We start from the raw sequence: 72089 nt of genomic DNA, 5'->3' as shown, positions 1-72089 counted from the left end.
GGGGAAAATTTGGAAAAAATGAATACAAGGTATATAATGTTATAAAAAAAATTACTCATTGATATGTACTGTCAAAAAAATTTCTATTGCATATTACTCTTACTGACAGTAGTAAATATATACTGCTTATTATTTTAAGGAATAGTCCATTTATTCCTATGCTCTCAAGCGTTTTTAGTAGCAATGGATGTTGGATTATATCAAATGCTTTTTCTACATCTATTGACATGATCATATGGTTTTTACTAATTTGATTATTAATATGGTCAATTATACTAATAGTTTTCCTAATATTAAACCAGCCCTGCAGTCCTAGTATGAATCCTACTTGATCATAGTGTATTATCCTGGGGATGATTTTCTGAAGTCTTTTTGCTAATATCTTATTTAAGATTTTAGCATCAATATTCATTAAGGAAATTGGTCTATAATTTTCTTTCTCAGTTTTCAATCTACCTGGTTTAGGTATCAGTACCATGTCTGTGTCATAAAAGGAGTTTTGTAGGACTCCTTCATCCCCTATTTTTTCAAATAGTTTATATAACACTGGGGCTAATTGTTCTTTAAATGTTTGGTAGAATTCACATGTAAATCCATCTGGGTCTGGGGATTTTTTCCTGGGGAGTTGATTAATAGCTTGTTCTATTTCTTTTTCTGAAATAGGACTATGTAAGCAATTTATCTCCTCCTCTGTTAATCTAGGAAGCCTATATTTTTGGAGAAAGTCATCCATTTCACTTAAGTTATCAAATTTATTGGCATAAAGTTGGGCAAAATAATTCCTTATTATTTCTCTAATTTCCTCTTCATTGGTGGAAAGATCCCCCTTTTCATTTGTAACACTAACAATTTGATTTTCCTCTTTCCTTTTTCTGATCATATTTACCAAAGGCTTATCTATTTTATTGGCTTTTTCATAAAACCAACTCTTGGTTTTATTTATTAATTCAATAGTTTTTTTTCCTTTCAATATTATTGATTTCTCCTTTTAATTTTTGTATTTCAAGTTTGATTTTTGGTTGGGGGTTTTTAATTTGGTCTTTTTCTAGCTTTTTAAGTTGCAGGCACAATTTGTTAATCTTCTCTTTCTCTATTTTGTTCAAATAGGCCTCTAAAAACTTCCCCTTATTACCACTTTAGCTGCATCCCACAGATTTTGGTATGATGTCTCATCATTGTCATTATCTTGGATGAAATTTTTAATTGTTTCTATAATTTGCTGTTTCACCCAGTTATTATTTAAGATGAGATTATTCAGTTTCCGATTACTTTTTGGTCTATTTACCCCTAACTTCTTACTTTTGTAATGTAGCTTTTATTGCATTGTGATCTGAGAAGAAGGCATTTATTATTTCTGCCTTCCTACATTTAATCTTGAGACCTTTATGTCCTAATATATGGTCAATTTTTGTATAGGATCCATGAACTACTGAGAAGAAAGTATATTCCTTTCTACTGCCATTCAGTTTTTTCCAAAGGTCTATCATACCTAGTTTTTCTAATGTTCTATTTACTTTTTAAATTTCTTTCTTATTTGTTTTGTGGTTTGATTTGTCTAAATCTGAGAGTGCGAGGTTGAGATCTCCCACTATTATAGTTTTACTGTCTATTTCTTCTTGCAATTCTCTTAACTTTTCCTAGAGAAAGTTAGTAAGGATAATATGCAATAGAAATAAACTGGAACCTTTCCCAGTAAGATCAGGAGTGAAACAAGTTTGCCCACTATCACCATTACTATTCAATATAGTACTAGAAATGCTAGCTTTGGCAATAAGAGTCGAGAAAGAGATTCAAGGAATTAGAGTAGGAAATGAGGAAATCAAACTATCACTCTTTGAAGATGACATGATGATATACTTAGAGAACCCCAAAGACTCTGCTAAAAAAGCTATTAAAAATAATTCAGAATTGCAAGGGAACTAATGGGAAAAAAGTCATATGAAGGTAGTCTAGGTGTACCTGATCTAAAGCTATATTATATAGCAGCAGTCACCAAAACCATTTGGTATTGGCTAAGAAATAGGCTGGTCGATCAATGGAACAGATTAGATACAAAGGACAAAAAAGGGTACATCTATAGCAACCTAGTCTTTGACAAACCCAAAGATACCAACATTAGGAATAAAAATTCATTATTTAGAAAAAACTGTTGGTCAAACTGGAAAATAGTATGGCAGATTTTCGATATGGATCCACACTTAACACCATATACCAAGATAAGATCAAAATGGGTCCATGATTTAGGCATAAAGAATGAGATCAAAAATAGATTAGAGGAACAGAGTATATTCTACCTCTCAGAGCTGTGGAGGAGGAAGGAATTTATGACCAGAGGAGAACTAGAGATCATTATTGATCACAAAATAGAAGATTGTGATTACATCAAACTAAAAAGTTTCTGTACAAACAATACTAATGCAAATAAGATTAGAAGGAAAGTAACAAATTGGGAAAATATTTTTAAAGTTAAAGGTTCTGATAAAGGTCTCATTTCCAAAATATATAGAGAACTGACCCTAATTTATAAGAAATCAAACCATTCTCCAATTGAGAAATGGTCAAAGGATATGAACAGACAATTCTTAGATGATGAAATTGAAATTATGTCCACTCATGTAAGTGTTCCAAATCACTACTGATCAGAGAAATGCAAATTAAGACAACTCTGAGGTACCACTACACACCTGTCAGAATGGCTAAGATGACAGGAACACATAATGATGAATGTTGGAAGGGATGTGGGAAAACTGGGACACTAATGCATTGTTGGTGGAGTTGTGAAAGAATCCAGCCATTCTGGAGAGCAATTTGGAACTATGCCCAAAAAGTTATCAAACTGTGCATACCCTTTGATCCAGCATTGCTGCTATTGGGCTTATATCCCAAAGAAATACTAAAGAGGGGAAAGGTACCCGTATGTGCCAAAATGTTTGTGGCAGCTCTTTTCGTAGTGGCTAGAAACTGAAAGATGAATGGATGTCCATCAATTGGAGAATGGTTGGGTAAATTATGGTATATGAAGGTTATGGAATATTATTTCTCTGTAAGAAATGACCAACAGCATGAATACAGAGAGGTTTGGAGAGAATTACATCAATTGATGCTGAGTGAAATGAATAGAACCAGAAGATTGCTGTACACTTAAATGTTGTATGAAGATGTATTCTGATGGAAGTGGATATATTCAACATAAAGAAGATCCAACTCACTTCCAGTTGATCAATGATGGACAGAAATAACTACACACAGAGAAGGAACACTGGGAAGTGAATGTAAATTGTTAGCACTACTGTCTATCTACTCAGGTTACTTATACCTTTGGAATCTAATACTTAATGTGCAACAAGAAAATGGTATTTACACACATATATTGTATCTAGATTCTATTGCAACACATGTAAAATGTCATCAAGGGGAGGGAGTAGAAGGAGGGAGGGGAAAATTTGAAAAAATGAATACAAGGGATAATATTATAAAAAAAATTACTCATGCATATATACTGTCAAAAAGATTATAAATAAATAAAATTTAAAAATTTATATTTATAAAATTAATAAAAAGAAAAAGTTTGCCTTCTCTGTGTATCTATTTCTGCTTTGCATTGCTTTTGTTCTGGGTTAAAAGTTAACAAGCTCATAAGTGATAAGAATTCGGCCTCTGTGTTACAGGCTTAGCAAAATATCAGGCTGAATTGTGGGAATTGGAAATAGTAATTCTTTCAGAGTAACTCAGAATATATCTGTAATTTGGGAACTAGTTTTGGGCTTCTCAAGAAAACAAAATCTTTTTTTCTTTTTGTTTCCCTCTGCCTTTGGAAACAGCTTTGCAGGAAAGAGGAAAGATGGGGGGGAAATGAAAACATAGATTGAAAGTTTGGAAAGTTTTGAGAAAATAGAAGGACAGTGGCTATCACTCTAGTGAGAAAGAGCTGTTAACTTACCCAATGCTTCCCGGATGAGAAGGGCTCACCCTGGAACTTGAGGGCGGATAACTCCTACCTTTGTTCAGGGAGCAGTAGCCGGGTAGAGACATATCTGCAACTGACACCAATCCTGTAACCTTTCTCCTGCTGGATTCAGCCTGAACACAGTGGAGTTGGAGAGGGGCTCAACACAGATTTCTCCCCCAGAACAGAACAGAGAGCCTGGTGGCCTTGGACCTCCGAGAATGGTGGGGTCCTCAGAATGGCCATGTGGTGGGGGGGAGGGGTGAAGAAGAGAAACTTCCTCCCATCGGGAATAGAGAGAGATAAGGTGAAGAACTTACAAGAATATGTGAATTTTTGTCTGTATTTTATTTTCATTATTTCTATGTTTCACTTATGAGCTGTATACTATGAGCAGGCCCCTATTTACTTGAGCCTTGCCCAGCTGTAGCCATATTTATTTAACCTGAGCTGATGACATTTTTCAGTATTTGACATATATTGATATTTAGTCTATTAGCTGGACCACTATCTGCTTGATTAAGCCTGAAAGCCTGATTTTCTGTTTCCTAGAAATGAGGAGATTTTGAGGAAACAGAAACCTTCCATTCCAGTCTCTCCAAATAGTAAGAACCATTAGCTGTCTTCCCCTTCCCTTCTCAATGCTCTTTTACTTGTGATGTAATTTCTTGTATAAAAGCTATGTATCTTTACTACTTCTTTAGCCCTCCTATTTCGAGCTTTCTATTTCTCATCTCTCAATGGGACAGCTCATCCCCAGGAGGTTTTCAATAAACAACTTTTCTGCATTCTACTGAGTGATCTCTGAGTAGTCATGTTGGGTAAGGGTCTTCTACATCCCTCACAGATGGGAGCTCGTCCAGGATGGGGCCTTTGGGGGAGATGGCTATGTACACCCTGAACAGGGACAGGTGCCCACAGAGTAGTTTTCTCCATGGTCCCTGGTTCTGGGTGAGCAGCCTCCCACCGCCCTTAGACAACTGACCAGGGGCCAGGATACTCAGTGGAATGCAGAATTGAAGACTGAAAGAAGTAGAGTCCTGATGGCCAGCATTGCAGCCTGAAAAGAAACACGTGTTCTCAAGGTAAAGCTTTTGGGAAGTCTGGAGGTCTATTGGCTGGGTCAAGGGAGACCCTGAGGGATTAGCTCTCCTAAATTTGTTTTTGGTGTGGACTGCTGTTGACCCCAACAATAAAGGACTTTTCCTGAGGAGGCTCTCGGGTGGGTGCTGGAGAATGAGGGTAAAAAAGGACCTTTACCTAGGTGGAGGATAACATAGTGCCTCAGCTAACACCTGGACCAGGTCCAGGTGGTATAGAAGCAGTCCAACAATTTGTATAAGGACATTAGCTAGGAAATTCCAGACTGGAACGAACTTCCCAAATATAAGAGGGAAAAAAATTGGGAGGATGTATATCCCAGGACTATTTGGGTTTATCATACTTAAATCTGTATGTAAAAGGTGAAAATAGAGTTTGCCTTTGTCTGTGTATCTATGTCTGCTTTGCATTGCTTTTGTTCTGTGTTAAAAGTGAGCAAGCTCATAAGAGATAAGAATTCGGCCTCTGTGTTACAGGCTTAGCAAACTATCAGACTGAATTGTGGGAACTGGATATAGTAATTCTTTCAGAGTAACTCAGAATATATCGGTAATTTGGGAACTAGTTTTGGGCTTCTCAAGAAAAGAAAATCTTTTTTTTTTTTCTTTTTCACTCCCTCTGCCTCTGGAAGCAACTTTGCAGGGAGGGGGAAAGATGGGGAAAAATGAAAACATAAATTGAAAGTTTGGAAAGTTTTGAGAAAATAGAAGGACAGTGGTTATCACTCCTGTAAACAAGGAGTTATTATCAGAGTTCAGCAGAGGGAAAAAAATGTTCAAGGTAATGCAAAAATTGATGCTTAACTCTTTCCTGGCTTACTAAAGAATAGAAGTTTGAATGGAATATCTAGGTAGATTTTAGGAAATTTTACAAACTAAAGTACTGGTGGATTTTAAAATAATTTTAAATTGGTGTGTGTGTTAAGATTGGAAACTTAAGATTGGAAATAAGAAATTGTAGATATTTGAAGGGAGAATAAAAATAGAGTAAGAGGGGTAAATAGCTGAACATGGGGTATCTCTGACCTGTTGGACCTGTGGAAAAACTAGGCATGTTTCTAAAACTTGTGCCAGGAGAAAAAATAAAAAATCATTATTAGAAAGTTTGCTTTCATGGAATTAGAGAACAGAAAGTTTAACAAGGCTAAACTGGGTAATTGTTTGTCTGCAACATTTGATTAAGAGTTTTGGGAAATTATATTTTAAAGAGGTACCATAATTTTGAAATTGGGAGAAATAATTTTGCTATTGCCTTGCAAACGTTAGATTTATAAAGAAGATAAAATTGTTTGAATATTGTGGCCTATAAAACTGAAGAGAAAAACTTTTTTTATTATTTGGTTGGACTTCAAAGTGAAATATAGTTTATTAAATAAAATACCAGTAGCTTACCTTGGGGGTGGGGGTGAGGTCGTGTTTGTATATCCCTACTTAAATGGTATGTTGCTTTCCAGAATTATTGGGTAATTTGTAAACTATATTATAAGTTTTATGAAATTGAGTTCAAAATTAATTGTGAATCTTGAAATTTAAAGTACGTTTTTAAGTTTAAAACAAGGTGATTTAAAGTCAAGAGACAAGAGAAATTGATTTACAAAAGATATTCATTGGTTGAAATGGAACATCTAGTCAGAAGAGTTACAGAAAAATGGGACAGGAGAATGAAGGTGACTTAAAAAGGATTGATTAGTAGATGCAAATGATTTCAAGAAGAAATCAGGGGGAAAAAGAAGGAACTGTTTGGATAAGAGTAGTCACAGAGAGAAGGCTGTGAGATGGGGTGTGTTTTTGCACGGGGAAAGCAGCACTGGGAAGCTGCAGCTGCATTTGGCTGAAGAAAACAAACGTGATTTAAAGGGGCAGGCTGATCTTACAAGATTTTAATTGATTGGATATTTGTTTCTTTAGATTCATAATGGTTATGAATATTAAAGAATATGATCAGAAATGTGACTTGTAGTTTGAAAGGATTATTTCAAAAAGTTTAATTGATGTTTTCAAGAACTTTTCAGATTCTTTTATCTGAAAATAAGAAGTTTTAATTAACTATATTGATGCCAATTATCTAAAACAGGACTCCAAGAATAATAGTTTTTGCCTTTGTCCTTTTGAAAATGTATTTGATGTGAAGAATATGTAGTTTGGGATTTTTCTGTGTATTGGGTATTTCAAAAGCATAATAATTGGTATAATATTCAACTTATTAATGATTCAACATCTACTTAGGTCTGTTGAGAATTGTGTGAATGTTCTGGGATAAGTTTCTTACTATTAGTGATACAAGGTCATGGTAAATAAATGTTTGGGATTTATCTGCAACTTTGGAGATAAAATTCTTTGGGCTTGTAATTAATATTATTTGGGAGTTTTAAAGCTCCACTCTCCGATGTGCTGAAGTTTGAGTTTTAACTGCTTATGTGATGGTATAATTTTGTTATCGCATTTATTTTTTTTCCTGTGACTGATTTCTATGTTTAGAAGAATAGTTAATAAATGATAAGAGGACAATTAACAGTAGTCTGTGAAACCTAATTGTTGTTTTATTTATTGGGAATATAGCTGACAGCCGTTTGCCTGCCTTGTGAAGCCAACTCGGCTCCTGGCTCTTCACATTTGGCAGCAGTCTGGTAAATCAAGTCTTTCTATCTCAGACTGTTCTAACGTTGTTAGATTTGGTTTTTTGTTGTTCTAGATTTTAGTCAAATTACAGATTATTGAACCTCTTCTGAGATAAGGATTAGCCCATCTGAAATTTGGATTGACACCAGAGCCACACCCCAGCATGGTTTAAGGGTCTTTGACATTTTCTCAGCCTGAGGTTGCTAAGATTGAGACCATTGCCCATGCTCCTTCTGTAATTTGGATTGATATGGGGGAAGTGGGAAAGTGGTTGATGAATTATTGTTTAAAATTACAACTGTATTACTGTGTTTTTAAGATTTGGGATGGGAAATTGTTAAAATTGGTAACTGTTGCTGTTAAGGAAGTTATATTGTGTTTATAATATCTATGTTCACTTCAGAACATGTAATTGTTTGAGGGATTTTTTTTTTTAATTTTAGGAAACTCCTCCTGTATAAGTCTGTTATGTATAGGAACTTTAATTCACTCTTGGGATTTATATGTGGGATGGTTATTTGACTATTTTACTTTGTTTTTGGATGATTGCATTCCATGAGGGGAAAAAAAGGAGATAGGGAACTAGGGAAACTGGTGGATTTTTCTCAAAATATCTAAAAGAGTGGGAATCCTTAGTTTTCTGTTCACTTTGCCTTTGATACTGCTGCTCCACCCACTATATCACCAGTTCACCCTAAACTGGAAGTCCTTAAGCAATCTTTTTTTGTTTTTACTGTTTTATCTTTGCAACCCCTAATTCTGTGGCATTGCCCTGGCAGACTCAACTTTTGGGACTATTTTGTTTTTAGGAAATCTCCAAGATAGAGACACCTGTCTTGGGACTGGCAGTCTCAAGCTCTGTAAGTTCAGTTTTTTTTTAAATTAGTTTTATAATTATAAAAATTTTTTGACACTATACATGCATGGGTAATTTTTTTACAACATTATCCCTTGTACTCCCTTCTGTTCCGAATTTTCCCCTGCTTCCCTCCACCCCCTCCTTTAGATGGCAGGCATTCCCATACATGTTAAATGTGTTATAGTATATCCTAGCTACAATATGTGTGAAGAACTGAATTTTTGTTGTTCTTGTTGTTGTTGCACAGGAAGAATTGAATTCAGGGGGTAAAAATAACCTGGGAAGAAAAAACAAAAATTGCAAACAGTTTACACTCATTTCCCAGTGTTTCTTCTCTGAGTGTAGCTGATTCTGTCCATCATTGATGATTTGGATCTGAGTTAGATCTTCTCTTTGTTGAAGATATCCACCTCCATCAGAATACATCCTCATAGAGTATTGTTGTTGAAGTGTATAATGACCTCATTAACCCAAGTTTCTTAATTGGTATTATCAGCATTGTCAATAACTTTGCAGTTTTGAGATCAAGCCTCTAAAATTCAGGCTTTGCCTGCCTTCACAGTCTAACTGTGCATGCTCTGATAGCTCTGGTCAGAAATCTGGATTCTACTGGCAGCCATGTCTGTCACTCTGGGTGGGAACTGGTTGTAGTCACTCCAAGCCTCACCCTTCTCCCCTGGATCGTGGTGCCCCCCGAATTGGCAGCATGACTGTTTCGAGCCCCTATATAAGCAGAAGCTGAGTTAAGGGCACAAATGACTGTAGGCACCTAACACAGTGTACTGTCCATCTCAAACTGGATTCTCTCTCTGAGATGAGGGCCTTTGTATTGCTGATAACTCTGGGGGTGTCAGGAAGACATTTGCCCTCATCATAAGTTCTTGCATTTTCTAGTTTTATTTTTGATTTATTTGCTTCACATTGGGTTGCCTAAAATTATGGTGCTGAGAGTCCTCCCATGTATCTAGGGGAGGTAATTCAATAACTCAAATCTTCAGAAGGAGAGTGTGTAATATTGTGCCTCAGTTTCCCTAGATTGTCATCTTTGTTAATTTATCTTTGCATTTTTATGTCTGCCAAATGCCAATCGGTTCTGTGATACCTGGTTCCAAGACAGTTGGTGGAAGCAATTTTTATGGTATGAACCTATTGCAATCAGTGGTTTTATCTTACTGTCACTATATCTATCTTGTATAATTACATTAGTAACCAGAATAGTTCAATGGTCCCTATCAAAATATTGCATACAGAAGATGCTTTTAAAATGATGATCCTTCAGAGAAAAGGCTGGAATACATTTCAGAGGGATGATCTTGTTGGTGAACTTGATAAGCTATGTATAGATATGTTAACTGATTTGGAGCAGTGTGTAAGTTCTTCATAGAAATATGATAAAATGATTTAGATATTACAAGAGGGGAGTTGTGGGGAATAGAGCGAGAAAAAGAACTTACAAGCGGATTTGAATTCTTTTTCATTATTTCTATGGTTCCCCTATGACCTGTATAAAATGAGCATGCCCATATTTACTTGAGCCTTGGCCAGCTGTAGCCATATTTACTTAACCTGAGCTGATGACATTTATCAGTATTTGACATATTTAGATATTTACTCTATTAGCTGAACCACTATCTGCTTGATTAAGTCTGAAGGCCTGATTTTCTGTTTCCTACAAATCAGGAGATTTTGGAGAAACAGAAACCTTCCATCTTTTGTCTCTGGAAGCATTTTTCTTGTCCAGAGTTCTGCATTCCTTGGTCCTGCTGTCCCTAAAAATAAATGTGACAAAAAGAGGACTTTTTGCTTGAAATGCAAGTAATATCCACGGGAGTATTTTGCTTGCAGCCCAGACTTGGTCTGGGTGCACACTATGTTTTAGAGATAGAGGGAGAGGAAAGGAGGAACACAGATATTATCACCTGAAGTATATTGTGCGAAATTCTCTGTAAAAGAATTTACATACCCAAAAACATAGGTTGATAAAAGAGGTTTATTTAGGGGTTTGCAAGTAAGGTTAAAGGTAGAAAGACTCCAGGGCCAGGGCTGGCCATGGCCGGGCATGAACCCTTGACATAGTCTGAGTATGCTATATTTGGGGCTCCTGAAAAGAGTGGTCTCCAGTTTTGTCCTTTTTTATAATTGGGAGGAGGGCTTTTGGTAATCTTGAAAGGGGCCTATGGGTGGAGTCTTAAGGTGGGCTCCTGGCTGGTTTCAGCCAGGATTAGAATTTGAACAGAATTCAATGGGTTTTTAGATAAGGAAGTGTGTGTGCTGGGGTTAGGGGGTTGGGGAAACCTGAGGAGAATGAGGTCTTAGACAGTCCAAGTTAGCTCAGATACCATGGGTTCTGGGAGAGCCCGGATATCTCCCATTGGGATTAATGGGGGCTAGGAATTAGAAAGGAATCTTAACCCACATCACCTTCATCCTCTTCAGCTTCCTGTATAAAATAAGAGGGATTACATTGTGCTAGCTCTTTTTGTAGTGTAGGTAACTTCTTTATTTCTTTTTAATTAAAGCTTTTTATTAAAAAAAAAAATTGCATCCATAATTTTTCAACATTGACCCTTACAAAACCTTTTGCTGCAAATTTTCCCTTCCTTCCCCTCAACCCCTTTCCTAAATGACAGGTAGTCCAATACATTAAATATTCTTAAGTACGTTAAAATATATGTTAAATCCAATATCTGTATACATATTTATACACTCATCTTGCTGTACAAGAAAATAGGAACAAGAAGGAAAAAAAAATCTGAGAAAGAAAATGAAATGCAAGCACACAATAACAGAAAGCACATAAATGAATGTTCCCTATTTGCCTCTTAAAGTGTTAGGATTATTACTAGGTGGGATGATGATAGGCTGAGGCTGAGATTGCACAGGAACCAGGGGATGATAGGAAGAATTGGTACAGAGTGGGCTGCTCCCAATCAATGAGTAGACTTGAGTAGGTAAGACATCCAATGTAGAGACAGTTTTGGCCTGAGCTGGGGCCGGCTGCTTGTTCTTCTTGGAGGAGAGGGCACTTGACTGTTGCTGCCTGGCAACGTGATCTACTCCAATATTGAGTGGATGAGCAGTGCCAGATCCACGTGGTTCTTCAGCAGAAAGGGATACTGCATAAGGCTACTGTACTGGCTGCCATGTGAGTGTCCATTCCTCCAGTCCCCCAGCTGCTGGCCATACCCCATGGCCTCGGGCATGACCACAGTAGGCTGAACAGAACTGTGTAGAGCAACCCTAGATAACTGCTGCCAAGTTGGAGATAAGAGGATCTTCTGGGTTCCTCCAGGTCAGGCCTGCAGTACAGCAGCAGTGTGTTCAACCAGCTCTGGCCGGCCAGCTGCAAAGCTCAGAGTAAAAGGCACAGCATGCTATGAAATATATCTGACAAAGGCATTATCTTGACAGAATAAAAAATAGGGGTTCAAGGCCCCTCATTTCTAGAATAATAGGAATTGAACCTGTATTAAAAAATTACCATTTGTGCTCCCATTACACCATATCATAGTAAGGTCAGCTAAATAAGCTATCCGGTCCATACCCCAAAAATGTTGGGTCACACTCTTCCCATACTGATGTCTCCTATGGATTCATCATTTTATCACTAAGCATCCTCATCAGCACATGCCTTACCTTATTCAGCAGCCACTGGTTTACAATTTGAATAGGCTTAGAAATTAGTATACTAGCAATCATCACCATAATAACCTTTCCAAACATCCATGTACTACTGAAGCTGGTGGCTGCTTGAGGATGGAGAGTTGCTGCCATTAGTGATGTACAGCTTCCCTGGGTGAGGACTCCTGATTGGATCTGTAATGGATGAGCAGCAGGCGCCTGGGTTACCATTGGCACGGCATTCTCCATCCTCCCAGGGAATCCAGAATGCTGAGCAGATGCCTGGAGTCCAGTTTGAAAAGCAGGGGAACGCATGACGAAAGTCTGCCGGAATGGATTAGTCTGAGTGCAAATGGCAGTAGTTCCAGGCTGCAAGGAGACACTCTGCTGGGCAACTCCTGCCACAGGTGCTTCCCATGATGGATACAGGGCAGACGGGTAATTCAGCAGGGGGACATCTGAATCAGGCAGAGAGTGTGTAGCTGCTGCTGCAGTAGAACTGGATGCTAAAACACTGGCAAGACTGTGCCCGGGATTGAGCTGGTTGCTGAAGGTCATGGTTAGATTTGTGCTTTTGGTGGGGGCAACATGAGTAGCAAACGGGCTCTTGATCTGTTCCACTGGATCATCCATGTGCCCTGTCCTTTGGCAGATCTCCATATTCTGAAAGCATGACAAAACATGATTGCTGTGTGGGAAATCCAAAAGATGAGTCATTGTCACAAATGGGTGGTTGAGGGTTTTCCATGGAGTAGCTCTCTTATCTTCATCAATTGTCAGCATCTTCTTCAACAAATCAATGAACTCTCTTCTATCTGCTTTTTCTGCCAACATATCTGTTCCCTCTAAGTCTGTGGACCTATTCACCTGGGCCATGTCATCTAAACAGCTGAATATGTACTTGCGGGTTTCACTTGATTTGATTCCTGTTTCCCATTCATGTTCCTCTGGCGTCTTTAGTCTCCACAGTGGGTAACCCAAACGAGGATCTCTGTTGAAAAACATGCTTGTTTTTGTTCCTGCACTCAGAAGGTATTCTGCTGGGAGGCCTTGTGTTTGTGAAATGTAACAAATCTGCTCATATTCTGAAGCCCCGGGATAGAGAGGCCAGCCCAGAAACAACTCTGCTATCACACAGCCCAAGGACCACATATCAATAGCCTCCCCAAAGGGCAGTCCAAGAATGATTTCAGGAGACCTGTAGTAGCGTGTCTGTATGTAGGAGGAGCACACAGCTTTGGATACATGCCTGGCAGAGCCAAAGTCAATGACCTTGACGCGGTATGGCTGCTGCACAGGATCCACCAGCATGATGTTTTCTGGCTTTAGGTCGGTGTGGATCAGGCCAAGGTTCTTGAGCTTCCTCAGAGCTGTGGACACCTGCTGTAGGATGGGCCGGATGTACTTGAGCTGCAGTGGACGAAACTTGTTCTGCTTTAGGAAATCATACAGGTTCTGTTCCAGCATCTCAAACACCAGGCAGGTGTGATTCTGGTGCTGGAAGCACTCATAAAAACGGACAAAATTGCATTCATCAGCATTCTCCCTGTTTAGGCAGGAAAGGATGTTCACTTCAATCTGGCTCTGTCGGGCATAGGCAGGATGGTTTTTCAAGATCTTAATGGCAACAATTTCCTTGGTACTCCGCTTCCAGCACTTGGCCACCTGCCCAAATGTCCCCTGGCCCAAGAACTCTAGGACTTGGTAACTGTTGGTCATGGAGTAAAGGATTTCATGGTGGACCAGCTGGTAATCCCCTTCTCTGCTGGAACTGCTGGTCTTGGTGGTCATGGTGGTGGTCGTGGCAGCGGCACCCACCACAGTCCCGATCTGCTGCATGAGAGGAGGATGTTCTTCTGTGATTTGCATGTTACCATTGTTGTCCACCTCCTCACTTTTTCTCTTCAATCCACATTTTTGATAAGGCTCCAGCCAAGAAACATTGCCTCTGTGAGTGAGGGTCTGACTGCTCTGGAAGAATGAGGTGGCAGCACCACCCGTGAAACTTGTCACCTGGTGAGAGGAGTTGGCTTGCCCCTGTGTGGCTGAGAGGTTCTTGCTGTAGGTAGAATACTTTTTGTTTCTGCTCTGTCCTGGAACATCCCAGCCAGAAGGGTCTATTTTCCGTTCCTTTGCACTGCAGAAGGCACTCGATGAGACTGACACGGGGGAGAAAACCTGCCACTGTGAGGGCATGCCCCACCAGTGAATTATGTCCAGCATCTTTTTCATGTTCCCATACCTTTTGTCCATTTTAACTGGGAAAATTTTGGAGGTTTCTAGCACACACTCGTACTTGTGCTCTCTCTCTCTCTCTGTCTCTTCTGTCTCTTCTCTCTCTCTCTTCTCTCTCTCTGTCATTTTAGCCAGTCTTCTTGGTGTCATATGACATCTGAAATCTCTTTTGTTTTATATTTCTCCAATCAAAAATGATTTAGAGAAAATCTTCATCTATTCTCGTGTTCTATTTTCACCTAATTTTAATGGTTCCTGGGGAGAAGATCTCTTGTGGACCTTCTACAGCCAGCCTTAATTTTAGTTTCAGATCAATAATCCCAAAACACAGCCAGGAATTCAAGTCCAGATCTTCTCCTTGACCCAATGCAGACTGACTTTCCCATTCAATGTTGGCTCCTTATATCTTCCCAGAGAATCCAGGAGATTGTGACAACTCCTTACAGAACCAATGAGCAAACTACTGTAAAGGTGTGAATTCCTTCAAAGATGTGTACTCCTTTAAAGGTGTGAATTCCTTTAAAAGGGTAAACTCTGAATTCACAGAGCTAGAGAATTGTTAAGTACCAGACAACCGAGTTAGCACCTAGTAATACTCCTAACAACAGAGTTGTGGAAACACAGGTACTTTGTAATCTAAAGAGTTATAGAAGTATGATTTAATACTACTTTATATGTTTTCATATGTACTTCATTATATTTTCTCTTTTAAAAATCTTTATTTTTCTTTTCCATACTGGAGCTTTTAATTCTTGGGGTTTTTTTAGACAGATACTTTTTTTTTTTTTTTTTTTTTTACCCAAACTCTATCCACAGTGGTTTTATCTAGCTCTTCATGTCCTTCCCTCAGGAATTACAGTTGGTATTCTTTTTTCTGATTCATTAACTAGCTAAGGATTGAACCTTTTCCATTTAGTCATGGCACAAAGTTGGGTCTCTTAACTTTAAAATGTCTTAAAACTTTCATTTGTTGTTCTCTTTAGTTCAGCTAGGCCTTGTAGTTCTCTGCTCCTATCCCATTTGCAAGTGACTCTTCGGTTTATATTCAATTCTATTTAGTTTTTACTGAATACCCACAAAGTGTAAGGTACTCTGCTTAGTCCCCTTAATGGATCCAAGTCATTCCTCTGACACTTATTAATGGTATGACCTTATCCAAGTGACTTTTCTCTTTCCTCATCTATGAAAAAAAAGAGTTGGACTAGATAGAGAGAGGATTCTCACCCTTTCTATGTCATAAACTTCTGTGAAAATCTGTTGAAGTCTATAAACCCGGTGTATGAGTCATGTTTTCAAATGCATAAAATAAAATAAATAGGGTTACAAAGGTGATCAAGTGTATTGAAATCAAATTGTCTTTTAAAAGCATAATTATGGACACCAGGTTAAGAACTCCTGGACTAAATGATCTTTAAGGTTCATTCTTGCTATTATTCTATTTTTTCTCGCCAAACTTTGTCTGATTCTAATTTCACTATTAACTAATAAGAGTAATACAATTCTATCATGCTTCCCCAGTGGTAGCTTCAACTCTTCACTCTTTAACTTTCTCCCTATCCATATCCAATCTATTCCTAAGATCCTATCAATTTCCACATTGGCAACATTTCCAAGTAAATCCTCTTCCATCCTTCAAGACTGCTACCCCCCTGATGCAAGGCACTCATCAACTCTATGGTTAGACTTTACAATAGCCTCGGTTGAACTTGTCTCAAGTTTCTCCTCCTACCAGTGCATCTCCCACTCAGCTATCAAAGTGATCTTTCTAAAACACAAGAATGACCAGGTCATTATCCTATTCATTCAATTGTCATGAGTCCTTATTACCTTCAGGACAAAACATATAATTTTGTTTTCACTTTAAAATCCTTAATATTTTGGCCCTTTATTTCCTTCCTATTGAAAGAAACTATTTTACTATTATATTTATAACCAATTTTGATTTTGGGATTGTGGCTTTTCTCCTTTATTCTCTATTTTAGATCCCAATTGGTGAAGGAGAAAATCATCTAGAGTTGTTTGCATGGAAAATTATTCCCTATTCAGATTGCTGGAGAGAGCAGAATATCATGGTCAAACTGATGAAGGTTAGACAAGGGGCACCTAGATAAAATTAGGGTTAATTGAAGTCTACTGGCAGCTTCGGGATACAGGGTGTCAAATCGAGCCCTCCTGCAACCCCTTTGGGTTCGGTGCAAGGATACAGAGTTAAATGATGTCTAGTAGCAGTGTAAGAGTCCTCTGGAAAGAAATTTAAAGACCCGAAAACCTAGATTAATAATAGAAGTTTATTTGGCGGTTTGCAAGTAAGGTTATAGGTAGAAAGACACCAAGGCAATGGTTGGCATCGGGAAGACACGAATTCTTGGCATAGCCGGAGTATGCTATGTTTGGGGCTCCTGCAAAGAATGGGCTCCAGTTTCCCTCTTTTTATAATGGGGGATTTTGGTAATTTTGAAAAAGGGCCCATGGGTGAAGTCCCAAATTGTCACCTGGCTGGTTTTGGTCAAGGTTAGAATTTGAATAGAATTGAATGGGCTTTTAGATAAGAAAGTTTTTATGTTGGGGGTGGGGGTTGGGAAACCTGAGCAGATCATTAGAGTGGGTGCTGGGACAGCCCAAGTTAGCTCAGATCCAGTGGGGGCTGGGAAAGCCTGGATATCTCCCATTGGCATTCATGGTTGCTGGGAATTAGAAAGGAATCTTAACCCACATCATTTTTCCCCCTCAAACAGTTAAAAATTAAATTCATTTTAAAAAAGATTTGGGGCAGTGTCCCTCATTTGAGGCGGGGTTGAAGATTTTCCCTAAGGATCTTCAGAGTAGCAGTGTCCCTTTTTCTTTTTCCCCCTCAAACAATCTCCTCCTGATGCATGTGGGAAAAGGGGCCATGATTTCCTTTTAACTTCTTGAAGCTGACAAGGGTCATAGAGATTTGGGGTTTCAGCCAGGAGGTGAGGCATGAGGTGTGGGGGATGGCAGGAAGGCATCTGGGGAGCATCCCGGTAAGTCGTCCCCAGTCAGTTGCCCAGGCAATGTTCTCCAGGCTGAAGGGCAGCTGAGAAACCAAAGTTTGGAGCCTAGAGAAAAGAGATCTGGGGAACAGATTAAAAGTGAGGTCTCATCCAGGCTGTTGATGGTGACATTCAGGAATGGTGAAATGTAACAGGTCCCCTCTGCAGGCTGCTTGTAAAATGCTGATTACCCATCTAACTATCAAAGAGAAGTAAGAGAAAATGATGAGAGAAAAGATTATTACTCTATAGCAAAAGGTGTGAACTAGCCTGGAGTTTAGTTCTTTTCACTCTTAATTTCCAGGAAAGCTAAGTCAGAAGAGGCAAAAGGCTTTAATATCTATTCAACATAAGAATGCACTGTAAGGTCTTGGAAATCTTTTAACTGTGGCTGCTTTTCTTTAAAATAGGGGTTTGGTTTCTCAATCTTCTTAGAAATGTAAGCAAAGATCCTGAGTCTTCCCTTCTATTTTCCCCAGACTTATGGGGGGGAGGGGGGGAATCAGGCAGAGGGGGTACACAGTGTCAGTGCTGTATACCCAGCTTACCAGCTCCTGAGGTGTTCCCTGTGGTGGTCTTTCTTACAGGAGTCTGAGAGAGATTTGTATTTAAAAGAGCACATCTGCTCTGAGTGTTTCTTTCAGGAGGCAGAAATTGCCCTGAGAAGAAAAGAGCTAGTCTGAGGTTAGAGTTAAGGAAAAAAAAACCTAACATCTGTTTCAAGGGCTAAAAGGGTGAGTGGGTCCCCGGTCCATTAGGCTGGGGTTTTTCAGCTTTGAAAGAGACTAGGCTGCTAGGTGTGTCTTGATAGCCTCTTTCTGTCTGAGGGCAGAAGTGTTAAAATGCTAAGGAAGCTCCTTTCATGGTGGGTGGATAGAAATGGAATCCCTTTCAGCTAATCTAATTTGTGTTCAGGATGTGAGGTACAGGTATTTTTCAATCCAAGTGTGTCTCTCTACATTAAGAGACAGTGTAGAGGTAGGGGAATCATCCCCAAGCACCCCAATTCTATAGCTTTTCATTCTCCTTAACGTCCGAGAGAGAGAGAGAGAGAGAGAGAGAGAGAGAGAGAGAGAGAGAGATGAAAAAACTTTAATTTTTTGTCAATTCACAGAAGGATTTACAATTGACATCTCAATATAAATATCCAGCTGAGTTTTTTGAGCTCTACACAGGTCAGCCAAGTCCTGGGAAGCTGCCTATCTCATTTCAATGGTAGAAAGGGTGGGGGTTCATGTTACCTCATGAACAGTCAATCAGAAAGACTGAAATAAACACAGGCTGTAGTATGGAGGACTGGATTGAGTCTCCAGGGAGAGATGACATAATCAGGGGAAGATGGTGTCTTGATAAGACATCCTGATAGCTTAGGATGGAAGAGGCATTCTGATATTCTAAACCCAAGTTCTTTTACACTTATCTGGTCTGATAAGGAGGCCAGGGAGATTTGGCAGAACTGGGAAGCAGGGAAAGTGAGGCGGCTCTGAGTCAGAACAATTAGGGACACTGTGTTAGGACAATAATAAATAAACCTGACTAAAGGCATAAAAATACAAGGATTTATGGCAAGGACCAGTTTCTCCTTGATAACTCCAGAATTATTAGCATCAAACAGCATTCCTCATTTAGAGGGACACAAAAGTCTCCCTGTTCGAATACTCTGCAGTTGGGGGGCATCTCAACTAGAGATGGACAGTTTAGAGGTCTGTGGTCATTTGTGCTTTAAAGTCAGCCTCTGTTGAGTAGCAGTGTTCAAGGCCATCGTGCTGCCCTAAGAGGGACATCCCATGTCTGTCAGAGGCTCTAAAATAGGGAAAAACTGGGGCCTGGAATAGCTCCACTTGTCCCCTTCTCTCTGGAACAGGAGCTGCTAGTAGGACACATATTTCTGAGGAAATTATAAACTTACACCAAGGCAGGCAACTCCAATCTATTAGAATCCTGATATCAAAATGTTGAAATAGTAATTAAGGAACTGGTGTAGCAGGAGGGGAGAAACAGATCAGAGAGACTCCCAGTCCTTGGACAGGTATCTGATTTCTAGTTGTTTCTAAAGAATAATCCCAAAGACTGAATAAGGGATTTCAAAGTTAAAACATAAGCCAGCAAATCATAGTACACTAAATTTTAATCAAAGAGTAAAATAATTTCCAATTCAGTCTGAATTTAATGATATAGGAAGTAGGGCCGAGATGACTAAGAAAAATACATCAGTTTTTCCCAATTTCCTTACCAGCTTTAATCAGTTTCCTTCCTCTTCCTTTTTTACACAAATTATCAGATCATACATAACAGACTAGTAAATTTCCTAAAATTGCTTAAACATACAGCAATAGTTAAAGTTTCCTCCATTCAGCAATCGTTAAAATTTCTCTCATACAGCAATAAAGTTTGAAAAAATCCAGTTTTAACAAGTCTTAAAAATAGGTCAATTAACTTAAACGCGGGTCTATCTTGGAATCTTTTACAAAGCCTCTGTGGAATGTGGGTGTAGAGGAATTCCATGTGGTCCCTTCTCCTCCCCACTCCATTTTCCAAGAGGCAAGGGGATAGGAGAGGCAGCTAGGCTTCACCCCAGGCTAACTAGGTGCTTAGCAGATAGCAGTGGTCAGTTGAAAGACAAAAAATTCTGCCTCAACCAACCTTTAGTGGGTTGAATGTGGGGGTGGTGGAGCATTTGGAAAAGTCAGACTCTAATTGGAGATATGTGACTCCTGAAAAGAAAGTTTGGGGTTGGGTGAGTAGAGAGAGAGAGATTGGAATTCTACCCGGAGTTCATGTGTTGAGATTAAGCTATTTTTCTCAATTCCAGTGTTTGGGTCTGCATTAAGAGACAGCTTAAAGGAGAATCTATTCATATTCAATATGGGCTCCTTGGACTGAAATGCCAGAGAAGCTGAGGCAAGATAGAGATCAGTTTAGGGAAAGTGAAGAAGTAAAAGAGAACTGTGGCACAACAGAAGAGAGAAACAGTCTAGAGAGGAGCCAAATTGAAAATAGTAAAGGAGCTTCCCAATATTTTCTCTCTCCCTTTAGCTCATTTCCCACCTGCAGTCAGGGAACAAAGAAGGAGAAAAAGACAAAAGAAACTATCTTCACTCTCTTAACAATGAATTTAATTTGCCTTGATTCGGATTATTATTACCTAGCCATCATTCCAAAGGTCTTTCTTGAAGCTGCTACCTGGCCAGGGTCAAATTCTAGGAAAGAAATCTTTAATTGTTGGCAGGGGTTATAGAATGACAATCCAGAAAAATAGGAGAGTGTGCTAGGAGAAAAAGGCTTACATGTAAGGTTAGGTAGGAAAGTGAGACAGAGAGAGGCAGAGCAGATATCTAGGTTTTATCTGTCCAGGAGCATGTTAAGTGCCCTGAAGCTAAGGAAAAAAGTGAGCAGTTTAAATTTGGTAGATGAGCTTGCTCTCTGAGAGACCTGAAACTCTCGGCTCCTTTAAGAGCCAGGTAAAAGATCTGGGAGGGGCATGTCCCCCTTCTCTAGCTTGCAGGCAAAGTACCATTTTAAGAGTTTTGAATCCCCAATTTCCCCACTGTACAGTACCCCAAAAAGGCAACAGGATGGGAGCATTTAAAGGGCAGGTTGCCAAGCCACATGGGAGAGGTTTGAGAGAAGAGAGAGAATGGGGGAAAAAAGAGATGTTATCTTACCCAATGCTTCCCGGATGACAAGGATTCACCATGGAAATTAAGGGCAGGTAGCTCCTACCTTTGTTCAGGGAGCAGCAGCCGGGTAGAACTCACCCCAATCCAGTGACCTTTCTCCTCATGGCTACAGCCTGAACACTACAGTGGAGTGGGAAAGGGACTCAAACAAAGATTTCTCCCCCAGAATAGAACAGAGATCCTGGTGCCTTGGGACCTCCGAGAATGGTGAGGTCCTCAGAATGGCCATGTGGTGGGGGGGAGGGGTGAAGAAGAGAAACTTTCTCCTGTGGGGAATAGAGGGAGATAAGGTGAAGAACTTACAAGAATATGTGAATTTTTGTCTGTATTTTATTTTCATTATTTCTATGTTTCACCTATGAACTGTATATTATGAGCAGGCCCATATTTACTTGAGCCTTGCCCAGCTGTAGCCATATTTATTTAACCTGAGCTGATGACATTTATCAGTATTTGACATATATCGATATTTAGTCTATTAGCTGGACCACTATCTGCTTGATTAAGCCTGAAGGCCTGATTTTCTGTTTCCTAGACGTGAGGAGATTTTGGGGAAACAGAAACTTTCCATTCCAGTCTCTCCAAATAGTAAGAACCAATTAGCTGCTTTCCCCTCCCCTTCTCAATGCTCTTTTACTTGTCATGTAATTTCTTGTATCTTTACTACTTCTTTAGCCCTCCTACTTTGAGTATTCTCTTTCTTATTTCTCTTATGTTTTAGAGATAGGTTGAGAAGAAAGGAGGAACACAGATATTATTCCCAGAAGAATACTGTGGGAACAGCTGAGAACCCATATTGGTTCTGAGAGCCCTGAAAAGGTTAACTTTCCATTTGATAGCCAAATTATGTCTAATTTTCAGGATTTTAGTTTTTGGAGTTCCAATTTTCAGGGTTCCTGAACCACATGATGAGAATTAGGTAAGGGTTGTTTAAATGAAATTTGGGTTAATTGAATTTTAGTGGCAGGTTTGGGGTACTGGGAGTCAACCTCTGCAACCCCTTTGGGTTAGGCACAAAGATACAGATTTAAATGAGGTCTAGTAGCAGCTCAAGAGTTCTCTGTAAAGGAATTTACAGACCAGAAAACCTAGATTGATAAAAGAGTTTTATTTTGGGGTTTGGTAGTAAGGTTAAAGGTAGAGAGATGCCAGGGCCAGGGCTGGCATTAGGCAGGCAGGCAGGAACCCTTGTTTCAGCCAGGATTAGAATTTGAATAGAATTCAATGGGCTTGCTTATGCTGGGGTAAGGGAGATGGGAAAACCTGAGCAGATCATTAGAATGCAGATCAAAAGGTATGCACAGTTTGATAACTTTTTGGGCATAGTTCCAAATTGCTCTCCAGAATGGTTAGATTCTTTCACAACTGTACCAAAAATGTATCAGTGTCCCAGTTTTCCCACAGCCTCTCTAACATTCATCATTATTTTTTCCTGTCATCTTCACCAATCTGACAGATATGTAGGGGTATCTCAGAGTTGTTTTAATTTGGAATTCTCTGATCAATAGTGATTTGGAACACTCTTTAAAATGTGTGGAAATTTTTTCAATTTCATCATCTGAAAATTGCCTGTTCATATACTTTGACCATTTACTAATTGGAGAATGGTTTGATTTCCTATAAATTACAGTCAGTTCTCTGTACATTTTGGAAATGAGGCCTTGATCAGAACCTTTCACTGTAAAAATATTTTCCCAATGGGCCAGCTATATGGAGCAGTGGATAAAGCACCAGCCTTGAATTCAGGAGGTACCGAGTTCAAATCTGGTCTCAGACATTTAACACTTCCTAGCTGTGTGACCCTGGGCAAGTTACTTAACCCTAGTCTCAGGAAAAAAAAAAATGTATTTTCCCAATTTGTTACTTCCCTTTTAATCTTGTTTGCATTAGTTTTGTTTGTACAAAAGCTTTTAAATTTGATGTAATCAAAATTTTCTATTTAGTAATCAGTAATGATCTCTAGTTCTCCTCTGGTCACAAATTCCTTCCTCCTCCAAATGTCTGATAGGTAAATTATCCTATGTTCCTCTAATTTATTTATGATCTCATTCTTTATGCTTAAATCATGGACCCATTGTGATCTTATCTTGGTATATGGTGTTTAGTGTGGGTCCATATCTAATTTTTGCCATATTAATTTCCAGTTTTCCCTACAGTTTTTGCCAAATAATGAATTCTTATCCCAAAAGTTGGGATCTTTTGGTTTGTCAAACAATAGATTGCTATAGTTGTACACTATTTTGTCCTGTGAACCTAACTTATTCCACTGATCTGCTAGTCTGTTTCTTAGCCAATGCCAAATGTTTTTGATGACTGCTGCTTTATAATACTGTTTTAGATCAGGTATATTCATTTGATTTTTTTTTCTTTAATTCCCTTGAAATTCTCGATCTTTTGTTCTTCCATATGAATTTTGTTGTTATTTTTTCTAGGTTATTAAAATAGCTTCTTGGGAGTCTGATTGGTATAGCACTAAATAAATAGATTAGTTTAGGGAGTATTGTCATCTTATATTTGCTCAGCCCATCCAAGAGCACTTAATGTCTTTCCATTTATTTATATCTTACTTTATTTTTGTGGCCATTGTTTTGTAATTTTGCTCATATAATTCCTGACTTTTCTTTGGTAGATGGATTCCCAAATATATTAAACCAGCCCTGCATTCCTGGAATAAATCCTACTTGATCATAGTGTATTATCTTGGAGATGATTTTCTGAAGTCTTTTTGCTAATATCTTATTTAAGATTTTAGCATCAATATTCATTAAGGAGATTGGTCTATAATTTTCTTTCTCAGTTTTCGATCTACCTGGTTTAGGTATCAGTACCATGTCTGTGTCATAAAAGGAGTTTGGTAGGACTCCTTCATCCCCTATTTTTTCAAATAATTTATATAACATTGGTGCTAATTGTTCTTTAAATGTTTGGTAGAATTCACATGTGAATCCATCTGGCCCTGGGGATTTTTTCCTGGGGAGTTGATTAATAACTTGTTCTATTTCTTTTTCTGAAATGGGACTATTTAAGCAATTTATCTCCTCCTCTGTTAATCTAGGGAGCCTATATTTTTGGAGGAAGTCATCCATTTCACTTAAGTTATCAAATTTATTGGCATAAAGTTGGGCAAAGTAACTCCTTATTATTTCTCTAATTTCCTCTTCATTGGTGGAAAGATCCCCCTTTTCATTTGTAAGACTATCAATTTGATTTTCCTCTTTCTTTTTTTTTGATCAAATTTACCAAAGGTTTATCTATTTTATTGGCTTTTTCATAAAACCAACTCTTGGTTTTATTTATTAATTCAATAGTTTTTTTACTTTCAATTTTATTGATTTCTCCTTTTAATTTTTGTATTTCAAGTTTAATTTTTGGTTGGGGGGATTCCCAAATATTTAATACACTCGACAGTTGTTTTGAATGACATTTCTCTTGGTATCTCTAGCTGTTGGATTTTGTTGGTGATGTATAAAAATGCTGAGGATTTATCTGGATTTATTTTGTATCCAGCAACTTTGCTCAACTTGTGAATTATTTCTAATAACTTTTTATTAGAATCTCTGGGGTCCTCGAAGTATAGCATCATATCATCTGCAAAGAGTGATAGTTTGATTTCCTCATTACCTACTCTAATTCCTTTAATCTCTTTCTCGACTCTTATTGCTGAGACTAGCATTTCTAATACAATATTGAATAGTGGTGGTGATAGTGGGCAATCTTGTTTCACTCCTGATCTTACTGGGAAAGGTTCCAGTATATCGTCATTACATATGATGTTTACTGATAGTTTTAAATATATGCTGCTGATTATTTTAAGGAATAATCCATTCATTCTTATACTCTCAAGTGTTTTTAGTAGGAATGCATGTTGGATTTTATCAAATGCTTTTTCTGCACTTATTGAGATGATCATATGGTTATTGTTAATTTGATTATTAATATGGTCAATTATACTAATAGTTTTCCTAATATTATAGCAGCCTTGCATTCCTGGTATAAATGGTACTTGATCATGGTGTATTATCCTGGGCATGATTTTCTGTAGTCTTTTTGCTAACATCTTATTTAAGATTTTAGCCTCAATATTCATTAATGAAATGGGTCTATATTTTTCATCCTAAGTTTTCAACCTACCTGATTTGGGTAGCAGTATCATGTCTGTGTCATAAAAGGAGTTTGGTAGGATTCCTTCATTCCCAAATTTTTCAAATTGTTTATATAACATTGGGGCTAATTGCTCTTTAAATGTTTGGTAGAATTCACATGTAAATCCATCTGGTTTTGTAAGAGAGTTGATTAATAGCTTGTTCTATTTCTTTTTCTGAAATGGGACTCTTTAAGCAATTTACTTCCATCCTCTGTTACTCTTGGAAGCCTACATTTTTGGAGGTAGTCCTCCATTTCACTTAAGTTATCAAATTTATTGGCATAAAGTTGGGCAAAGTAACTCATTATTTCTCTAATTTCCTCTCCATTGGTGGAAAGTTCCCCCTTTTCATTTTTAGGCTAACAATTTGATTTTCCTCTTTCCTTTTTCTGATCAGATTTAGCAAAGGTTTATCTATTTTATAGTTTTTTTTTTCATAAAACCAACTCTTAGTTTTATTTATTAATTCAATAGTTTTTTTTTTTAACTTTCAATATTATTAATTTCTCCTTTTAATTTTAGAATTTCAAGTTTAGTATTTTCTTGGGGGTTTTAATTTGGTCTTTTTCTAGCTTTTTAAGTTGCAAGCCCAATCATTGATCTTCTCTTTCTCTATTTTATTTAAATAAGCCTCTAAAGATATAAAATTTTCCCTTATTCCTGTTTTAGCTGTATCCCACAAATTTTGCTATGATGTCTCATCATTGTCATTATGTTGGGTGAAATTATTTATTGTTTCTATAATTTGCTGTTTCACCCAATCATTCTTTAAGATGAGATTAGTTTCCAATTACTTTCTGGTCTATTTATCCCTAAATTCTTATTGAATGTAGTTTTTATTGCATTGTGATCTCAGAAGAAAGCATGTACTATTTCTGCTTTCCTGCATTTAAATTTGAGATATATGGTCTATTTTTGTATAGTTTCCATGAACTGCTGAGTGGAAAGTATTTTTTTTTCTATTAACATTTAGTTTTCTCCAAAGATCTATCATACCTAATTTTTCTATTGTTATATATACCTCTTTAATTTCTTTCTTATTTGTTTTGTTGTTTGATTTATCTAATTCTGAGAGTGCAAGTGTGAGATCTCCCACTATTATAGTTTTGTTGTCTATTTATTCTTGCAACTCTCTTTTTTTTAATTAATTTTATAATTATATATATTTTTCATAGTACATATGCATGAGTAATTTTATTATAACATTATCCCTTGTATTCATTTTTCCAAATTTCCCCCTCCCTCCCCTAGATAACAGGCAATTTCATACATTTTACATGTGTTACAGTATAACCTAGATACAATATATATGTGTATATCCAATTTTCTTGTTGCATGTTAAGAATTGGATTCCAAAGGTATAAGTAACCTGGGTAGAAAGACTGTAGTGCTAACAGTTTACATTCAATTCCCAGTGTTCCTTCTCTGGGTGTAGTTGTTTCTGTCCATCATTGATCAACTTGAAGTGAGTTGCATCTTCTTTATGTTCAAGATATCCACTTCCACCAGAATATCTCTTCATACAGTATTGTTGTTGAAGTGGATAGTGATCTGATTCTGCTCATTTCACTCAGCATCAGTTCATGTAAGTCTCTCCAAAACTCGATGCATTCCTCCTGCTGGTCATTTCTTACAGAGCAATAATATTCCATAACCTTCATATACCATAATTTCCCAACCATTCTCCAATTGATGGACATCCACTCATTTTCCAGTTTCTAGCCACTAAGAAAAGAGCTGCCACAAACATTTTGGCACATAGAGATCCCTTTCCCTCTTTAGTATTTCTTTGGGATATAAGCCTACTTTGGGATATAAGCAACTCCCTTAACTTCTCCTTTAGGAATTTAGATGCTATACCACTTGGTGCATATATGTTTAGTATTGATATGGCTTCATTTTCTATGCTACCCTTTAGTAAGATATAGTTTCCTTCCTTATCTCTTTTGATTAGATCAATTTTTGCTTTTGATTGATCTGAGATAAGGCCCTGCTTTTTTTACTTCACTTGAAGCATAATAGATTCTGTTCCAGACTTTTAGCTTTACTCTGTAAGTATCTCCCTGCTTTAAATGTTTTTCTTGTAAGCAACATATTGTAGGTTTCTGATTTTTGATACAGTCTGCTATCTGACTCTGCTTAATGGGAAGTTCATCCAATTCACATTTACAGTTAAAATTACTGATTCTGTGTTTCCTGCCATCATATTATCCCCAGATTATGCATTTTTCCCTCGTGCCCGAGTCATTTGCAAATGGGATAGGAGCAGAGAACTACAAGGCCTAGCTGAACTAAAGAGAACAACAAATGAAAGTTTTAAGACATTTTAAAGTTAAGAGACCCAACTTTGTGCCATGACTAAATGGAAAAGGTTCAATCCTTCGCTAGTTAATGAATCAGATAAAAGAATACCAACTGTGATTCCTGAGGGGAGGACATAAAGAGCTAGATAAAACCACTGTGGATAGAGTTTGAGTAAAAAAAAAAAAAGTATCTGTCTAAAAAAACCCCAAGAATTAACAGCTCCAGTATGGAAAAGAAAAATAAAGATTTTTAAAACAGAAAATATAATTAAGTACATATGAAAACATATAAAGTAGTATTAAATCATACTTCTATAACTCTTTAGATTACAAAGTACCTGTGTTTCCACAACTCTGTTGTTAGGAGTATTACTAGGTGCTAACTCGGTTGTCTGGTACTTAACAATTCTCTAGTTCTGTGAATTCAGCGTTCACCCTTTTAAAGGAGTTCACACCTGTGAAGGAATTCACACCTTTACAGTAGTTTGCTCATTGGTTCTGTAAGGAGTTGCCACAATCTCCTGGATTCTCTGGGAAGATATAAGGAGCCTACATTGAATGGGAAAGTCAGTCTGCATTGGGTCAAGGAGAAGATCTGGACTTGAATTCCTGGCTGTTTTGGGATTATTGACCTGAAACTAAAACTAAGGCTGTCTGTAGAAGGTCCAAAGAGTTGACACCTGTCAAGGAGTTGACACCTGTAAAAGAGTTGACAATCCACCGGGATTGGCCAGCAGCTGGGAGAGTGGAGGAATGGGCTCTCAGGTGGCAGCCAGTACAGTAGCCTTATGCAGCAGCCCTCACTGCTGACAAACCATGTGATTGTGGCCACGGCTCAGCCCCTCAACGTTGGAGCACCTCATGTTGTCAGGCAGCAGCAGTCAAGTGCCTTTTCCTCCAAGAAGTACAAGCAGCCGGCCCCAGCTCAGGCCCAGACTGTCTCTACATTGGATGTCTTACCTACTCAAGTCTCCTCACTGATTGGGAGCATTTCACTCCGTACCAGCTCTTCCTATAATCCCCAGGTCCCTGTGCATGATCAGCCTGTCCTCATCCCACCTAGTAACAATCCTAACACTCTATGAGGCAAAGCTAGAACATTCATTCATGTGCTTTCTTTTAATGTTTGCTTGCATTTTATTTTCTTTCTCAGGGAGTTTTTTTTTTCCTTCTTGATCCTATTTTCTTGTACAGCCAGATAACTATATAAATAAACAAACAAATATATATATGTGCATATATATAATTATACATATCTTAACGTATTTAACAATATTTAATGTATTGGACTACCTGTCTTCTAGGGGAGGGTTTGAAGAAAAGGAAGGGAAAATGTGGAGCTAAAGGTCTTTCAAGGCTCAATGTTGAAAAATTTCCGATGAATATGTTTTTTGTAAATAAAAAGCTTTAATTAAAAAAAAAAATAAAGAAGTTACCTACCACTAAAAAAAGAGGTAGCAGGATGTAATCCCCCTTATTTTATCGAGGATGCTGAAGAGGATGAAGATGATGTGGGTGAAGATTCCTTTGTAATTTGATAAAATCCAACATGCATTCCTACTAAAAACACTTGAGAGTGTAGGAATAAATGGATTATTCCTTAAAATAGTCAGGAGCATATGTTTAAAAACATCAGTAAACATCGTATGTAATGGGGATAAACTAGAACCTTTCCCAGAAAGATCAGGAGTGAAACAAGGTTGCCCACTATCACCATCACTATTTAATATTGTACTAGAGATGCTAGCTTCGGCAATAAGAGTCGAGAAAGAGATTCAAGGAATTAGAGTAGGTAATGAGGAAATCAAACTATCAGTCTTTGCAGATGATATAATGGTACACTTAGAGAACTCCAGAGTTCTGAATAAAAAGCTATTAGAAATAATTCAGATCTTTAGCAAAGTTGCAGGATACAAAATAAATCCAGATAAATCCTCAGCATTTTTATACATCTCCAACAAAATCCAACAGCAAGAGATACAAAGAGAAATTCCATTCAAAACAACTGTGGAGAGTATAAAATATTTGGGAATCCATCTGCCAAAGAACAGTCAGCTATTACATGAGCAAAATTACAAAATGCTTGCCAAAAAAATAAAGTCAGATTTAAATAAATGGAAAGACATTAAGTGCTCGTAGATAGGCTGAGCAAATATAATACTCCACAAACTAATCTATTTACTTGGTGCTATACCAATCAGACTCCAAAGAAACTATTTTAATGACATAGAAAAAATAGCAACAAAATTCATAGGGAAGAATAAAAGGTTGAGAAGTTCAAGGGAATTAATGAAAGAAAAGTCAGATTAAGGTGGACTAGGTTTTCAATTTCTATGTTTTTAAATTATCTGGACCAGACTTTCAGGGCTTTATAAAGAAAAAGAAAAAAAAAAAAAAGAAAGATTCCCATTAAATTTAAAGATTCTAATGAAGAATTTAAGTAATGCCTATTCTATATTCAGGGATGCTCTAGCCTCAGTGGGAAATTATTATTATTATCATTATTACTGACATTTACATAGGCCTTAAAGTTTCTAAAGTGATTTATACACATCTCATTTTCAGTACACTAAAAAAAGAATGCCTACTCTTTGCAGATGATATAATGGTATACTTAGAGAACCCCAAAAACTCTGCTTAAAAAGCTAGTAGAAATAATTCAGAATGTTAGCAAAGTTGCAGGATACAAAATAAAACCACATAAATCCACAGCATTTTTATACATTACCAACACAATCCAACAGCAAGAGATATAAAGAGAAATTCCATTCAAAATAACAATTGGTAGTATAAAATATTTGGGACTATATCTACCAAAGGAGAGTAAGGAATTATATGAGCAAAACTACAAAACACTGACCACAAAAATAAAGCCAGATTTAAATAATTGGAAAGACATTAAGTGCTCTTGGATAGGCCTAGCGAATATAATCAAGATGACAATACTCCCTAAACTAATCTATTTATTTAGTGCTATACCAATCAGACTCCCAAGAAACTATTTTAATGACCTAGAAAAAATAACAAAATTCATATGGAAGAACAAGTCGAGAATTTCAAGGGAAGTAATGAAAATAAAATAAAATTAAGGTGGCCTAGCTGAACCTGATCTAGAACAATATTATAAAGCAACAGTCACCAAAATCATTTGGTATTGGCTAAGAAATAGACTTGTTGATCAGTGGAATAGGTTAGGTTCACAGGACAAGATATTAAATAAAAATAGCAATCTAGGGTTTGACAAACTCAAAGATACAACTTTTGGCATAAGAATTCATTATTTGGCAAAAACTGTTGGGAAAACTGGAAATTAGTATGGCAGAAACTAGGCATGGACCCACATTTAACACGACATACTAAGATAAGATCAAAATGGGTCCATGATTTAGGCATATAGAATGAGAACATAAATAAATTAGAGGAACATAAAATAGTTTTCCTCTCAGACTTGTGGAGGAGTAAGGAATTTGTGACCAGAGGAGAACTAGAGATCAGTATTGATCAAAAAATAGAAAATTTTGATTATATCAAATAAAAAACAGTAACACTGCAAACAAAATTAGAAGGGAAGTAACAAATTGGGAAAAAAATTTTTACAGTTAAAGGTTCTGATAAAGGCCACGTTTCCACAATATATGGAGAACTGACCCTAATTTATAAGAAATCAAACCATTCTCCAATTGATAAATGGTCAAAGGATATGAACAGACAATTCTCAGATGATGAAATTGAAACTATATCCACTCATATGAAAGAGTGTTCCAAAACAGTACTGATCAGAGAAATGCAAATTGAGACAACTTGGAGATGCCACTACACACTTGTCAGATTAGCTATGATGACAGGAACAAATAATGATGAATGTTGGAGGGGATGTGGGAAAACTGGGACACTGATGCATTGTTGGTGGAGTTGTGAAAAATCCAGCCATTCTGGAGAGCAATCTGGAATTATGCCCCAAAAGTTATCAAACTGTGCATACCCTTTGATCCAGCAGTGCTACTACTGGGCTTATATCCCAAAGAAATACTGAAGAGGGGAAAGGTACCCCTATGTGCCAAAATGTTTGTGGCAGCTCTTTCTGTAGTAGCTAGAAACTGGAAGATGAATGGATGTCCATCAATTGGAGAATGGTTGGGTAAATTATGGTATATGAAGGTTATGGAATATTATTGCTCTATAAGAAATGACCAGCAGAATGAATACAGAAAGGGCTTGGAGAGACTTACATCAACTAATGCTGAGTAAAATGAGCAGGACAACGAGATCATTATATACTTCAACAACAATACTATATGAGGATGTATTCTGATGGAAGTGGATATCTTCAACATAGAGAAGAGCTAATCCAATTCCAATTGATCAGTGATGGACCGAATCATCTACAACCAGAGAAGGAACACCAGGAAATGAGTATAAACTGTTAGCATTTTTTGGTTTTTCTCCCCAGGTTATTTTTACCTTCTGAATCCAATTCTTCCTTTGCAACAACAACAATAACAACAAAATTCGGTTCTGCACATATATATTGTACCTAGGATATACTATAAGATATTTAATATGTATGGCAATGCCTGCCATCTAGGGCAGGTGGTGGAGGGAAGGAGGGGAAAAATTCGGAACAGAAGGGAGTACAAGGGATAATGTTGTAAAAAATTACCTATACATATGTACTGTCAAAAAATGTTATAATTATAAAATTAATAAACTATATATAAATTATATAAAAAATTAATAAAAACTATAAAAACCCCCACAAAAATAAATAAATAAATGGGGAAAAAGATAGATAGATAGATAGATAAACAAACAAACAAACAAACAAATAAATAAATCCAATGAAAAAAAAGGATGCCAATGTGGTCCTTAGCAAAGCATGAGAATTACATATTCAAAATGCTCAGAGAATTTTGAGACAAAAAGAACAATCTAGGATTAGGGGTCTGAGAAGTGCTGTTATTACCAGAAATGCTAATAGTTATACTCCTTCTAATGAAAAAAAGCATTTAAGCAAAGCCAATGGAACAACCTACCATATCTGACAGAATGGATGCCATGTGTCATATGTTTAATTCCTTCTAGTGCCAAAAGAAGGAAGATGTATTTCCTTATCAGTTCTCTTGACCAATGATTTTATTTTCATTACAATTCATTAGAATTTAGCTGCTATTTTTTTTTCTTTTCTTAAAGGAAAATACAGTATTAGTGAGTCCTGGACTAGGACTCAATAGTCCTGGGTTTTTGGACCAGCTCTGTCACCCTCATTGAGTGGTTGGAAAGTCCCTTTAATGAGGAGTAGATTAATGAAATTAGGATTAATTGAGGTCTAGTGACAGGTTTTGAGTAAAGGGAGTCAAATAGAGCTCTCCTGCAGCCCTTTTGGGCTCGGTGCAAGGATACAGAGTTAAATGAGGTCTAGTAGCAGTGCAAGAGTTCTCTGTAAAGGAATTTACAGAACCATAAACGTAGATTGATAAAAGAGGTTTATTTAGGGGTTTGGAAGTAAGATTAAAGGTAGAAAGACACCAGGGCCAGGGCTAGTACCCGGGGGGGAGGGGAACCCTTGACATAGCCAGTGTAAGGATGCCATGTTTGGGGCTCCTGCAAAGAAAGAGTGGACTCCAGTTTTGCCCCTTTTTTATAATTGGGGGGTAGGCTTTTGGTAATCTTGAAAGGGGCCTGTGGGTGGAATCCCAAGGTTGGCTTCTGGATGGTTTCAGCTAAGGTTAGAATTTGAATAAAATTCTTTTTTTTTTTTTTTAAATTAATTTTATAATTGTAACATTTTTTTTTGACAGTATGTATGCATAGGTAATTTTTTACAACATTATCCCTTGTACTCGCTTCTGTTCTGAATTTTCCCTTCCTTCCCTCCACCCCCTCCCCTAGATGGCAGGCATCCATATATATTAAATATGTTATAGTATATCCTAGATACAATATATGTGTGCAGAACCGAATTTTTTTTTTTTTTTTTTTTTTTTTTGGTTGCAAAGGAAGAATTGGATTCAGACGGTAAAAATAACCTGGGAAGAAAAACAAAAATGCAAACAGTTTACACTCTTTTCCCAGTGTTCCTTCTCTGGTGTAGCTGATTCTGTCCATCATTGATCAATGGGATCTGAGTTAGATCCTCTCTTTCTTGAAGATATCCATTTCCATCTGAATACATCCTCATACAGTATTGTTGTTGAAGTGTATAATGATCTCCTAGTTCTGCTTATTTCACTCAGCTTCAATTCATATAAGTCTCTCAAAGCCTCTCTGTATTCATCCTGCTTGTCATTTCTTACAGAACAATAATATTCGATGACATTTATATACCATAATTTATCCAACCATTCTCCAATTGATGGGCATCCGCTTTCTAGCCACTACAAAAGTGCTGCCACAAACATTTTGGCACATACAGGTCCCTTTCCCTTCTTTAATATTTCTTTGGGATAAAGCCCAGTAGTAGCACTGTTGGATCAAAGGGTATGTACAATTTGATAACTTTTGGGGCATAATTTCAGATTGCTCTCCAGAATGGTTGGATTCTTTCACAACTCTACCAACAATGCATCAGTGTCTCAGTTTTTGCACAACCTCTCCAACATATTTAAATAGAATTCCATAGATGTTTAGATAAGGAACTGTTTGTTCTGGGGGGTGGGGGGTTGGGGAAACCTGAACAGATCATTAGAATGGGGGCGGGGCAGCCCAAGTTAGCTCAGATCCAAAGGGGGATGGGAGAGCCCAAATATCTCCCATCGGAATTCATGGGGGCTGGGAAGTAGAAAGGAATCTTTACCCACATCATTTTCACCCTTCAAAGAATTAAAACTTAAATTCATTAAAAAAAAAAAAAAATTGGGGCGGTGTCCCTCATTTGAGGCATGGTTGAAGATTTTCTCCAAGGATCTTCAGAGTACTGGGGTCCTTTCTTCATTTTGCCCCCTCAAACAGTCACTTCCAGATGCATGTGGAAAAAGCAGTGATTATTTCCTATTAACTGCTTTGAGCTGACAAGGGTCAAGGGACAAAAGATGACATAATCAGGGGAAGATGGTATCTTGATAAGGCATTCCAATAGCTTGGAATGGGAAAGGCATTCTAATATTCTAAACTTAAGTTCTTTTATGCGTGTCAGGCATCAGCTGGGGAGGTTTTGCAGAACTGAGAAGCAGGGAAACTGAGGTGTGGCTGAGTCAGGACAATTAGGGAAACTGAGTTAAAACAATAATAAATAAACCAGACTAAAACTAGAAAAAATACAAGGACTTATGGCAAGGACCAGTTTCTCCCTGATAACCCCAGAATTATTAGCATCAAATAGCATTCCTCATTTAGGGAGACACACAAGCCTCCCTGTTCAAATACTCTGCAGTTGGGGAGCATCTCAACCAGAGAAAGACAATCTGGAGGTCTGGGGTCATTTGTGCATTAAACTAAGCCTCTGTTGAGTAGAAGTGCTCAAGGAAGTCCTGCTTCCCTAAGAGGGGTACCCCACATCTGTCAGGGGGACCAGAATAGGGGAAAGGGGGGTCTGGATAGCTCCACCTGTTCCCTTCTCTCTGGAACAGGAGTTGCTAGTAGGAGACAGATTTCTGAGCAAATTATGCAGCAGTTAGATCAAGGCAGGCCACCCCAAATTATTAGAGTCCTTATATCGAAATGGTGAAATAGTAATTAAGGAACTGGTGCAACAGGAGGGGAGAAACAGATCAGAGTCCTTGGACAGTCCTTAGACAGGTGTCTGATTTCTGGTTCTTTCTAAAGAACAATCCCAAAGACTGAATAAGGGATTTCAAAGTTAAAACATAAGCCAGCAAATCATAGTACACTAAATTTTAAGCAAGGAGTAAAATAATTTCCAATTCAATCTGAACTTAATGAAATAGGAAGTAGGGCAGAAATGCCTAAGAAAAATGCATCAGTTTTTCCCAATTTCCTGACCAGCTTTAATCAGTTTCCTTCCTCCCCCATTTTTTTTACAGAAATTATCAGATCATATATAACAGACTAGTAAATTTCCTAAAATCCCTCAAATATACAGCAATAGTTAAAGTTTCCTCCATTCAGCAATCGTTAAAATTTCTCTCATACAGCAATAGTTAAAGTTTAAACAAATCCCAGTTTTAACAAGTCTTAAAAATAGATCAATTAACTTAAAGGTGGGTCTATCTTGGAATCTTTTACAAAGCCTCTGTGGAAGGTGGGTGTGGAGGCATTCCATGTGGCCCCTTCCCCTCCCCACTCCATTTTCCAAGAAGCAAGGGGGAAGAAGAGGCAGCAAGGCTTCACCCCATGAAAAATAGGTGCTTAGCAGATAGCAGTGGTCAGTTGAAAGACAAAAGATTCTGCCAACCTTTAGTGGGTTGAATGTGGGGGTGATGGAGCATTTAGAAAAGTCAGAACCTAATTGGAGATATGTGACTCCTGAAAAGAAAGTTTGGAGTTGGGTGAGTAGAGAGAAAGATTGGAATTCTACCCGGAGTTCATGTGTCGAGATTAAGCTATTTTTCTCAAGCCCAGAGTTTGTCTCTACATTAAGAGACAGCTTAAAAAAAGAATCTATTCATATTCTATAGCCTTTGAAATGCAAGAGAAGCTGAGGCAAGATAGATATCACTTTAGGGAAACTGAGGCAGTAAAAGAGAACTGTGGCACAACAGAACAGAAAAAAGAAATTTAGAGAGGCGCCAAATTGAAAGTAGTTAAGGAGTTTTCAAATAGTTTCAGTATCTCCCTCTAACTCATTTCCCACCTGCAGCCAGGGAAAGAAAAAGGAGAAAAAGACAAAAGAAACTATCTTCACTCTCTTAACAATGAATTAAATTTGCCCTGATTTGGAATTTTATTCCCCAGCCATCATTCCAAAAGTCTTTCTTGAAGCTTCAACCTGGTCAGGGTCAAAGTGTAGGAAAGAAATCTTTAACTGTTGGCAGGGGTGATAGAATGCCAATTCAGAAAAATAGGAGAGTGTGCTAGGAGAAAAAGGCTCACTTGTAAGGTTAGGTAGAAAAGTGAGACAGAGAGAGGCAGAGCACATATCTAGGCTTTATCTGTCCAGGAGCAGGCAAGTGCCCTGAAGCTAAGGAAAAAAGTGAGCAGTTTAAATTCTGTAGATGAGCTTGTCCTCTGCAAGGGCTGAAAGTCTCGGCTCCTTTAAGAGCCAGGTAAAAGATCTGGGAGGGGCATGTTCCCCTTCTCTAGCTTGCAGGTAAAGTACCATTTTAAGAGTTTTGAATCCCTAATTTCCCCATTATACAGTACCACAAAAAGGGGACAGGATGGGAGCATTTAAATGGCAGCTTGCCAAGACACATGGGAGATGTTTGAGAGAAGAGAGAGAGAATGGGGGGGAGAAAGAGATGTTATCTTATGCAATGCTTCCTGGATGGTGAGGGCTCATGCTGGAACTTGATGGCGGGTAGCTCCTACCTTTTTTCAGGGAGCAGCAGCCGGGTACAGACATATCTCCAAGCTCACCCCAATCCAGTAACCTTTCTCCTCGTGGCTACAGCCTGATCAAAACAGTGGAGTGGGAGAGGGGCTCAAACACAGATTTCTTCCCCAGAACAGATCAAAGAGACTGTTGGCCTGGGACCCCTGAGAGGGATGGGGTCCTCAGAATGGCCATGTGGTGGGAGGGGAGGGGTGAAGAAGAGACACTTCCTCTTGTGGGGAATAGAGGGAGATAAGGTGAAGAACTTACAAGATTATGTGAATTCTTTTTCTGTATTTTATTTTCATTATATCTGTGTTTCCCCCCGACCTGTATAATATGAGCAGGCCCATATTTACTTGAGCCTTGCCCAGCTGTAGCCATATTTACTTAACCTGAGTGATGACATTTATCAGTATTTGACATATATCGATATTTAGTCTATTAGCTGGGCCACTATCTGCTTGATTAAGCCTGAAAGCCTGATTTTCTGTTTCCTAGAAATTAGGAGATTTTGGGAAAAAGAAACCTTCCATTCTCACAACCAATTTGATGCCTTCCCCTCACCTTCTCAATGCTCTCTTGCTTGTGATGTAATTTCTTATATAAAAGCTATGTATCTTTACTACTTCTTTAGCCCTCCTACTGCCAGCTTTCTCTTTCTTATCTCACAATGGGAAGGCTCATCCTCAAGAGGTTTTCAGGAAACAACTTTTCTGCCTTCTATTCAGTTATCTCTGAGTAGTCATTTTGGGTGAGGGTCTTCTACATATCTCACACTCCCGTGTGTCTCGGAGTTCCGAGCTGGGTTTCTGTTAAGAGAAAAGGGATTAGAAACGCTTTGGAAAAGATCTTTTCTCTCTGGAAGCATTTTTCTCATGCAGAGTTCCAGGTTCCTTGGTCCTGCTATCCATAAAAGTAGATGTGACAAAAAGAGAACTTTTTATCTGAAATGCAAGTAATATCCACAGGAGAATTTTGCTCACAACCCAGACTCCGTCTGGGTGCCCACTGTTTTAGAGATAGGGTGAGACGAAAGGAGGAACACAGATATTCTTCCCAGAAGAATACTGCGTTAACAGCTGAGAACCCAGATTGGTTCTGAGAGCCCTGAAAAGGTTAAGTTTCCATTTGATAGCCAAATTATGTCTAGTTTTCAGGTTAAGGTTTAAGGTTCCAGGTTTCAAAGTTGCTAAACCACATGATAAGAATTAGGTAAGGGGTGCCTAAATGAAATTAGGATCAATTGAGGTCTAGTGGCAGGTGTGGGGTACAGGGAGTCAAATAGAGCTCTCCTGCAACACCTTTGGATTCGGCTCAAGGATGCAGTGTTAAATGAGGCCTAGTAGCAGCTGAAGAGTTCTCTGTAAAGGAATTTATAGACCCAAAAACCTAGATTGATAAAATAGGTTTATTTTGGGGTTTGGAAGTAAGGTTAAAGGTAGAAAGACACCAGGGCCAGGGCTGGCACCAGGCAGGCAGGAACCCTTGACATGGCCTGTGTAAGGATGCCATATTTGTGCCTCCTGCAAAAAATGGACTCCAGTTTTGCCCTTTTTTATAATGGGGGGGAGGGTTTTTGGTAATCTTGAAAGGGACCTGTGGGTGTAGTCCCAGGTTGGCTCCAGGCTGGTTTCAGCCAGGATTAGAATTTGAATATAATTCAATGGGTTTTTAGGTAAGGAACTGTTTCTGCTGGAGGTGTGGGGTTTGGAAAACCTGAGCAAATCATTAGAATGGGGATCAAATGGTATGCACAGTTTGATGACTTTTTGGGCATAGTTCCAAATTGCTCTCCAGAATGGTTGGATTCTTTCACAACTTCCCCAACAATGCATCAGTGTTCCAGTTTTCCCACAGGCTCTCCAACATTCATCATTATGCTTTCCTGTCATCTTCGCCAATCTGACAGATGTGTAATGGTATTTTAGAGTTGTCTTAATTTACATTTCTCTGATCAATAGTTATTTGGAACACTCTTTCACATGAGTGAAAAGAGTTTCAATTTCATCATCTGAGAATTGTCAGTTCATATCCTTTGACCATTTACTAATTGGAGAATAGTTTGATTTCTTATAAATTAGAGTTAGTTCTCTGTACATTTTGGAAATGAGGCCTTTATCAGAATTGTAAAAATATTTTCCCAATTTGTTACTTCCCTTCTAGCCTTGTTTGCATTAGTTTTGTTTGTACAAAAGCTTTTTAATTTGACATAATCAATATTTTCTATTTAGTGATCAATAATTATCTCTAGTTCTCCTTTGGTCACAAATTCCATCCTCCTCCACAAGTCTGAGAGGTAAACTATCCTTTGTTCCTCTAATTTATTTATGATCTCATTCTTTATGCATAAATCATGGACCCATTTTGATCTTATTTTAGTATGTGTTGTTAAGTGTGGGTTCATGCCTACTTTCTGCCATACTAATTTCCAGTTTTCCCAACAGTTTTTGCCAAATAATGAATTATAATCCCAAAAGTGGGGATCTTTGGGTTTGTCAAACACTAGATTACTATTTTTATTCACTATCTTGCCCCGTGAACCTAACCTATTCCACTAATCAACTAGTCTATTTCTTAGCCAATACCAAATGATTTTGGTGACTGCTGCTTTATAATATAATTTTAGATCAGGTACATCTAGGCCACTTTCATTTGATTTTTTTTTTTTCATTAATTCCCTTGAAATTCTCATCCTTTTGTTCTTCCATATGAATTTTGTTGTTATTTTTTTCTAGGTCATTAAAATAGGTTCTTGGAGTCTCAGTGGTATAGCACTAAATAAATAGATTAGTTAAGTGAGTATTGTCATCTTTATTTTATTTGCTCAGCCTATCCAAGAGCACTTAATGTCTTTCCATTTATTTAAATCTGACTTTATTTTTGTGGCCATTGTTTTGTAATTTTGCTTATATAATTCCTGACTTTTCTTTGATAGATGGATTCACAAATATTTTATACTCTCGACAGTTGTTTTGAATGGAATTTCTCTTTGTATCCCTTGCTGTAGGATATTGTTGGTAATGTATAAAAATGCTGAGGATTTATGTAGATTTATTTTGTATCCTGCAACTTTGTTAAAATTGTGAATTATTTCTAATAACTTTTTATTATAATCTCTGGAGTTCTCTAAGTATACCATTATATCATCTGCAAAGAGTGATAGTTTGATTTGCTCATTACCTACTCTGATTCCTTTAATCTATTTCTCGACTCTTATTCCCAAGTCTAGCATTCCTAATACAATATTGAATAGTGATGGTATTAGTGGGCAAACTTGTTTCACTCCTGATCTTACTGGGAAAGGTTCCAGTTTATTGCCATTACATATGATGCTTACCGATGGTTTCAAATATATGAGCCTTATTATTTTAAGAAATAGTCCATTTATTCCTATATTCTCAAGCATTTTTAATAGGAATGCATGTTGGATTTTTATCAAATACTTTTTCTGCATCTATTGAGATGATCATATGGTTATTGTGAATTTGATTATTAGTATGGCCAGTTATACTAATAGTTTTCCTAATATTAAACCAGCCCTGCATTCCTGGTATAAATCCTACTTGATCATGGTTCATTATCCTGGGGATGATTTTCTGTAGTCTTTTTGCTAATATCTTATTTAAGATTTTAGCATCAATATTCATTAAGGAGATTGGTCTATTGTTTTCTTTCTCAGTTTTCAACCTACCTGGTTTAGGTATCAGTACCATGTCTGTGTCATAAAAGCAGTTTGGTGGGATTCCTTCATTCCCTATTTTTTTCAAATAGTTTATATAACATTGGAGCTAATTGTTCTTTAAATGTTTGGTAGAATTCACATGTAAATTCATCTGGTCCTGGGGATATTTTCTAAGGGAGTTAATTAATAGCTTGTTCTATTTTTTTTTTTTTTTTTTTGAAATGGGACTATTTAAGCAATTTATTTCCTTCTCTGTTAATCTGGAAAGCTTATATTTTTGGAGGTGTCATACATTTCACTTAAGTTATAAAATTTATATTGTCATAAAGATGGGCAAAACAACTCATTATTTCTCTATTCATCTATCTAACTCATCTATTTCTCTTCATTTTTAAGACTAACAATTTGATTTTCCTCTTTCCTTTTTCTGATCAGATTTCCCAAAGGTTTATCTATTTTATAGTTTTTCATAAAACCAACTCTTAGTCTTAGTTTTATTTATTAATTCAACAGGTTTTTTTTTATTTTCAATATTATTATTAATTTCTCTTTTTAATTTTTGAATTAATTTTGAATTTCAAGTTTAATATTTGGGGGGGCGGAGAAGATACATCCTTTCTTCCCTCATTACCAATTAGTTAAATCAGCCTCAAAAATAACACTGGACTGATAGAAACCACAAGGATTGGAAGCACCACATACCAGCTGAAGAGAATCTGGAGTTTCAACAGAAAGGTCAGTTCGAAGGGGAGGAAGAAAAAAGGCCAGCACAGATGGTTAGCTGCTAGCACACTGTGCCAATCAGGCTGGGGAGAATTCTGGGATCAGAGAAGCCACTGAGATAGAGGAATCTGTTAGCTCTTCTCTGCTTATAAAACAGCAGTTCAGAAGAGAAATCAAGCCACTTTAAAATATAAAGCCAGATGCTAGAACCACCCCAATCCAGAAGTGATCGAACCGATCCTGGCATGGCTGTGCAGCCACTTTCTGCTGTCCAGGATTCACCTCGGGGTAGTTAAGAGCCTGAACAGTGGGGACACAGCCTGAGTCAACATCTAAACCGCATAGTGCCAGACTTGGCCGGAGGCTGTGGAAATCAGTCACAGAAGTCCCAGAGAAGCAGAACCTTTGAAATAGGGACCACGGTTCCCGGGCAGACACTTCCACTTTGAGTGCAAGGGCTTTTCATGTCACCTGCTGATATCCATGCCCCACGGGACACATTGGCTGGGCTTTGTTTTGCCTTTACTGTTCAGTCTTAAACCTAAGGGAAGTCGCTAGGACACATAGCGGGGTTCTTCACTGTGCAACCCTCACAGCACAGTCGTACTAATCACCTCTGAGGCACTTCCAGGGAGGGGGAGGGAACTCTCTCCCTGAGCTATCTCTTAGCTCAGGAGCCACTGCATCCATCCAGTCTGGGAGGAACCTGGTAAACAAACAAACAAACAAACAAACAAACAAACAAACAAACAAACAAACAAATAAATGAATAAATAAATAAATGAATGAATGAATGAATGAATGAATGAATTAATGGATAGATAGATAGATAGATAGATAGATAGATAGATAGATAAAATTCTTACCCCAAGGGCAGACGCCAAAAGATTTTTAACCATGAGTAAAAAGCTGAAGAGAACAATTGATTCCTTCAACACAGAGAAAGAGCGGGTATCCAACCCAAAGGAAGTTAATAGAAGAGAGTCAGCAGATAACAGCCTAAAGGGGAATGATACCTGCCCCCCATCACATAACTCTCTCCTAGAAGAGACTATTAAAAAGTTAAGAGAGTTTAAAGAAAAATGGGGAAAGGAAAGAGAAGCTATGGTAGAGAATAACTTCGGACTTCCCAAAAAGTATGACCAAAAAAAAAAGCCTAGATTCTATTTTACAGGAAATCATCAAAGAGAACTGTCCAGAGATAATAAAAACAGAAGGGAAAATAGGCATTGAAAGAATTCATCGAACACCTTCTGAAAAAGACCCTAAAAAAATAACTTCACGGAATATTGTGGCTAAGCTGCAGAACTACCAAACAAAGGAAAAAATATTGCAAGTAGCTAGAATAGAGCAATTCAAATATCAAGGTGCCACAATAAGGGTCACTCAAGATCTGGATGACTCCACATTAAAAGATCGAAGGGCCTGGAAACTGATATTCCAAAAAGCAAAAGATCAAGGATTGCAACCAAGAATAATCTATCCAGCTAAGTTTAGCATTTTCTTCCATAGAAGAAGATGGTCATTTAATGAAACAGGAATTCCATTTGTTTCTAAGAAGAAAGCCAGACTTAAACAAAAAATTTGATCTACATCCACAAGACTGAAGAGAAACAGAAAAAGGTAAAAAGAACTCTTGAGAACTGTATCTCTGTTGTGGATATATAGAAAGTCCGCATGGATAAGTTGATTTTACTAATATAAAAAAAAGGGGAGTAGTAAAGGGAAGAGGATAGTATCAGAAATAGGGGAAGGAGTGATAAAAAGAGGGAAACTATATCCCAGGAAGAGACATAGAAAAATATACCACATCTGAGGGAATTTAGAGAGGGGGTGAAACATTGTGTGAATCTTCCTCTCATCAGACTAGGCTCAAAGAGTAAATAATTGACATATTTGTTTTTCAGAGAATTCTCTCTCACCTCATTAAAAGGGGGAGAGGAAAAGGAAAAAGGAAAAGGGGAATAAGGGAAGGGGACAAGAAAAGGGAAGGGATTTGGAAAGAGGGGGGAGGGATACTAAAAAGGGAGGGCTGCACATCACAAGTGGGGTCTACAAATCAAATATTGGGGAAGGGGTTGAGAGGGGTCAAGGAAAAAAAAGCATAATCTGGGGATAATATGATGCAAGGAAATACAGAATTAGTAATTTTAACTGTATATGTGAATGGGATGAACACTCCCATCAAACGGAGACGGATAGCAGACTGGATCAAAAGTCAGAACCCTACAATATGTTGCTTACAGGAAACACATTTAAAGTAGGAAGATACATAAGAGTAAAGGTAAAAGGTTGGAACAGAATCTATTATGCTTCAGGTAAAGCCAAAAAAGCAGGGGTAGCCAACCTTATCTCAGATCAAGCAAAAGCAGAAGTTGATCTAATTAAAAGAGATAAGGAAGGAAACTATATCCTTCTAAAAGGTAGCATAAACAATGAAGCCATATCAATACTAAATATATATGGACCAAGTGGTATAGCATCTAACTTTTTAAAGGAAAAGTTAAAAGAGTTGCAAGAAGAAATAGACAGTAAAACTATAATAGTGGGAGATCTCAATCTTGAACTCTCAGATTTAGACAAATCAAAGCACAAAACAAATAACAAAGAAATTTAAAAAGTAAATAGAACATTAGAAAAACTAGGTATGATAGACCTTTGGAGAAAACTGAATGGTGATAGAAAGGAATATACTTTCTTCTCAGCAGTTCATGAAACCTATACAAAAATTGACCATATATTAGGACATAAAGATCTCAAAATTAAATGCAGGAAGGCAGAAATAATAAATGCCTTCTTCTCAGATCAGAAGGCAATAAAAACTACATTCAATAAGAAGTTAGGGATAAATAGACCCAAAAGTAATTGGAAACTGAATAATCTCATCTTAAAGAATAACTGGGTGAAACAGCAAATTATAGAAACAATTAATAATTTCACCCAAGATAATGACAATGATGAGACATCATACCAAAATCTGTGAGATGCAGTTAAAGTGGTAATAAGGGGAAATTTTATATCTTTAGAGGCTAATTTGAACAAAATAAAGAAAGAGAAGATTAACAAATTGGGCCTGCAACTTAAAAAGCTAGAAAAAGACCAAATTAAAAACCCCCAACCAAAAATCAAACTTGAAATACAAAAATTAAAAGGAGAAATCAATAATATTGAAAGTAAAAAAAAACTATTGAATTAATAAATAAAACCAAGAGTTGGTTTTATGAAAAAGCCAATAAAATAGATAAAACTTTGGTAAATCTGATCAGAAAAAGGAAAGAGGAAGATTGATTACAAGAAGAACAAATACATCAAATAAGACATAAAAGAAAAAGAATAATGACAATTATGATTAAAATATCAGAAAAGGATAAAGAAAACATCACCTATCTGGGGGAGCACCAAATGGAAAGTGGCTGGGGATCCCAATTCTGCAGCCTTCAAATCCGGTTGGGAAAAGTTTGTCCCAGGTAAACTGTCATCTCTGTGAGGGAAGCTCCTAATAGAGAATGCTGTCTGAATAGAGAAGGGACCCCACTACTCTGAAGATCCTTGGAGAATATCTTCAACCCTGCCTCAAATGAGGGACACTGCCCCAAATCTTTTTCAAATTGAATTTAAGTTTTAACTGTTTGAGGGGGGAAAATGACGTGGGTTAAGACTCCTTGCTAATTCCTAGCCACCATGAATGCCAATGGGAGATATCCAGCCTTTCCCAGCACTCCCTGGATCTGAGCTAACTTAGGCTGTCACAGCCCCCACTCTAATGATTGGCTCAGGTTTCCCACCCCCCACCCCCAGCACTAACAGTTCCTTATCTAAAAACCCATTCAATTCTATTCAAATTCTAACCCAGGCCAAAACCAGCCAGGAGCCAAAGTGGGACTCCACCTACTGGCTCTTTTCAAGATTATCAAAAGTCCCACATTGTAGAAAGAGGGAAACTGGAATCCACTCTTTTCAGGAGTCCCAAACATTGCACACTCCAGTTATGACAAGGGTTCCTGTCTGCCCGATGCCAGCCCTGGCATCTTTCTACCTATAACCTTAATTCCACTCCCCAAAATATACCTCTTTTATTAATCTAGATATTCTGGTCTGTAAATTCGTTTCCAGAGGACTCTTCCAATGGCACTAGACCTCATTTAACACTTTATCCTAGCACCGAATACAAAGGGGTTGCAGGAGAACTCTATTTGCCTCCGTACCCCAAAACTGCCAGTAGACCCCAATCCTCATTTCATCTAGGTGCCCCTTACCTAAGTCTCATCAGTTTGATCATGAGATTCTGCTCTCTCCAGCAATCTGAATAAATTCCCATGCAGACAACTCTAGTTGGTTTTCTCCTTCACAGATGGGATCTAAAATAGGGAATAAAGGAGAAAAGCCTCAATCCCAAATTCAAAATTCGTTATAAATATAATAGTAAAATAGTTTCTTTCATGAGAAAGGAAATAAAGGGCCAAAATATTAAGGATTTTAAAGCTCAGACAGAATTTGATATTTGGTCCTGAAGATAATAAGGACTCATGAGAATTGAGTAAATAGGGTATTGACGTGGTCTTTCTTGTGTTTTAGGAAGATCATTTTGATAGCTGAGTGAGAGATGTACTGAGGTGAGGTGAAACTTGAGGCAAGTTCAGCCATAGGCTCTTGTAATAGTCTAAGCAAAGAGATGATGAGTCCCTTGCATCAAGCCAGTCTTGAAGGATAGTAGAGGATTTTCTTGGAAATATTGCCAAAGTCAAAATGGATAGGAATTTAGGAATAGATTGGATATGGATAAGGACAAATTTAAAGAGTGAAGAGTTGAAGCAACCACTGATGGAATAGTATTATTCTTCTTAGTAATAGGGAAATTTGAATCAGACAAAGTTTGGGGAGAAAAAAATATTAACTTTTGTTTTGGTCATAATCTCCTTTTAGCTTTTATTTTTAAATATATGCATAGTTTTCAACATTCTCCCTTGTAAAACTTTGTATTCCAAATTTTTTCCCTTCCCTTCCCTCAACCTTTTAGACAGCAAGCCATCTAATATATATACATATATTAAACATGTGTAATTTTTCTATAGCTATATACACTATTAGGTCAGGATCACTTTTGTCACAATAGGCAGTTGGATCTCTTACTTGTTAAATCCTGAGACTACTAGGAATTAACTCATCCACTCTGCTAGCTGTGAAATGATATCTGAAATCTTTTTCCATTTATATTTCTCTAATCAAAAATGATTTAGGGAAGATCTTAATCTATTCTGATTTTGTGTTTTCTCCAAATTGCAATGGTTTCCTGGGAGCAGACGTCTCGGGGAGCTTCTGGAGCTTTTAGTTTCAATTCAATAATCTGAAAATGCAGCCAGGAATTCACGTCCAGATCTTCTCCTTGACCCAATCCAGACTGACTTACCCACTCAATGTTGGCTCCTTAGATCCTCCCAGAGAATCCATGGGCTTGTGGGAACTCCTTACAGAACCAATGAGCAAACTCCTTTAGAGGTGTCAACTACTTGACAGGTGTCAACTCCTTGACAGGTATTAACTCCTTTACAGGTGTAAACTCTTTACAGGTGCGAAGTTTGAGTTCAATGAGGTAGAGAATTGTTAAGTACCAGACACCGGACTTAGCACCTAGGAATAATCCTAACTATGGAGCTGTGGAGACACAGGTACTTTGTAATCTCAAGAGTTATAGAAGTATGATCTAACACTCATGTAAAAATTTTCATATGTACCTTGTTATATTTCCTGTTTTACAAACCTTTATTTTTCTTTTCCATTCTGGAGCTTTTACTTCTTGGTCTTCTTTAGACAGATTCTTTTTGTTGCCCAAACTCTATCCCCAGTGGTTTTATCTAGCCCTTTCTACCCTTCCCTCAGGAATCACAGTTGGTATTCTTTTTGTTCTGATTCATTAACTACCTAGGGAACCCACCTTTGCCATTTAGTCATGGCACAAAGTCGGGTCTCATGACTTTAAAATGTTTTAACCCTTTCATTTTTGGTTCTCTTTAGTTCATCTAGGCCTTGTGGTTCTCTGCTCCTATCCCATTTGCAAATGCCACCTCAGTTTATATTCAATTCAATTATCTTTTACTGAATACCTACAAATTATAAGGTACTCTGCTTATTCCCCAGTAATGGACCCAAGTCATTTCTCTGACACTTATTAAGAGTATGACCTTATCCGAGGGACTTTTCTTTTTCCTCTCCTATGAAACAAAAGAGTTGGACTAGATTCTCACAAGGATTCTCACCCTTTTGATATCATAAACTTCTGTGAAAAATCTGGGGAAGTCTATGAACCCGGTCTTTCAGTCATGTTTTCAAATGCATAAAAGCAAAGAAATAGGCTTACAAAGGAGATCAAATGTCTTGAATTATAATAATCAAAATGTCTTTTACAAACAAATTTATGCACCCCAGGTTAAGAACTCCTGGACTAAATGATCTCTGAGGTTCATTCTAGCTCTCAAGTATTGGCATTTTGTAAGGGTATGTCCAGCTAAGACTATTTCTAGGTAAAGACACTCTTTGTCTCAGTTATATTTCCCACAGGGCTTTGAGACCAGCAGCTTCTACCATTCTAAAGGTAAGCTCCTTAAGGACAGGAACAGAACAGGAATTATGGCATCAAGGAACTTATTGCCTAATAAAGGTGATGGCACCTTTATTACTCAATTTATTACTTTATTTACTTAATTATTTATTTAACTTTATTATTACTTTATTTACTTAAGGACAAATTTCTTTATTAAAGGTGGAGCTGAAGGATTTATCTTCATCCCCAATTTTTCTTCTATCCTTAATATGCTTTCTGAATTTTTGACTCTACCAACCCTCTCCAGCTACATTGACATTACAATGGCCACCTATCATGTTTTTCTACCACTGCCTACTTTCTCATATTTATCCTTCATATCATGTTAGTAGATTCATATTTATGTCAGTCTTCTGCTCCAAAAATCTTCCACCACTTGGCATTTCATCCCAAGTAAAATTCCATTCTAGACACATCCTTAACTTTTCTCCTTCCTTGCCATTGCCCCAGCTACAAGACTATCAACTTCATGAAGACCAAATCATTTTTTACAAAGTGTTATCTAAAATGTCGATATCTCTCGATATCTAGCATAGTGCTCTACATACATTAGATGCTTAATGTATGCTTGCTGGGTAAAATGAATAAACAAATTAACGTTTCCAGATCTAGTATTGGCTCACATGAACATTGCTTCCACAGAACTACCGCAGCCCACCAGGCCCTGGGCCACTTGTTCAGGCTAGTAGAGCTAAGGCAAGACTGGGGCCTCATGGGGCTGGAAAAGTCATCAGTGATCAAGGATGATCCAAATCTGGCAATTAAGAAAAGACTCCTGATTGGAAGCACATCCATCTGAGCAGGCAAGGAAGAGCTCAAGTACTTAGTATTGCAATTAAACACTCGGGAGAAATTCTATGTCTATTACAAGTTTTTCATGAACTCAAGGAGGTCTTGGTTATATTTTGCAGAGGGCACCAGAAGGGAGAGTCATTTCAAGCTAAGGGAAATAGGCTTCCCTTATGCCTCTATTGACACCTTTAATTCCCCAACTGGCTGAGTCTTTTACTCCTTCCTATTGCACACAGGAGAAAGTTCTTGCAGAAAAAAGGGGGTACACCCTTTCTCCTTCCAGTTGGTTTTAAACGCCCTCAGACTACCTCTTAGTTCCAGAGGCAAATCAGTGGAAACTGATCTCTGGTGTGCACCAGGCCGCGCATCAGGGGAGAAATGCCCTCCAATCCTTGGTTGAATGCGTTTTCACTGGCCATAAACTGGGGAAAACAATCAGGCAAGTCTGCCAGACCTGCCCAATTTTTGCCCAGGTGAATCCTGAGGGAGCTGTTAAGCCTCCACCTCTCCTGAAGCCAGTTCAGAGAAGAAGCACTTAATCTGATAAGTCTGTGGTTTGGCCATAATATTCTGAGGAGCTTTTTTTAGGGTCTTTTACAGAAAGCATGCGATGAATTCTTTCAATGCCTATTTTACCTTTTAGTTCAATTACATCTGGGCCGTTCTCTTTTATGATTTAATGTAAAATAGAATCTAGACTCTTTTTTTGCATCATAATTTTATAGAAGTCCAATAATCCTCAAATTGTCTCTCCTAGATCTATTTTATAGGTCTGTTGTTTTGACACGTACATAATTGACATTTTTCTCCGGATTTTCATGTTTTTTGGTTTTACTTGACTCATTCTTGGTGTCTCAATGAATCATTCATTTCTATTTCTTAAGTCACAATTTTTAATGAGTTATTTTCTTCATTCTCTTTAAAATTCTTTTTGTATATATCCAATTGAGTTTTTAAATGAGTTATTTTGCTCTATGGAATTTTTTTTCCATTTCACTATTTTTTTTTTTTTTTTTTTAGTGAGTTATATTCTTTTTCCACTTCACAGATCCTACTTTCTTGGGAATTCTTTATCTTTTCCAATTCACAGATCCTACTTTCTTGTGATTTTTTTAACCTCTTTGAATTCACAAATTCTGTTTCCCTGCACTTCCTGTGAATTCTTTATCTTTTCCAATTCAAATTTCACAAAGTTTTTACTCTCTAGCATAGCTTCTCTTTCCTTTGCTCATTTTTCCTCTGTCTTTTGAGTTTTTTAATAGTCTTTTCTAAAAGAGAGTTATGTGATGGGGGCCAGGGAACATTCCCCTTTGGGTATTATCTGGAGACTGTGTGCTGTTAGTGTCCTGGGGTTGGAAACCTGTTCTTTTTCTGTAAAGAAGCTGTCAATCATTCTCTTCATTTTTTTTTTTTTACTCATTTTTAGAAATCTAAGGGGTCTGTCTTCAGGGTAAGGATGTTACAAGGTTCCTCTGCAGAACAGAGATAGTATGGACGGCAGCTAATTAATAGGCTGCAAAGGTACAAGGGTGTTTTGGGAGAGAATTCTCCTATCCACCAGGAGTGATTCAGAGCTGGTTAGCATGACTGAGCTGCAGGAGTGTGCAGAGGATAACCTCACATCATCCTCAGGAAGTTTTCAATAAACAACTTTTCTGCCTTCAACTGAGTGATCTCTGAACCCGGTCTTTCAGTCATGTTTTCAAATGCATAAAAGCAAAGAAAGCTTGCTGTCTAAAAGGTTGAGGGAAGGGAATGAAAAAAACTTGGAATACAAAGTTTTACAAGGGAGAATGTTGAAAACTATGCATATATTTTGAAAATAAAAGCTAAAAGAAGATCATGACCAAAACTAAACTTCATATTTTTTCTCCCCAAACTTTGTCTGATTCAAATTTCCCTATTACTAAGAAGAGTAATATGATTCCATCAGTGGTAGCTTCAACTCTTCACTCTTTAAATTTGTCCCTATCCATATCCAATCTATTCCTAAGTTCCTATCCATTTCTACATTGGCAACATTTCCAAGGAAATCCTCTACTATCCTTCAAGATTGATACCACCTTGATGCATGAGTCCATCATCTCTTTGCTTAGACGTTACAATAGCCTCTGGATGAAGTTTCACCTGACCTCAGTACATCCCCCACTCAGCTATCGAAATAATCTTTTCTAAAACACAAGAATGACCACCCTATTCACTCAATTCTCATGAGTCCTTATTATCTTCAGGACCAAATATCAAAATCTGTCTGAGCTCTAAAATCCTTAATATTTTGGCCCTTTATTTCCTTTCTCATGAAAGAAACTATTTTACTATTATATTTATAACCAATTTTGATTTTGGGATTGAGGCTTTTCTCCTTTATTCCCTATTTTAGATCCCAATCTGTGAAGGAGAAAACCAACTAGAGTTGTCTGCATGGAACTTTATTCAGATTGCTGGAGAGAGCAGAATCTCATGATCAAACTGATGAGAGTTAGGCAAGGGGCACCTAGATGAAATGAATGAGGATTGAGGTCTACTGGCAGTTTTGGGGTATGGAGGCAAATAGAGCTCTCCTGCAATCCCTTTGTATTGGGCAAAAAGAAACAGAATTAAATGATCTAGAAGCAGCACAAGAGTTCTATGTGAAGGAATTTACATACCCCATAACATAGATCGATAAAAGAGGTTTATTTTGGGGGTTGGAAGTCAGGGTAAAGGTAGAAAGACACTAGGGCCAGGGCCGGCTCCGGGCAGACAGGAACCCTTGAGCTAGAGAATTGTTAAGTATCAGACAACCAACTTAGCACCTAGGAATAATCCTAACAATGGAGCTGTGGAGGCACAGGTATTTTGTAATCTCAAGAGTTATAGAAGTATGATCTAACACTCATTTAAAGATTTTCATATGTACCTCATTATATTTCCCATTTTACAAACCCAAGTCATTATCTTACTACCTCATTTTACACATAAGGAAACTAAGGCACAGAGAGGCTAAATCACAGAGTCACACAGTAGCTCAGGGTAAGGGGCAGAGAAGGGAACAAATATTTGGTGAGCATCTACTCTTGGGCAGACACTATGCTAAGTGCTTCACAACTATTTTTTCCTTTGATTTGAGGCAAAATTTGAATTCAGGCCCTCCTGTATATAGTAAGTATCTAGGATTAAGGAAGGGAACAATATTGGTTAAGCACCTACTATGACCCAGGCACTGTATAAAGTGTTTTACAATGTTGTCTCATGTGATCTGAGGCAAATCGGAATCCAGTCCTCCCTGTCTCCAGTACAGTGATCTGCTATACCATATACTCAGTCCTCTCTGGTAGATGTAGTTTCTTAGCTCAATACTCATTACTCATTCTTTATTAAAGGCTGAGCTCAAGGATTTATCCTTCATCCCCAATTTTTCTTCTATCCTTAATATCCTTAATATGCTTTCTGAATTTTTGATTCTACCAACCCTCTCCAGCTACATTGACATTACAATGGCCACCTAACAGGCTTTTCTACCACTGCCCACTTTCTCGAATTTATCCTTCATATCATGTTAGTAGATTCATAGTTATGTCAGTCTTCTGCTCCAAAAATCTTCCACCACTTGGCATTTCATCCCAAGTAAAATTTCACTTCTAGACACATCCTTAACTTTTCCCATTCCTTGCCTTTGCCCCAGCTACAAGATTATAAACTTCATGAAGACCAAATCATTATTTACAAAGTGTTATCTAAAATGTCTATATCTCTCCATATCTAGCATAGTGCTCTACATACATTAGATGCTTAATGTGTGCTTGCTGGGTAAAACGAATGAACAAATTAACATTTCCAGATCTAGTATTGGCTCACATGAACATTGCTTCCACAGAACTACAGCAGCCCACCAGGCCCTGGGCCACTTGTTCAGGCTAGTAGAGCTAAGGCAAGACTGGGGCCTCATGGGCCTGGAAAAGTGATCAATGCTCAAGGATGATCCAAATCTGGCAATTAAAAAAAAAACTCCTGATTGGAAGCACATCCAACTGAGCAGGCAAGGAAGAGCTCAAGTACTTAGTATTCAGTTTTTTCTTTGCCTCTGTCAGCCAGCAGTCCTGTTTTTAGTAGTCTTGCTGGAGTCCACACCTTTTCAAAAATAAATAACAAATACCAAGTGTAACATGGTAAGGAATGTGACCCCCAAGTGTGGTTTTACATGATATCATGATTTATACATAGCCATTGAATTCTCTATCATATTGCTGTCCATCCCCCAAAAGCTTCCCAGCTGATGGAAGAGTGAGTTATAATCCTTTAGAGAGTCAGATGCTTGAGACTTATCATAATTCAAACCCAAACACAATTTTTGAACTTCATTCTAGCCTAGTCCCCAGTAACATCCTCCAGTGTAAATAAGGAATGTTTTCTTTTGGGGGTGTGTGGTCTCTTCCAATGTGATTCACTTTGGGGGACCTCTTTCTAAGCTCCTCATGCTTTCTTTCGTAAACTTTCCAATGTTTCTTTGGGAATCTTCAAGGTATCTTCTCAAGCAATACAATTCAGAAAATCCCTTCGGGTTCATTCCTAGTAGTCTCATGATAACAAGTAGGAGACCCAACTGCCTATTTTGATAAAAGTGATCCTTACCTAATATGGAAATAGGTATAGAACAATTGCACATGTTTAATATGTATATATATTAGATTGCTTGCTGTCTAAAAGGCTGAGGGAAGGGAAGGGAAAAAACTTGGACTACAAAGTTTTGCAAGGGAGAATGTTGAAAACTATGCATATATTTAAAATAAAAGCTAAAAGAAGATCATGACCAAAACTAAACTTAATATTTTTTGTTCCCAAACTTTGTCTGATTCAAATTTCCCTATTACTAAGAAGAGTAATACTATTCCATCAGTGGTAGCTCCAACTCTTCACTCTTTAAATTTGTCCCTATCCATATCCAATCTATTCCTAAGTTCCTATCCATTTCGACTTTGGCAACATTTCCAAGGAAATCCTCTACTATACTTCAAGACTGATACCACCTTGATGCAAGGGACCCATCCTCTCTTTACTTAGACTATTACAAGAGCCTCTGGCTGAAGTTTCACCTCACCTCAGTACATTCCCCATTCAGCTATCAAAATGATCTTTCCAAAACACAAGACTGACCACGTCAATACCCTATTCACTCAATTCTCATGAGTCCTTATTATCTTCAGGACCAAATATCAAATTCTGTCTGAGCTCTAAAATCCTTAATATTTTGGCCCTTTATTTCCTTTCTCGTGAAAGAAACTTTTACTATTATATTTATAACCAATTTTGAATTTGGGATTGAGGCTTTTCTCCTTTATTCCCTATTTTAGATCCCATCTGTGAAGGAGAAAACTAACTAGATTTGTCTGCATGGAACTTTATTCAGATTGCTGGAGAGAGCAGAATCTCATGATCAAACTGATGAGACTTAGGTAAGGGGTACCTAGATGAAATGAGGATTGGGGTCTACTGGCAGTTTTGGGGTACGGAGGCAAATAGAGCTCCCCTGCAACCCCTTTGGATTCGGTGCTAGGATACAGAGATAAATGAGGTCTCCTGCCATTGGAAGAGTCCTCTGGAAAAGAATTTACAGACCACAATACCTAGATTAACAAAAGAGGGTTTTTGGGGGCGTGTAATTAAGGTTATAGGGAGAAAGATGCCAGGGCTAGCTCCGGGCAGACAGGAACCCTTGTCATAGCTGGAGTGTGCAATGTTTGGGGCTCCTGAAAAGAGTGGACTCCAGTTTCCCTCTTTCTATAATGAGGGGCTTTTGGTAATCTTGAAAAGAGCCAGTAGGTGGAGGGCTCCTGGCTGGTTTTGGCCAGGGTTAGAATTTGAATAGAATTGAATGGATTTGTAGATAAGGAACTGTCTTTTAGAGAGTTTTAGATTTAGATAAGGAACTCATTTGAGGCAGGGTTGAAGATATTCTCTAAGGATCTTCAGAGTATCCCAGCTGAGTGTCTCCTTGCAGCCAGGAACTACTCAAATTTGCACTCAGACTATTCTATTCTGGCAGACTTTCCTCATGTGTCCACCTGCTTTTAAAACTGAACTCCATTTAATTCTCATTTAATTCTGTATCTTTGTGCCCAATTCAAAGATGTTGCAGGACAGCTATATTTGACTCCCTATACCCCAAACCTGGCACTAGACCTCAATTAACCCTAATTTCATTTAGAACCCCAAAAAGTGGAACCCTGAAAACTAAATATAACTTTGCTATTAAACAGAATCTTAACCTTCTCAGGGTTCTGAGAACCAATCTGGGTTCTCTGTTGCCCCGCAGTATTTTTCTGAGAAGGATACCTGTGTTCCTTTTTTCATCTCACCCTATCTCTAAAACATAGTGGACACCCAGACTTAGTCTGGACTGTGAGCAAAATTCTCCCAGGGAGATTACTTGCATTTCTGGTAGAAAGACCACTTTTTTAATCACATCTATTTTTAGGGAAGGCAGGACCAAGGAACCCGGAAGTCTGGACCAGAAAAATGCTTCCAGAGACAAAAGATCCTATCCAAGGCATTTCTAATCCTTTTTCTATTGAACAAAATCTGGCTCTTAACTCTGAGACACACAGGAATGTGAGGAATATAGATGACCCTTACCCAAAATGACTACTCAGAGATCACTCAGTTGAAGGAGGAAAAGTTGTTTACTGAAAACCTCCTGAGGATGATGTGAGGTTCTCCACTGTGCACTCCTGCAGCTCAGTCATGCTACCCAGCTCTGAATCACTCCTGGTGGAGAGGAGAACTCTCTCCCAAAACACTCTCGTACCTTTGCAGCCTATTCAAAAAATTAGCTCCCATCCATATTATCTCTGTTCTGCAGAGGCAGCTGGTAACATACTGACCCTGAAGGCAGACCCCTTAGGTTTTTAAAAATGAGTAAAAAAAAAAAATGAAGAGAATGATTGACAGCTTCTTTATAGAAGAAGAGCAAGTTTCCAACCCCAGGAGACTAATAGCAGACAGTATCCATATAATACACTGAAGGGGAATGTTACCTGGAACCCCATCACATAGTTCTCATAGTTGTTCATAGAACAAAAAGTAATTAAAAAGTAAATAATTTCATCTTAAAGAATGATTGCATGAAACAGCAAATTATAGAAACAATTTCACCCAACATAGTGACAATGACGAGACATCATACTAAAATTTGTGGGATGCAGCAAAAGCGGTAATAAGGGGAAATTTTATATCTTTAGAGGCTTACTTGAATAAAATAGAAAAAGAGAAGATCAATAAATTGGGCTTATAATTTAAAAAGCTAGAAAAAAACCAAATTAAAAATATCCAACCAAATACTAAACTTGAAATTATAAAATTAAAAGGAGAAATTAATAATATTGAAAATAAAAAAAACTGTTAAATTAATAAATAAAACTAAGAATTGGTTTTATGAAAAAAAATTATAAAATAGATAAACCTTTGCTAAATCGGATCAGAAAAAGGAAAGAGGAAAATCAAATTGTTAGTCTTCAAAATGAAAAGAGGGAAGTTTCCACCAATGAAGAGGAAATTAGAGAAATAATGAGTTACTTTGCCCAAATTTATGCCAATAAATTTGATAACGTAAGTGAAATGGATAACTATCTCCATAAATATATGCTTTGCAAATTAACAGAGGAGGAATTAAATTACTTAAATAGTCCCATTTCAGAAAAAGAAATAGAACAAGCTATTAATCAACCCTCTTAGAAAAAAATCCCCAGGACCAGATGGATTTACATGTGAATTCTACCAAACATTTAAAGAACAATTACACCCAGTGTTATATAAACTATTTGAAAAAAATAGTGATTGAAGGAATCCCACTAAACTCCTTTTATGACACAGACATGGTACTGCTACCTAAACAAGGTAGGTTGAAAACTGAGAAAGAAAACTATAGACCAATTTCCTTAACAAATATTGATGCTAAAATCTTAAATAAGATATTAACAAAAAGACTACAGAAAATCATCCCCAGGATGACACACCATGAACAAGTAGGATTTATACCAGGAATGCAGGGCTGCTTTAATATTAGGAAAATCATTAGTATAAGTGACCATATTAATAATCAAATTAACAATAACCATATGATCATCTCATTAGATGCAGAATAAGCATTTGATAAAATCCAACATGCATTCCTACTAAAAACACTTGAGAGTGTAGGAATAAATGGATTATTCCTTAAAATAGTCAGGAGCATATGTTTAAAAACATCAGTAAACATCGTATGTAATGGGGATAAACTAGAACCTTTCCCAGAAAGATCAGGAGTGAAACAAGGTTGCCCACTATCACCATCACTATTTAATATTGTATTAGAGATGCTAGCTTCGGCAATAAGAGTCGAGAAAGAGATTCAAGGAATTAGAGTAGGTAATGAGGAAATCAAACTATCAGTCTTTGCAGATGATATAATGGTACACTTAGAGAACTCCAGAGTTCTGAATAAAAAGCTATTACAAATAATTCAGATCTTTAGCAAAGCTGCAGGATACAAAACAGATCCATATAAATCCTCAGCATTTTTATACATCTCCAACAAAATCCAACAGCAAGAGATACAAAGAGAAATTCCATTCAAAACAACTGTGGAGAGTATAAAATATTTGGGAATCCATCTACCAAAGAACAGTCAGGTATTACATGAGCAAAATTACAAAATGCTTGCCACAAAAATAAAGTCAGATTTAAATAATGGAAAGACATTAAGTGCTCGTGGATAGGCTGAGCAAATATAATACTCCACAAACTAATCTATTTACTTGGTGCTATACCAATCAGACTCCAAAGAAACTATTTTAATGACATAGAAAAAATAACAACAAAATTCATATGGAAGAATAAAAGGTTGAGAAGTTTAAGGGAATTAATGAAAGAAAAGTCAGATTAAGGTGGTCTAGGTGTACCTGATTTAAAGCTATATTATGAAGCAACACTCACCAAAACCATTTGGTACTTCCTAAGAAATAGACTAGTCGATTTGTGGACCAGATTAGGTAAAAAGGACAAAAAAGGGTACCACTATAGCAATCTAGTGTTTGACAAACCCAAAGACACCAATATTTGGAATAAAAACTCATTATTTGAAAAAAACTGTTGGGAAAACTGGAAATTAGTCTGGCAGAAATTAGATATGGATACACACTTAACATCATACACCAAGAGAAGACCAAAATGGGTCCATGATTTAGACATAGAGAATGAGACCATAAATAGATTAGAAAAACCTGTGGAGGATGAAGGAATTTATTACCAGAGGAGAAATAGAGATCATTACTGATCACAAAAAAGATTTTGATTACATCAAACTAAAAAGTTTCTGTACAAACAATACTAATGCAAACAAGATTAGAAGGAAAGTAACAAATTGGGAAGATATTTTTAAAGTTAAAGGTTCTGATCAAGGCCTCATTTCCAAAATGTATAGAGAACTGACCCTAATTTATAAGAAATCAAACCATTCTCCAATTTTTAAATGGTGAAAAGATATGAACAGACAATTCTCAGATGATGAAATTGAAACTATATCCACTCATATAAAACAGTGTTGCAAATCACTTCTGATCAGAGAAATGCAAATTAAGACAACTCTGAGATAGCACTACATACCTGTCAGATTGGCTAAGATGACAGGAACAAATAATGATGGATGTTGGAGGGTCTGTGGGACAACTGGGACACTAATACATTGTTTGTGGAGTTGTGAAAGAATCCAGCCATTCTGGAGAGCAGTTTGGAACTATGTCCAAATAATTATTAAACTGTGCATATCCTTTGATCCAGCAGTGCTACTACTGGGCTTATATCCCAAAGAAATACTAAAGAGGGGAAAGGGACCTGTATGTGCCAAGATGTTTGTGGCAGCTCTTTTCATACTCGCTAGAAACTGGAACTGTATGGATGTCCATCAATTGGAGAATGGTTGGGTAAATTATGGTATATGAAGGTTATGGAATATTATTGCTCTGTAAAAAATGACCAGCATGATGAATACAGAGAGGTTTGGAGAGACTTACATGAACTGATGCTGAGTGAAATGAGCAGAACCAGAAGATCACTATACACTTCAACAACAATACTGTATGAAGAGATATTCTGATGGAAGTGGATATCTTGAACATAAAGAAGATCCAACTCACTTCCAGTTGATAAATGATGGACAGAAACAACTACACCCAGCAAGAGAACACTGGGAATTGAATGTAAACTGTTAGCACTACTGTCTTTTTAACCAGGTTACTTATACCTTCGGAATCCAATTCTTAAGGTGGACAAAAAAAATTGGATTTACACACATATATTGTATCTAGGTTATACTGTAACACATGTAATATATATGAAATTGCCTATAATCTAGGGGAGGATGAGTAGAGGGAGAGAGGGGAAAATTTGGAAAAATGAATACAAGTGATAATGTTATAAAAAAAATTATTCATGAATATGTAGTGTCAAAAAAATTTCTATTGCATATTACGCTTACTGACAGTAGTAAATATATGCTCCTGATTATTTTAAGGAATAGTCCATTTATTCCTATACTCTCAAGCGTTTTTAGTAGGAATGCATGTTGGATTTTATCAAATGCTTTTTCTGCATCTATTGAAATGATCATATGGTTTTTAACTAATTTGATTATTAATATAGTCAATTATACTAATGATTTTCCTAATATTAAAGGAGCCCTGCATTCCTGATATAAATCCTACTTGTTCATGTTGTGTCATCCTGGGGATGATTTTCTGAAGTCTTTTTGTTAATATCTTATTTAATATTTTAGCATCAATATTCATTAAGGAAATTACTCTACAATTTTCTTTCTCAGTTTTCTATCTACATGGTTTAGGTATCAGTACCATGTCTGTGTCATAAAAGGAGTTTGGTAGGACTCCTTCATCCCCTATTTTTTCAAATAGTTTATATAACACTGGGGCTAATTGTTCTTTAAATGTTTGGTAGAATTCACATGTAAATCCATGTGGGCCTGGGGATTTTTTCCTGGGGAGTTGATTAATAGCTTGTTCTATTTCATTTTCTGAAATGGGACTATTTAAGCAATTTATCTCCTCCTCTATTAATCTAGGAAGCCTATATTTTTGGAGAAAGTCATCCATTTCACTTAAGTTATCAAATTCATTGGCATAAAGTTGGGCAAAGTAACTCCTTATTATTTCTCTAATTTGCTCTTCATTGGTGGAAAGATCCCTCTTTTCATTTGTAATACTAAGAATTTGATTTTCCTCTTTCCTTTTTCTGATCAGATTTACCAAAGGCTTATCTATTTTATTGGCTTTTTCATAAAACCAACTCTTGATTTTATTTATTAATTCAATAGTTTTTTTTACTTTCAATATTATTGATTTCTCCTTTTAATTTTTGTATTTCAAGTTTGATTTTTGGTTGGGGGTTTTTAATTTGGTCTTTTTCTAGCTTTTTAAGTTGCAGGCACAATTTGTTAATCTTCTCTTTCTCTATTTTGTTCAAATAGGCCTCTAAAAACTTCCCCTTATTACCACTTTAGCTGCATCCCACAGATTTTGGTATGATGTCTCATCATTGTCATTATCTTGGATGAAATTTTTAATTGTTTCTACAATTTGCTGTTTCACCCAGTTATTCTTTAAGATGAGATTATTCAGTTTCCGATTACTTTTTGGTCTATTTACCCCTAACTTCTTACTTTTGTAATGTAGCTTTTATTGCATTGTGATATGAGAAGAAGGCATTTATTATTTCTGCCTTTCTACATTTAATCTTGAGACCTTTATGTCCTAATATATGGTCAATTTTTGTATAGGATCCATGAACTACTGAGAAGAAAGTATATTCCTTTCTATTGCCATTCAGTTTTCTCCAAAGGTCTATCATACCTAGTTGTTCTAATGTTCTATTTACTTTTTTAATTTCTTTCTTATTTGTTTTGTGGTTTGATTTGTCTAAATCTGAGAGTGCGAGGCTGAGATCTCCCACTATTATAGTTTTACTGTCTATTTCTTCTTGCAATTCTCTTAACTTTTCCTAGAGAAAGTTAGTAAGGATAATATGCAATAGAAATAAACTGGAACCTTTCCCAGTAAGATCAGGAGTGAAACAAGTTTGCCCACTATCACCATTACTATTCAATATAGTACTAGAAATGCTAGCTTTGGCAATAAGAGTCGAGAAAGAGATTCAAGGAATTAGAGTAGGAAATGAGAAAATCAAACTATCACTCTTTGAAGATGACATGATGATATACTTAGAGAACCCCAAAGACTCTGCTAAAAAAGCTATTAAAAATAATTCAGAATTTTAGCAAAGTTGCAGGATACAAAATAAATCCACATAAATCCTCAGCATTTTTATATAACACCAACAAAATGCATCAGCAAGAGATACAAAGAGAAATTCCATTCCAAACAAATGTTGAGAGTATAAAGTATTTGTGAATCCATCTACCAAAGAATAGTCAGGAATTATATGAGAAAAATTACAAAATACTTGCCACAAAAATAAAGTCAGATTTAAATAATTGGAAAGACATTCAGTGCTCTTGGATAGGCCGAGTGAATATAATAAAGATGACAATACTTCCCAAACTAATCTATTTATTTAGTGCTATACCAATCAGACTCCCAAGAAACTATTTTAATGACCTAGAAAAAATAACAAAATTCATATGGGAAGAATAAAAGGTCGAGAACTGCAAGGGAACTAATGGGAAAAAAGTCAGATGAAGGTGGTCTAGGTGTACCTGATCTAAAGCTATATTGTATAGCAGCAGTCACCAAAACCATTTGGTATTGGCTAAGAAATAGGCTGGTCGATCAATGGAACAGATTAGATACAAAGGACAAAAAAGGGTACATCTATAGCAACCTAGTCTTTGACAAACCCAAAGATACCAACATTAGGTATAAAAATTCATTATTTAGAAAAAACTGTTGGTCAAACTGGAAATTAGTATGGTAGATTTTTGATATGGATCCACACTTAACACCAAGATAAGATCAAAATGGGTCCATAATTTAGGCATAAAGAATGAGATCAAAAATAGATTAGAGGAACAGAATATATTCTACCTCTCAGACCTGTGGAGGAGGAAGGAATTTATGACCAGAGGAGAACTAGAGATCATTATTGATCACAAAATAGAAGATTGTGATTACATCAAATTAAAAAGTTTCTGTACAAACAATACTAATGCAAACAAGATTAGAAGGAAAGTAACAAATTGGGAAGATATTTTTAAAGTTAAAGGTTCTGATAAAGGTCTCATTTCCAAAATATATAGAGAACTGACCCTAATTTATAAGAAATCAAACCATTCTCCAATTGAGAAATGGTCAAAGGATATGAACAGACAATTCTCAGATGATGCAATTGAAATTATATCCACTCATATGAAAGAGTGTTCCAAATCACTACTGATCAGAGAAATGCAAATTAAGACAACTCTGAGGTACCACTACACACCTGTCAAAATGGCTAAGATGACAGGAACACATAATGATGAATGTTGGAAGGGATGTGGGAAAACTGGGACACTAATACATTGTTGGTGGAGTTGTGAAAGAATCCAGAAATTCTGGAGAGCAATTTGGAACTATGCCCAAAAAGTTATCAAACTGTGCATACCCTTTGATCCAGCATTGCTGCTATTGGGCTTATATCCCAAAGAAATACTAAAGAGGGGAAAGGTACCCGTATGTGCCAAAATGTTTGTGGCAGCTCTTTTCGTAGTGGCTAGAAACTGGAAGATGAATGGATGTCCATCAATTGGAGAATGGTTGGGTAAATTATGGTATATGAAGGTTATATTATTTCTCTGTAAGAAATGACCAACAGCATGAATACAGAGAGGTTTGGAGAGACTTACATCAACTAATGCTGAGTGAAATGAGCAGAACCAGAAGATCGCTGTACACTTCAATGTTGTATGAAGATGTATTCTGATGGAAGTGGATATCTTGAACATAAAGAAGATCCAACTCACTTCCAGTTGATCAATGATGGACAGAAATTACTACACACAGAGAAGGAACACTGGGAAGTGAATGTAAATTGTTAGCACTACTGTCTATCTACTCAGGTTACCTTTGGAATCTAATACTTAATGTGCAACAAGAAAATGATATTTACACACATATATTGTATCTAGATTATATTGCAACACATGTAAAATGTATGGGATTGCCTGTCATCAAGGGGAGGGAGTAGAGGGAGGGAGGGGATAATTTGAAAAAATGAATACAAGGGATAATGTTATAAAAAAAAAAATTACTTATGCATATATACTGTCAAAAAGATTATAAATAAATAAAATTTAAAAAATTTATATTTATAAAATTAATAAAAAGAAAAAGTTTGCCTTCTCTGTGTATCTATTTCTGCTTTGCATTGCTTTTGTTCTGTGTTAAAAGTTAGCAAGCTCATAAGTGATAAGAATTCGGCTTCTGTGTTACAGGCTTAGCAAAATATCGGGCTGAATTGTGGAAATTGGAAATAGTAATTCTTTCAGAGTAACTCAGAATATATCGGTAATTTGGGAACTAGTTTTGGGCTTCTCAAGAAAACAAAATCTTTTTTTTCTTTTTGTTTCCCTCTGCCTTTGGAAACAGCTTTGCAGGAAAGAGGAAAGATGGGGAGAAAATGAAAACATAGATTGAAAGTTTGGAAAGTTTTGAGAAAATAGAAGGACAGTGGCTATCACTCTAGAGGGAAAGAGCAGTTAACTTACCCAATGCTTCCTGGATGAGAAGGGCTCACCCTGGAACTTGACGGCGGGTAACTCCTACCTTTGTTCAGGGAGCAGCAGCATGGTGGAGATATATCTGCAACTGACTCCAATCCAGTGACCTTTCTCCAGCTAAATACAGCCTGAACACAACAGTGGAGTGGGAGAGGGACTCAACACAGATTTCTCCCCCAGAACAGAACAGAGAGCCTGGTGGCCTTGGACCTCCGAGAATGGTGGGGTCCTCAGAATGGCCATGTGGTGGGGGGGAGGGGTGAAGAAGAGAAACTTCCACCTGTGGGGAATAGAGGGAGAAAAGGTGAAGAACTTAAAAGAATATGTGAATTTTTGTCTGTATTTTATTTTCATTATTTCTATGTTTCACTTATGAGCTGTATACTATGAGCAGGCCCATATTTACTTGAGCCTTGCCCAGCTGTAGCCATATTTATTTAACCTGAGCTGATGACATTTATCAGTATTTAACATATATTGATATTTAGTCTATTAGCTGGACCACTATCTGCTTGATTAAGCCTGAAGGCCTGATTTTCTGTTTCCTAGAAATGAGGAGATTTTGGGGAAACAGAAACTTTCCATTCCAATCTCTCCAAACAGTAACAACCAATTAGCTGCCTTCCCCTCCCCTTCTCAATGCTCTTTTACTTGTGATGTAATTTCTTGTATAAAAGCTATGTATCTTTACTACTTCTTTAGCCCTCCTATTTCGAGCTTTCTATTTCTCATCTCTCAATGGGACAGCTCATCCCCAGTAGGTTTTCAATAAACAACTTTTCTCCCTTCTACTGAGTGATCTCTGAGTAGTCATGTTGGGTAAGGGTCTTCTACATCCCTCACAGATGGGAGCTCGTCCAGGATGGGGTCTTTGGGGGAGATGGCTATGTACACCCTGAACAGGGACAGGTGCCCACAGAGTAGTTTTCTCCATGGTCCCTGGTTCTGGGTGAGCAGCCTCCCACCGCCCTTAGACAACCGACCAGGGGCCAGGATACTCAGTGGAATGCAGAATTGAAGACTGAAACAAGTAGAGTCCTGATGGCCAGCATTGCAGCCTGAAAAGAAACACGTGTTCTCAAGGTAAAGCTTTTGGGAAGTCTGGAGGTCTATTGGCTGGGTCAAGGGAGACCCTGAGGGATTAGCTCTCCTAAATTTGTTTTTGATGTGGACTGCTGTTGACCCCAACAATAAAGGACTTTTCCTGAGGAGGCTCTCGGGTGGGTGCTGGAGAATGAGGGTAAAAAAGGACCTTTACCTAGGTGGAGGATAACATAGTGCCTCAGCTAACACCTGGACCAGGTCCAGGTGGTATAGAAGCAGTCCAACAATTTGTATAAGGACATTAGCTAGGAAATTCCAGACTGGAACGAACTTCCCAGATATAAGAGGGAAAAAAATTGAGAGGATGTATATCCCAGGACTATTTGGGTTTATCATACTTAAATCTGTATGTAAAAGGTGAAAATAGAGTTTGCCTTTGTCTGTATATCTATGTCTGCTTTGCATTGCTTTTGTTCTGTGTTAAAAGTTAGCAAGCTCATAAGAGATAAGAATTCGGCCTTTGTGTTACACGCTTAGCAAACTATCAGACTGAATTGTGGGAACTGGAAATAGTAATTCTTTCAGAGTAACTCAGAATATATCGGTAATTTGGGAACTAGTTTTGGGCTTCTCAAGAAAAGAAAATCTTTTTTTTTTTCTTTTTCACTCCCTCTGCCTCTGGAAGCAACTTTGCAGGGAGGGGGAAAGATGGGGAAAAATGAAAACATAAATTGAAAGTTTGGAAAGTTTTGAGAAAATAGAAGGACAGTGGTTATCACTCCTGTAAACAAGGAGTTATTATCAGAGTTCATCAGAGGGAAAAAAATGTTCAAGGTAATGCAAAAATTGATGCTTAACTCTTTCCTGGCTTACTAAAGAATAGAAGTTTGAATGGAATATCTAGGTAGATTTTAGGAAATTTTACAAACTAAAGTACTGGTGGATTTTAAAATAATTTTAAATTGGTGTGTGTGTTAAGATTGGAAACTTAAGATTGGAAATAAGAAATTGTAGATATTTGAAGGGAGAATAAAAATAGAGTAAGAGGGGTTAATAGCTGAACATGGGGTATCTCTGACCTGTTGGACCTGTGGAAAAACTAGACATGTTTCTAAAACTTGTGCCAGGAGAAAAAATAAAAAATCATTATTAGAAAGTTTGCTTTTTGGGTAAACTATGGTATATGAATGTTATGGAATATTATTGTTCTATAAGAAATGACCAACAGGAGAAATACAGAGAGGCTTGGAGAGACTTACATCAACTGATGCTGAGTGAAACGAGCAGAACCAGAAGATCATTATACACTTCAACAATGATACTGTACGAGGATGTATGCTGATGGAAGTGGATTTCTTCAACATAGAGAAGAGCTAATCCAATTCCAATTGATTAATGATGGACAGAACCAGCTACATCCAGAAAAGGAACACTGGGAAATGAATGTAAACTGTTATTTTTACCTTCTGAATCCAATTCTTCCTGTGCAACAAAAAATTTGGTTCTACACACATATATTGTATCTAGAATATACTGTAATATATTTAACATATATAAGACTGCTTGCCATCTGGGGGAGGGGGTTGGGGGAGGAAGGGAAAAAATCTGAATAGAAGTAAGTGCAAGGGATAATGTTGTAAAAAATTACCCATGCATATGTACTGTCAAAAAATGTTATAATTATAAAATAAAATTAAAATTAAAAAAAAAAAAAAAAGAAAGTTTGCTTTCATGGAATTAGAGAACAGAAAGTTTAACAAGGCTAAACTGGGTAATTGTTTGTCTGCAACATTTGATTAAGAGTTTTGGGAACTTATATTTTAAAGAGGTACCATAATTTTGAAATTGGGAGAAATAAGTTTGCTGTTGCCTTGCAAATGTTAGATTTACAAAGAAGATAAAATTGTTTGAATATTGTGGCCTATAAAACTGAAGAGAAAAACTTTTTTTATTATTTGGTTGGACTTCAAAGTGAAATATAGTTTATTTTAAACAAAATACCAGTAGCTTACCTTGGGGGTGGGGGTGAGGTCGTGTTTGTATATCCCTACTTAAATGGTATGTTGCTTTCCAGAATTATTGGGTAATTTGTAAACTATATTATAAGTTTTATGAAATTGAGTTCAAAATTAATTGTGAATCTTGAAATTTAAAGTATGTTTTTAAGTTTAAAACAAGGTGATTTAAAGTCAAGAGACAAGAGAAATTGATTTACAAAAGATATTCATTGGTTGAAATGGAACATCTAGTCAGAAGGGTTACAGAAAAATGGGACAGGAGAATGAAGGTGACTTAAGAAGGATTGATTAGTAGATGCAAATGATTTCAAGAAGAAATCAGGGGGGAAAAGAAGGAACTGTTTGGATAAGGGTAGTCACAGAGAGAAGGCTGTGAGAAGGGGTGTGTTTTTGCAGGGGGAGAGCAGCACTGGAAAGCTGCAGCCTTATTTGGCTGAAGAAAACAATCTGTGATTTAAAGGGGCAGGCTGATCTTACAAGATTTTAATTGATTGAATATTTGTTTCTTTAAATTCATAATGGTTATGAATATTAAAGAATATGATCAGAAATGTGACTTATAGTTTGAAAGGGTTATTTCAAAAAGTTTAATTGATGTTTTCAAGAACTTTTCAGATTCTTTTATATGAAAATAAGAAGTTTTAATTAACTGTATTGATGCCAATTATCTAAAACAGGACTCCAATAATAATAGTTTTGCCTTTGTCCTTTTGAAAATGTTTTTGATGTGAAGAATATGTAGTTTGGGATTTTTCTGTGTATTGGGTATTTCAAAAACATAATAATTGGTATAATATTCAACTTATTCAAGATTCAACATCCAGTTAGGTCTGTTGAGAATTGTGTGAATGTTCTGGGATAAGTTTCCTACTATTACTTATATAAGGTCATGGTAAATAAGTATTTGGGATTTATCTGAAAGTTTGGACATAAAATTCTTTGGGCTTGTAATTAATATTATTTGGGAGTTTTAAAGCTCCACTCTCCCATGTGCTGAAGTTTGAGTTTTAACTGCTTATGTGATGGTATAATTTTGTTATTGCATTTATTTTTTTTCCTGTGACTGATTTCTATGTTTAGAAGAATAGTTAATAAATGATAAGAGGACAATTAACAGTAGTCTGTGAAACCTAATTGTTGTTTTATTTATTGGGAATATAGCTGACAGCCGTTTGCCTGCCTTGTGAAGCCAACTCAGCTCCTGGCTCTTCACATTTGGCAGCAGTCTGGTAAATCAAGTCTTTCTATCTCAGACTGTTCTAACGTTGTTAGATTTGGTTTTTTGTTGTTCTAGATTTTGGTCAAATTACAGATTATTGAACCTCTTCTGAGATAAGGATTAGCCCATCTGAAATTTAGATTGACACCAGAGCCACACCCCAGCATGGTTTAAGGGTCTTTGACATTTTCTCAGCCTGAGGTTGCTAAGATTGAGACCATTGCCCATGCTCCTTCTGTAATTTGGATTGATATGGGGGAAGTGGGAAAGTGGTTGATGAATTATTGTTTAAAATTACAACTGTATTACTGTGTTTTTAAGATTTGGGATGGGAAATTGTTAAAATTGGTAACTGCTGCTGTTAAGGAAGTTATATTGTGTTTATAATATCTATGTTCACTTCAGAACATGTAATTGTTTGAGGGATTTTTTTTTTTTTTAATTTTAGGAAACTCCTCCTGTACAAGTCTGTTATGTATAGGAACTTTAATTCACTCTTGGGATTTATATGTGGGATGGTTATTTGACTATTTTACTTTGTTTTTGGATGATTGCATTCCATGAGGGGAAAAAAAGGAGATAGGGAACTAGGGAAACTGGTGGATTTTTCTCAAAATATCTAAAAGAGTGGGAATCCTTAGTTTTCTGTTCACTTTGCCTTTGATACTGCTGCTCCACCCACTATATCACCAGTTCACCCTAAACTGGAAGTCCTTAAGCAATCTTTTTTTGTTTTTACTGTTTTATCTTTGCAACCCCTAATTCTGTGGCATTGCCCTGGCAGACTCAACTTTTGGGACTATTTTGTTTTTAGGAAATCTCCAAGATAGAGACACCTGTCTTGGGACTGGCAGTCTCAAGCTCTGTAAGTTCAGTTTTTTTTAAAATTAGTTTTATAATTATAAAAATTTTTTGACAGTATACATGCATGGGTAATTTTTTTACAACATTATCCCTTGTACTCCCTTCTGTTCCGAATTTTCCCCTGCTTCCCTCCACCCCCTCCTTTAGATGGCAGGCATTCCCATACATGTTAAATGTGTTATAGTATATCCTAGCTACAATATGTGTGAAGAACTGAATTTTTGTTGTTCTTGTTGTTGTTGCACAGGAAGAATTGAATTCAGGGGGTAAAAATAACCTGGGAAGAAAAAACAAAAATTGCAAACAGTTTACACTCATTTCCCAGTGTTTCTTCTCTGAGTGTAGCTGATTCTGTCCATCATTGATGATTTGGATCTGAGTTAGATCTTCTCTTTGTTGAAGATATCCACCTCCATCAGAATACATCCTCATAGAGTATTGTTGTTGAAGTGTATAATGACCTCATTAACCCAAGTTTCTTAATTGGTATTATCAGCATTGTCAATAACTTTGCAGTTTTGAGATCAAGCCTCTAAAATTCAGGCTTTGCCTGCCTTCACAGTCTAACTGTGCATGCTCTGATAGCTCTGGTCAGAAATCTGGATTCTACTGGCAGCCATGTCTGTCACTCTGGGTGGGAACTGGTTGTAGTCACTCCAAGCCTCACCCTTCTCCTCACCCTTCTCCCCTGGATCGTGGTGCCCCCCGAATTGGCAGCATGACTGTTTCGAGCCCCTATATAAGCAGAAGCTGAGTTAAGGGCACAAATGACTGTAGGCACCTAACACAGTGTACTGTCCATCTCAAACTGGATTCTCTCTCTTAGATGAGGGCCTTTGTATTGCTGATAACTCTGGGGGTGTCAGGAAGACATTTGCCCTCATCATAAGTTCTTGCATTTTCTAGTTTTATTTTTGATTTATTTGCTTCACATTGGGTTGCCTAAAATTATGGTGCTGAGAGTCCTCCCATGTATCTAGGGGAGGTAATTCAATAACTCAAATCTTCAGAAGGAGAGTGTGTAATATTGTGCCTCAGTTTCCCTAGATTGTCATCTTTGTTAATTTATCTTTGCATTTTTATGTCTGCCAAATCCCAATCGGTTCTGTGATACCTGGTTCCAAGACAGTTGGTGGAAGCAATTTTTATGGTATGAACCTATTGCAATCAGTGGTTTTATCTTACTGTCACTATATCTATCTTGTATAATTACATTAGTAACCAGAATAGTTCAATGGTCCCTATCAAAATATTGCATACACAAGATGCTTTTAAAATGATGATCCTTCCGAGAAAAGGCTGGAATACATTTCAGAGGGATGATCTTGTTGGTGAACTTGATAAGCTATGTATAGATATGTTAACTGATTTGGAGCAGTGTGTAAGTTCTTCATAGAAATATGATAAAATGATTTAGATATTACAAGAGGGGAGTTGTGGGGAATAGAGCGAGATAAAGAACTTACAAGCGGATGTGAATTCTTTTTCTGTATTTCTTTTTCATTATTTCTATGGTTCTCCTATGACCTGTATAAAATGAGCCTGCCCATATTTACTTGAGCCTTGGCCAGCTGTAGCCATATTTACTTAACCTGAGCTGATGACATTTATCAGTATTTGACATATTTAGATATTTACTCTATTAGCTGAACCACTATCTGCTTGATTAAGTCTGAAGGCCTGATTTTCTGTTTCCTACAAATCAGGAGATTTTGGAGAAACAGAAACCTTCCATCTTTTGTCTCTGGAAGCATTTTTCTTGTCCAGAGTTCTGCATTCCTTGGCCCTGCTGTCCCTAAAAATAGATGTGACAAAAAGAGGACTTTTTGCTTGAAATGCAACTAATATCCACGGGAGTATTTTGCTTGCAGCCCAGACTTGGTCTGGGTGCACACTATGTTTTAGAGATAGAGGGAGAGGAAAGGAGGAACACAGATATTATCACCGGAAGTATATTGTGCGAAATTCTCTGTAAAAGAATTTACATACCCAAAAACATAGGTTGATAAAAGAGGTTTATTTAGGGGTTTGCAAGTAAGGTTAAAGGTAGAAAGACTCCAGGGCCAGGGCTGGCCATGGCCGGGCATGAACCCTTGACATAGTCTGAGTATGCTATGTTTGGGGCTCCTGAAAAGAGTGGTCTCCAGTTTTGTCCTTTTTTATAATTGGGAGGAGGGCTTTTGGTAATCTTGAAAGGGGCCTATGGGTGGAGTCTTAAGGTGGGCTCCTGGCTGGTTTCAGCCAGGATTAGAATTTGAACAGAATTCAATGGGTTTTTAGATAAGGAAGTGTGTGTGCTGGGGTTAGGGGGTTGGGGAAACCTGAGGAGAATGAGATCTTAGACAGTCCAAGTTAGCTCAGATACCATGGGTTCTGGGAGAGCCCGGATATCTCCCATTGGGATTAATGGGGGCTAGGAATTAGAAAGGAATCTTAACCCACATCACCTTCATCCTCTTCAGCTTCCTGTATAAAATAAGGGGGATTACATTGTGCTAGCTCTTTTTGTAGTGTAGGTAACTTCTTTATTTCTTTTTAATTAAAGCTTTTTATTAAAAAAAAAAAATTGCATCCATAATTTTTCAACATTGACCCTTACAAAACCTTTTGCTGCAAATTTTCCCTTCCTTCCCCTCAACCCCTTTCCTAAATGACAGGTAGTCCAATACATTAAATATTCTTAAGTACATTAAAATATATGTTAAATCCAATATCTGTATACATATTTATACACTCATCTTGCTGTACAAGAAAATAGGAACAAGAAGGAAAAAAAAATCTGAGAAAGAAAATAAAATGCAAGCCACAATAACAGAAAGCACATAAATGAATGTTCCCTATTTGCCTCTTAAAGTGTTAGGATTATTACTAGGTGGGATGATGATAGGCTGAGGCTGAGATTGCACAGGAACCAGGGGATGATAGGAAGAATTGGTACAGAGTGGGCTGCTCCCATTCAATGAGTAGACTTGAGTAGGTAAGACATCCAATGTAGAGACAGTTTTGGCCTGAGCTGGGGCCGGCTGCTTGTTCTTCTTGGAGGACAGGGCACTTGACTGTTGCTGCCTGGCAACATGATCTACTCCAACATTGAGTGGATGAGCTGTGCCAGATTCACGTGGTTCTTCAGCAGAAAGGGATACTGCATAAGGCTACTGTACTGGCTGCCATGTGAGTGTCCATTCCTCCAGTCCCCCAGCTGCTGGCCACACCCCATGGCCTCGGGCATGACCACAGTAGGCTGAACAGAACTGTGTAGAGCAACCCTAGATAACTGCTGCCAAGTTGGAGATAAGAGGATCTTCTGGGTTCCTCCAGGTCAGGCCTGCAGTACAGCAGCAGTGTGTTCAACCAGCTCTGGCCGGCCAGCTGCAAAGCTCAGAGTAAAAGGCACAGCATGCTATGAAATATATCTGACAAAAGCATTATCTTGACAGAATAAAAAATAGGGGTTCAAG

At 37.3% G+C, this 72089-nt stretch overlaps 2 protein-coding genes and 1 long non-coding RNA gene across 3 annotated transcripts in view; all 3 read right to left on the bottom strand.

The window, feature by feature from the left end:
* Positions 1 to 11070: 11070 nt before the first annotated feature.
* LOC141562150 (homeodomain-interacting protein kinase 1-like) lies at positions 11071 to 14377 on the bottom strand. The gene is given in 4 exon segments (XM_074302172.1): positions 11071 to 11607; positions 11610 to 11827; positions 12318 to 12603; positions 12670 to 14377. Coding segments are annotated over 4 exon segments (2484 nt in total). The 3' UTR covers positions 11071 to 11335.
* A 25464-nt stretch (positions 14378 to 39841) lies between these two features.
* LOC141559561 (uncharacterized) lies at positions 39842 to 62752 on the bottom strand. The gene is made up of 3 exons (XR_012487489.1): positions 62614 to 62752; positions 45616 to 45717; positions 39842 to 42065 (listed from the first exon to the last, which is right to left on the bottom strand). It is a non-coding gene; the product is annotated as an uncharacterized LOC141559561 (long non-coding RNA).
* An 8716-nt stretch (positions 62753 to 71468) lies between these two features.
* Positions 71469 to 72089, bottom strand: part of LOC141559663 (homeodomain-interacting protein kinase 1-like) — a 3042-nt gene continuing 2421 nt past the window's right edge. The window contains 2 exon segments of the mRNA XM_074297418.1: positions 71469 to 71740; positions 71743 to 71960. Coding sequence (XP_074153519.1) covers positions 71469 to 71740; positions 71743 to 71960 — 490 coding nt within the window.

This window comes from Sminthopsis crassicaudata, chromosome 3, assembly GCF_048593235.1.
Source record: "Sminthopsis crassicaudata isolate SCR6 chromosome 3, ASM4859323v1, whole genome shotgun sequence".
In the NCBI taxonomy this organism is placed as follows: domain Eukaryota; kingdom Metazoa; phylum Chordata; class Mammalia; order Dasyuromorphia; family Dasyuridae; genus Sminthopsis; species Sminthopsis crassicaudata.
Note: the sequence above shows the minus strand (reverse complement) of the source record. Positions and strands in the feature narration are given on the sequence as shown.